This window comes from Myotis myotis, unplaced genomic scaffold (genome assembly GCF_014108235.1).
Source record: "Myotis myotis isolate mMyoMyo1 unplaced genomic scaffold, mMyoMyo1.p scaffold_m19_p_7, whole genome shotgun sequence".
NCBI classification, from domain to species: domain Eukaryota; kingdom Metazoa; phylum Chordata; class Mammalia; order Chiroptera; family Vespertilionidae; genus Myotis; species Myotis myotis.
The window spans coordinates 63,491,528-63,563,616 of record NW_023416379.1 but is presented as its reverse complement, the minus strand read 5'-3'; the positions used below and the strand labels follow the sequence as shown (position 1 = coordinate 63,563,616).

At 37.9% G+C, this 72,089-nt stretch overlaps 2 pseudogenes; one reads left to right on the top strand and one right to left on the bottom strand.

The window, feature by feature from the left end:
* Positions 1-51,588: 51,588 nt before the first annotated feature.
* LOC118660876 lies at positions 51,589-51,716 on the bottom strand (annotated as a pseudogene).
* Positions 51,717-59,113: 7,397 nt separating this feature from the next.
* On the top strand, positions 59,114-59,851 carry LOC118659976 (annotated as a pseudogene).
* Positions 59,852-72,089: the final 12,238 nt, after the last annotated feature.

Below are 72,089 nucleotides of genomic sequence, written 5' to 3'. Positions count from 1 at the left end.
AAACTTTATGTTTTAAAATATTTGTTGCTACATGACCAATTGTTTATCCTCCAAAGAAGCAATGTAACAATATCAATATAGTCAGCCCCAAACCGCAAACACTACCAACTAGAAGCTCAACCTTCTGGAATAAAGAGCAAGGTTTAGAGCCACGACACAGTTTACTTAGCCTTCATTCATTTATGAGCTCTGTATATTTCCTTTATAACTCTCAATATTCAGGTTTCCCTGGTGCCCATTAGTCACTGGATACTCAACTTGATAATACAGAGAATTGTACAGATAAACTGTGCAAAACCTCTTATTAAAAAAACACCTTGAAACACAAATAGTACTCAATATATTGGGAAAAACTTTAAAGAAAAATAATTCTGAAAATAACAATAAACCACTCACTGTGAGCTCTCTCTCTCTCTCATTCCAGCGGCTCAGTCATGGGCTTGTTCTTTCTTCCTATCCCTTTACACACCAAGTGACACTCTCCCTGGCACTCAGCATGTCCCGCCGGGAACCGACTTATTCCCCTCCACCAAAATCGATACTGCTCCCCCTCCTGTATTTATTGTCTCCATTTTCAATATCCAATTTTGCAAGCCAGGGAGGTAAGGATAATCCTAGGCCCTTCCTCTCTCAGCACCAATCCAGTTCCATTCCAACTCCTGCTGATCTACCTCTGTAATCATTTCTCAAATCTGCCCCCTTCCCATCGCTATTGGACACTGCCCTCCCTGTGATCTACATGCTTGTAGCATCTGTGTGATAGTCTGTCTCCCTGCTCTGCTCATGCTGTCTTAGATATATCTCCACTAGGACATCAGGAGGATTTCCATAAAATGCACATTGAATCCCATTAGTGCTCTGCTTATAAACCATTCAAAAGCTTTCCACCACCTGCAAGATAAAGTAGAATCGACTCATATGGCATACAGGAACCTCCCTAATTCTGTGTCTATCTTTTCAGTCTCTTTCTTAATGCAACATGGATCCTAAACATCCTGTGGTTCCCCCAAACACCATGAGTTTTCTGTCTGTGTGTGTTTGCTCATGAGGCTGCTTTTACTGATGAAGCCCTGTCTCTACACTACAGCTCAGGTAGCACCTGTTCCAGGAAGGCTTTCCGGGTGTCTTTGGCCACAGTGTTTCTGATATGGGTGCCCATAAAGCACAGTGACCCCCTTTACATAGCACTTGCTTCATTATACTAGTATTTTTTATTTTGATGTTAGTCTCCCCTGTTAGTAGTGATTTTAATTTTTGGAGCCATGGGAAATTCTGTCTTTGTACTACTAACTCATGGTACAAATGTTACATATTCAATATCCATTTGTTGACCTGAATAAACAGAATAGAAGCATGCACTGTAGTTTGAATAATCACAAGGTCCTGGTTACTAGAATCTGAGCATTCAATAAATTATTTTTTTCATCCAACTGAAGGGACATGTTTTATTCTTTTTTCTTCAGAATAATTGAATGAATATTATTTGTAACAACGCATTATTTACTGGTTGAGCTGGGATAGTTTTAGAAAGTGAAAATAACTTCACATTCCCTATAACCTCTACACATCTGTGTTACTCTGTTGTTATAACAAATTGCCATATACTTCTTGGCTTAAAAAAACAACAAAAGTTTATCATCATATAATTCTGGAGACCTGAAGTCTGAAGTGGGTCAGCAGTGTTAGGTTCCTTTTGGATCCTCTGGGGGAGAATTGTTTCCTTGCCTTTTCGAGCTTGTAGGGGCTGCCTCACTCCTTGGCTTGTGGCCAAGCAAATGCATCATCACATTTCCTTCTCTGACTCTCACTCTCCTACCTCCCTCTATTCCCCAGGGAAGACCCTTGCGATCACATTGGGCTAGCATGTATAATTGGACAATACCTAGTGCTGGCAATTTTACCAAGAAAGAAGAATAGTTAGATAAATTGTGATAGCTCCTTTAGAAACCAGCTTGGCAGTATCTTACATAGTTGAGCATGTGCATTGGCTGTGACCCAGCAACTCCATCCCGAGAGGATATTCCCTAGAGATGCTGTTGTCTGTTTGTGCCAGGAGTCACATAGTCACCTATGAGACCACCAATGGCTCAGAAGAGTGAAAACCGGAAACAATGCAATGTCCATTAACAGAAGAGATGAAAAACAAATTGTTGTGTAATTATATAATGGAATGCTGTGCAGCAGTGAGAATGAAATAACTAACTACACACATCAATATGTAAGAATCTCAAAACCATACAATGCTAAGCACTACACACAAAAGGCAAATGAACACATTGAAATGACTCCATTTACCTAAATGACAAAATGGGCAAAGTAAACAATAGCAAACATGGGTGCATCTGTGTCTATGTGTGGTTAGTTTATTTTTAAAAGCAAAGGAAAGCTCAAAAATTGGAATAGTAGCTACCTCTGATGGAGAGGGAGGGATCCTATCACATTAGAGAGAGGAGACTTGAAATCTATGCTGGTGATATTCTCTTTTTAAACAGTAGTGGTAGAGGTACATGGATGTTTATTTTCTTCTAATTTTATTGTTTAAGTGAATTTGAGTTATACTTATACATGACATATTTTATAATAAAAAGAAATTTAAAAAAAAAAGAAAGAACACTAGATAAAAAAGCTTTAGAAGTCCAGGTTCAAGTCTCAGCTACGGACCGTTTACTTGGGCAAATGTTTGGGTCTGCGTCTCCTCATCATAAAGGTAGGATATGAAATAGACAGTCTCGAGGGAGTCCTCCAATTCCAGTTCTTGGTTGTTGTGAGGTATTCAGTCTTTTTGAACTTGGCTGTTGTGATTTTTAAAAGACAATAAGATTCCTCTTGGGAAAGACACTTTCTCTTCTGATTCTCATAGATGAACATAATGAATATGAAGGCCATCAATTGGTTCCTACCATTTGGGCCTGTCTCATTTACTCGCATCTTAAAATTTTCCCACTGGGCCATAAGTCATTCACATTGATTTCCTATATCTGATTCTGACTTTTCTGTAGCCTACGAGGAATTTTAAATATATATGCTTATTCTGACCGTGGGTTTATACTGATGAGAGATGGAGGTGGTTTGAGAGTGATGTATTGGATTTATAAATGTGGCTAAAGAGTATATTGGGCAGTTTATACTAAAGGTATTGTGGGAGGGGCTACCTAGTGAAAGGACTTAAAAATTTACAATGCCCACAAGGAAAGTGTAGCTATCACATTGAAGGGTTTTTAGCTTTACTGGCAAATTAATTCCTGGCAACATCTACAAGTCATGGCTATTGTTTATGCATGATATCTGGTTTATCATGCTGTTAAGTTTTTGTGAAGTCATATTGGAGTTTAGCTGCAAAGTTATTTAGGGATGGGACACTATTACTTACAGTAAAAAACTGTGGAAACCAAAAAATTATGTTATATACCATTCTAAATACAAAGCTTATAAAACATTAACTGTATTTTTATGAAATAAAATACACATGGCAGAGCATTTCCTCCCTATATATGCCTAAATTCTTTTTAAAATATATGGAATATGCATAGAAAAGTAATGATGTTTGGAATATAATTTAGATTTCTAGGCAATAAATATATAATTTAATAATTCAAAAATACCTAGCCTGCATTGTATAGTTCCTCTCTTCAAGCTACTAAGCCAGAATCTCTGTTGTGGAATCCTTTCAATGATCAAAATCACATATCCAATTAAAAAAATAAAAATAAAATAAGCCCTAACTGGTTTGGCTCAGTGGATAGAGCATCAGCCTGCAGACTCAAGGGTCTCAGGTTCGATTCTGGTCAAGGGCATGTACCTTGGTTGTGGGCACATCCCCAGTAGGGAGTTTGCAGGAGGCAGCTGATCGATGTTTCTCTCATTGATGTTTCTAACTCTCTATCCCTCTCCCTTCCTCTCTGTAAAAAAATCATTAAAATATATTAAAAAAATAAAATAAAACATTGTGGCAGGCAGACTATATGTATCAGTTGGGTTGTGAGCATTCTGTTCTAATTTTCCCATAAACCAGAAGTATTAAGTGTCATGTTGACACCTGTAGCCTGAACATAAAGTTGACGAAAATCAACTTTAATGGCTTTTTAAAACCACTCTAAAATAATGTCTAGTTTCAATCTGCAATTAGAAATAACCTGGGGTGTCCAAGTAATATATACCGCATGCTTCTAACTATTATGTGTTTCCCATTGGACATATTTTCATTGGAATCTAATTTTTTCTTTTCTTGAAAAAAATTGGCTTATAATGAAGTTTTGTTTTCATGTGGTCTCCAATGTTCTTCATGTTAAATATTCAGAGCCATGAGGGCTTTAACAGTCACCTACTATAACATTTTAGATTTCCATTTGCAGAAAAAGAGCTCCCTTTGTTCCGTAGGGCCTAAGTCAGTGGAGAATGGAAACATGGCTCCATATGTGGGGTCACAGGTGGTGGTAGCTTGTGTTTGTATTTTCTGGGCAGGTTGTTGATAGTAGGGTCCAACTTGCATGGGTGATTGTATGTGTGTGTATGTGTATAACAGGACGCTTGCTACAGTTTTTGGTTAGACTTCTTTACATTTGAGGGAGATGGCTTCCACAAGCCCACAGTGGAAGCAATTTCTGCTTCCTGCTGAAGCTGCACTCCGAGACCTCTGGTTTCTGATCCCAGCATAGCCTGTTCTTTGCTTTGCTTTTGATCCCAAGAGGCAACGAATGCCTTTTGATTCAGCTCATCCCTGTTTGGTCCTGTTTCTTCTAATTGTCCTGTTTGTGGTCCCATCCCTTTGGTTTTCTATCCCACATTATTGAAGGGTTCAGCCATCATCTCTCAATCACGTACGTATGACAGAGCTCAGCTGAGTGGCTGCAAGCTCTGTTTCAGGACCGCTGCACACCAGCAGTCTGATTTTGTTCCTAGGGTACGTTTTTTTTTGTCTTGCTATTTGTTGTTGATGTGGTTTCTAGGTGACCCTAATGAAAATGTCCAGGAAGTTGTGTGTGATGTTGCTGACAGTTTCAAGTCTAACAGCTGCTTATTAGGATAAATGTTTGACTTCATCGGGTGCCTGATGATTTTGTTGTGGTTTAGTATTCCACTCACTGGATTGTGTTAGGTACTATTCATAACAGATACGCAATTTGGCCTCTGCCTTCTGGGAGCTGGTGCCATCTAATTCACAGAGTTGGAAGGGCACAAGGCCACCCTCAGAATGTCTGGAAAGCCAGTGAAGTTTTCCTTAGCATTCTCAGCTTTTTGAATCATTTCATTTTTTTCTCCTTGCTGGCCCATACCCTAATCTCACACCATTCTTACTAAAAAAAAATGATGTATCCAAAACAACAAAGAAATATTCCTACTGAAGTTATTTGAATGTTAACATGGAGTTAATCTCAATCAAATAAGAATAAGTTGTAATATTTGAATTTTGAATATCAATAACAAAGGAATAATTTTATACACTGGGGTCTTGTCTTCATTAACTGCTAGTGGCCCAAGTGGCTATGGACCATGATATGGTATTTTTTAATAGAAAGATTCACATTATGTTAATTTGTGTATGACCTTATACATAACTACTGTTAGAACTATTTAGTTCACCAAGAGTAGGGCAGGTTATCAGCTGATCCATCTGTGTATTAAGTAGTCAGGTCTAGGTGAATAATTAGGTTAATAGAAAAAGTTATCATAGCATCTGACTTGGGGTCAAGGTATTTTTCCAGCTTTATTTAGATGTAATAGATATATAACATTGAGTAGGAGCAGAGCATGATGAATTCATACACATATATACTGCAAAAATGATTAAAGTATGCTATTGATTATTGGTATCTTTTGGGTATACTAGTATATATGGCTTATATTTCAGGAAAGAAGATGTGGGGTTTTAAACTTACCTGAATGTTTTTAGATACCATATTGTATTAGTTACTATTGCTACATAAAAAATTATTCCAAAACTTAGTGACTTAAAACAACAACTTTTTAAAAAAAATCCAGAAGGCCAGGAATTCAAGAGCAGCTTAGCTGAGGTTCTGGTGCAGCGTTTCTCCTGCGTCTGCCGCCAACCTGTCAGTCGGGGTTATGGTTACCTGAAGGTTTGACTTGAGCTGCAGGATCCACTTCTGAGGTCACATGGCTTTTACCACATAGGCCTCTTTATAGAGATCCTTGAGAATCTTTAAAACGTGACAGCTGCCTCCCCTCAGAGCACGTGATCCAACAGAAAGCAACCAGGAGGACCCTCAATGACATCTATGACCTAGTCATGTTCATCAATTCTAGCACACACTCCATGGGGGGAATTACGTTCCATCTCTTGAAGAGAGGAGCATGAAAGAGTTTGTGGACATATTTTAAAACCACCACGTATTAAAAGGACAGGAGGAGGATGCCGAGGCAATCATTCAGCATAAATGAGCCGCTAAAGATAAAACTTTATTTTGAAAGTTTCCTCTTTCTATTTCTCCTATTACTTGGAAAATATCTTTTCTAGACTTCTGGAGCTACTCATCTTTATCAGACTGCTATAGATATATTCTTTAAAACATCTAAATCAATTATTAGGGTAATTGAACCCACAAAACTTTATGTTTCTTTCTTTCTTTCTTAAAATATATATTTATCGCTCTTTTACAGAGAGGAAGGGAGAGGGATAGAGAGTTAGAAACATCGATGAGAAACATTGATCAGCTGCCTCCTGCACACCCCCTACTGGGGATCAAACCCGCAACCGAGGTACATGCCCTTCACTGGAATCAAACCCCGGACCCTTCATTCCACATTTGATGCTCTACCCACTGAGCCAAACCAGTTGGGGCAGAAACTTTGTGTTTATTCTTTTCTGATTCTGGAGTGTCATGTGTTAATTATGATCCTCCTGTTGCCACATAATTTTAGCAGAGCCTTCAAAGCTGGGAAAAATGGATTTTAAGTGTTCTTTTGTTCTGACATTTCCATCAGATTTGCTCCAAGGAATATTGGAAATGATCTTCTGACCATCTTAGCCCATGTTACATGAGATGATAAATTTGGAGTAAAGGGGTCTGATGGAGGAGGGGGTTGCTTGGAAAAGGATTGTTGGAGGGAGCTCTTTCCTTTAACTTGAGACAAGTAGGTGCTTCTTCCAGAGGATCCCTTCTGGTAAAGGGAAACTGACATCTTGCCCCTGGTTGGTTGCTGGGTGTCCTGCAGAAATGAGTAGGCCACCAGAGTAGATAAGTAAATTCGTAGGTGATGTTGATTCATTTACTCTCGCTTCAGTAGGCATTAGGCACATGCCTGATTTTTACCTTGAAAAGTCTAAAATGGTGTAGCTGCTGGAAATCAAGCGAGGAGAGAAGACTGCAGTTGGGGCAACTAACTCCACTAATGGGAGAGCGGAGGTGTATTTCATTGAGCCGAGAAGGTACATGAAAGGATGCAAAAATGGAGCCCCTTGGAGACAACATGGGACAAAGTGAGCTACAAGTGGAGGGGGAATGGGGTGCCATTAGGAACAGAGACTGCAGGTAAGTACCAAGAAGCTCATGCAAAGTGATACTGAAGGGCAAGCTGGCTATGAGCAAGAGGAAAGAGGACAAGCATAATGTTGACTAACTGCCAACGAGTGGTTGCATGCACCCTGAAATGTACAAAATGCTGCCTCACTGGTCAGACGTGAGCAGATCTGAGCAGACACGACAATAAATGATGACAACTCCATAGGCAACATCATGAATGCTTTCTAGCCACCATAACTGCTAATAATTGACTATGGTTATTTTTTATTTGTTGAGCAATCATATAGAATCTTTTAATCACTTCAATATTGCCATTAATTTCTGGTATTTGGAAGTGTACCTGAAACTACTGTTGTAGATATCAAAGAGACTGAAGTCAAATGATGTCCAAGAGGAAAGTACGGTTAAAATTGATGATTGTAATAATAATAAACATATAATAGTTCAGTATTGTTCTAAGTCTCTTTACATTAAGTCATTTACTTGGATACACTTACTTTATCATAATTTTGAAAAAATTTTCTCAAAATTTTCATATCTGATTTTATTTAAACATTTTCATATTTTTTTCTGTTATAGACATCCCATTTGAATATAACTAGTTAGGATTGCTTTTTTTGAAAATTCAGACTTTGTTTTTCCGAAACGCTATTTGTGATAAAAATACTGTAATACAAACTAAGACTAAAATCTATTACTGTTCAAGTTTTTTTAAAAAGCATCATAAGCTCATTCCACAAGGAAAATATAGGAAAACTTTTCCTGCTTAGTCCAATTTTGCACTAAATGCTCAGTAAAGTTTTGCATGAATATCTTTGAAACATTTGAGATTTTTCACCTAGAGGAGGTATTGTTTAATTTGAAGTTTGTGTCTCATTTGTTTTAATTAAGCATACTCTACTATCAGTATTAAATAATGTGGTTTTCGTTACCATCTGTAGTTTACTGTACATACTAGTTATTTAAACCAGACATAGTAAAACAAAAGAGCCTGAATAGACACTTCCTTGGGGAGGACGTATGGATAGCCAATGGACATATGAAGACATGCTCAGTGTCACTGGTCATCCGGAAGGTGCAGGTTATGGCCACAATGAGATATCACATCACACGTGTCAGAATGGCTATCATCAATAAATCAACAAGCAAGTGTTGGTAAGGATGTGTTAAAAAGGGAATCCTAGGGCACTGTTGGTGGGAGTGCAGATTTGTGCAGCTACTATGGAAAACAGCAAGGACTTACCTCAAAAAATTAAAAAGGGAACTTTCTTATGATCCAGAGATTACACTTCTGTGAACATATCCAAAGAAATCTGAAACACTAATTTGAAAGATATATGCACCCCTACATTCATTGCAATGCTATTGACAATGGCCAAGATTTTGAAGCAGCCCAGGTAACCATCAGTAGATAAGAGAAGAAACAGATATGGTACACTTAAACTATGGAATAGTATTTGAATGTAAAAAAGGAAATCTTACCTTCTGTGACAGAATGGATGGAGCTGTAGAGAATTATGCTAGGTGAAATAAGCCAGTCAGGGAAAGACAAGTACCATATGATTTCGCTTATATGTGAAATCTAATGAACAAAATAAGCTAACGAACAAAATAGAAACAGAGTCATAGGTACAGAGAACAAACTGAGAGCTGTCAGAGGGGAGGGAGGTTAGGGGACTGGGTGAAAAAGGTAAAGGAATTAAACAAAAAAATTAAAAACTAATAGACACAGACAACAGTATGGTGATTACTAGAGGGAAAGGGGATGGGTGGGTGAAGCTAGAAGTGCATAAGTGGGGAATAGATGGTGATGGAAGGAGACTTGACTTGGGGTGGTCAACACACAATACAGTGTACAGATGTTGTATTATAGAATTGTACACCCGAAGCCTATATAATTTTATTAACCAATATCACCCCAATAAATTCAGTTAAAAAAAGATTTATTTGGGGGAGGACTAGGATTCCTTCAGAGTATAGACTACAGAGACCAAATGGAAACATCCCTGCTTCACTGCTCACAGTTTCTGTATTTGGCCCTGTTGGCTTACTACTTTATGGTTACCAGATTTATAGCCTTTGAAATTATGGACATTGGACCAAATGCTCATGTTGGAAAACACTCAAAGGTGACATTAAATGAGCATGTGATTTGAACGACTTACAATTTTTACACAGGTTTGGATCACCAAAGTAAGAGTATTTCCAATAAGATGCTGTAAATTTGCTAAAATTTAACATATACCTCCTGTGATGTAACAAGGATAAAGAAACCATGTTTACTATTAAAATTCTGATATATCTTTTCTGGATTTTATTTTCAACAGTTTTTATGGAGAAATGTCTCACAGATATGAAAGAAGTGTGTCATCAGTTCAATTCAAGAGGTTGTTTTTAAACAAGTTGCTAACATGATACATTAGTAATAATTGATTCAGCAAGTACAGTTATAAGTGTGTAAACATTTTATATTGCTGTGCAATAGGCTATGACATCTTTAGTAACTTTAGACAATTCCTATTTATTATTTCACTAGAGGCCTGGTGCACGAAATTTGTGCACTGGTGGGGGGGGGGGCATCCCTCAGCCCGGCCTGTGCCCTCTCACAGTCTGGGAGCCCTCGGGGGATGTCTGACTGATGGTTTAGGTGGGCCTAAGCTGGCAGTGGACATCCTTAGGGCTGCCGTGGAGGTGGGAGTGGCTCCTGCCACGACTGCTGTGCTCACCAGCTGTGAGCCCATCTCAGGGCTTCTGGTTGAGCAGCACTCCCTCTGTGGGAGCACACTGACCACCAGGGGGCAGCTCCTGTGTTCAGCATCTGCCCCTTGGTGGTCAGTGTGCATCATAGTGACTGGTTGTTCCACTGTTCAGTCAATTTGCATATTAGCCTTTTATTATATAGGGTGGTTGTGTAGGTCAGAAGTCTGAGAACAATGTAACTCAAGCATGTGAAACTCAAAGGCTAACACGGGCCAAATAAACAAGGTTTTAGTTTATGTGGGCCGCAAAAAAACAAAAGCTTCAATTTTCATAGAAATGTAGGTTTATTTTGATAGAGACATGCTGAATACGAAGAGCTGAAATAAATGAGTAATCATTAACATAAAATAATAGAACATTTTCATAAAAATTAATATTTTTTCTTGAACATTAACTTACTAGAGTAACTAGACACTGAATAACTGCACAAATTAATAAGCATAACACAAACCTATTTTTCTTGTTCTCCGAAAGCGAAATACTTCCTGTTGCACACACCAAACAAGTCAGCCCAAGACTAGTGACATACATGGCAATCGGCTGCTAAAATATTTGCTGCTAGTATTAGTGGAGAGAAATGGTGCGCCTGTGCATAAGGTGCATAAGGGAAATGAATGCAACACGATTATAGTAATCAGTCATTACTGAATGTTATAGTTCATTATTAATAATTATGTATAACAGAATGTTGTGAAAATTAAGTTATGAAATTTTTATTAAAACATTTCTTACACACCATTATATTGGCTGGGCCGCAAAAATATTCATTGTGAGCCACATGTGGCCCATGGGCAGCGAATTTGACATGCTTGGTGTAACTGGATTCTCTGCTTAGGGTCTCACTGGGCTGAAGTCAAGGTGTGGTCCAGGGCTGCAGTTCCTATCTGGGGCTAAGATTCTCTTCCGAATTCACTGGTTGCAGGTAGAATGCATTTCCTCATGGGTGTAGGACAGAGCTCCATTCCTCTAGCTGTCAGCCAGGAACTACTCAGCTCTTAAAGCCTGGCCTGAGGTCTTGCTCCCAGATAATCTTCTTTTGGCCATATCATGTTATAATAGTCACAGGGCTGATATCTCATCATATTCACAGATTCTGCTCACAGTCAAAAGGAGGAGATTTTACAAGGGCATGGGTCATTGTAGGGTAGTACGTTATCTGAGAATTTTGCCTATCACATATCTATGTATACACTAGTGACTACAACTTTGCATTCTGCAGGATTGTTACTATCAGGGAAAGCTGAATTCTGGTCAGTGGCCAGGAGCTCTGGCTTGTCTGGTTACTACTGTTGGTTGCCATTTGATTTTATTCACATATTCTTGGCCTTAATGTAGTTTTGGGGAAGTAGACAATGCTCCCTCTTTCTTACTTTTGGCTTATTGGTGCCAATATTCCAGGCTTAATATTCTTTCCCTCATTTCCATACCAGAGACTTCTTCAAGGTCCATGGCAAATGGACAGTTTCTGGTTTCATTGTATTTAAAATAAAGTGCCCATATTTTTTACTCATAAAAAGATTTTTGGTTCGGAAATTTATACAGAAATACACTCAATTGGTCCCCTTCTCTTTTTCTTGTAATGAAACAATATTTTTCCCTTCATCTTCTAAGGTTCTTATAAGAGCACGTATCTGACAGTTTCTGAAATAAGCTTGCTCAGCAACAATAATACTCATTTTTTAAATGTTAATGTCCTAATATTTTAGTGGAAGGATAAAATTTTGTTGACTTGTAGGATTTGCTTCATTGTTTTCACACATTTTCTAAGAATATGTATATTGAGGATGGTGGGGATTACTATACACAACAGATTTACAGTTACATTCTTTTTGGCCTATAATTAGTGGAAAGAAGAAGACAAACTTGCCAAATATCTTTGGTGAGTTTAGACAAATGCATTTGAATATTTGCCATCCAGCGGGAGGTAGAGGATCACGCTTGAATTTTTCTCTTTATAGTAGTTCTGGCAAGAGGCTTTTGGGATAAAATTTATGTATTCTTTCTCCAACTTGGTGACCACAACATCTGTTTGTCTTCATTGGCTTTTTGTCAACAGTCTACTGTCTTCTGTAGAAGACACCCACGATTTCTCTTAAGACCAAATGATGATGAGAAACAAGCAGTTCTCAAATGATTTTAGACATGAAACTAGTCATAGCTAAAGCATGTCCTGGTTACATCACCTGAATTCATTGAAAAGGGGCTTAAATTATTAATAGTACCTGTTTTCTTTTTCTTTTTTAGCAGAGTAAAGGTCAAGAGATGGAGACTGGAATCCAGCAAACACACTCCTTGCTTATTCAATACAGTACAGGATGTGTAGATTTACTTTTTGACCAAAAGAATTTAGTTGATTTTTACAAATTTAGAGAATGAAAGTTTAACTAAAATTAAATATATGTCATATATGTTTAAATTACACATTTCAAAAATCAATACATTGTTTTATCCAAGTTTTTAAAAAATGTTTTTTTTCTAATATGTAACTACAATAGCTCATAACTTTGATACATAATAATTGCTACTTCTAAAATGGTGATTTACAACTCTTAGGTAAAGCAAGGTAAAGTTCAGGAGAAGTCATTACATAGGAGGCTGGTGGGATCAGGATCTTCCAACAATAGTTTGGAGTGTGACAAGCTATGCTTTGACAAAGGACTCTTGGTGTTGGTGCCTCTCATTGGGTTACTACTCACTTTTGCTTTGTTCTGACCTGCCACACCATGACCATGTATGACAGATCATTTAACTTTTCTTCCTTCATTCCTCTTCTTCCTCCTTCTTCTTCTGTGTAACTGAAATTGTTTAAATGGCCCTATAGCAAAAGTAAGCCAGGCTACTTCAGAAGCAGGAGGGTGTGGACTGAGAATCCAGGCTTATGCTGTGAAAATTCCTTTAGACTTCTCTGAGGTGAGGTGCTCAGATCTTCATTTGCCTCTGCGTCCAGTCTTAGCCTCTTCTCTGCTACATTTGCTGCCCATTCTATGCTTCTGATTTCTGCTCTGGCCACTTACTCTTCCTCTGTCCTGGACTCAAAATAGTGCATTCTGTTATCCCTTGTGTCTACTGACACCTCCCACTTTCTGGCTCATAGTCTCTTCTATGGTTCTTTCATATCACCTTGGTTTGTCTTTGGCCAAGTTCAATCTGCCCCCTTGACCTGTCCCAGTTAGAGCTTTATCTTATTACTAGAGGCCCAATGCATGAAATTCATTGCAGCCCTGGCTGCCTCATGGCCCTGCCTCCTGCCCACTGGTTGTTCCATCTGGTCTAATTAGCATAATAGCTCTTTATTATCCTACTAGAGGCCTGGTGCACAAAAATTTGTGCACTTGGGGGGGGGGGCGTCCCTCAGCCTGGCCTGTGCCCTCTCTCAGTCTGGGACCCCTCGGGGGATGTCCACCTGCTCTCCGGGGGATTGGGCCTAAGCTGGCAGTCAGACATCCCTCTGGAAGCCTGGCAGCCCTCAAGGGATGTCTACTTGCCAGTCGGTAGTAGGTCTAAGCTGCAGTTGGACATCCTTAGCACTGCTGAGGAGGCGGGAGAGGCTCCCGCCACCACCGTTTTGCTGGCAGCCGTCAGCCTGGCTTGTGGCTGAACAGAGCTCCTCCTGTGGGATCGCACTGACCACCAGGGGGCAGCTCCTGCATTGAGCGTCTGCCCCTGGTGGTCAGTGTGTGTCATAGTGACCAGTCATTTTCAGTCATTCTGCTGTTAGGGCCAATTTGCATATTACCCTTTTATTATATAGGATGGAGGCCTGGTGCATGTGTGGGGGCCGGCTGGTTTGCCCTGAAGGGTGTCCCAGATCAGGGTGGGAGTCCCGCTGGGGTGCCTGGCCAGCCTGGGTGAGGAGCTGAGGGCCGTTTTCAGTCTGGCCACACCCCCTTCAGGGTGGGGGTCCCAGCCAGCCTGGTTGAGGGGCTGATGGCTGTTTGAAGGCTGGCCAAGCCCCCCTGTGGGGACCCTCACCCTATGGGGGTGTGGCCAGCTTGGGTGAGGGGCTGAGGACCGTTTTCAGGCTTCCCACAGCTCCTTCAGGGTAGGGTGTCCTGCTGGGATACCTGGCCAGCCAAGGTGAGGGGCTGATGGCTGTTTTCAGGCTGGCCACGCCCCCTGGCGACCCAAGCTCCCAGCCTCTCCTTTTTTTCTTTTTTCTTTTTTCTGGGATTTATTTATCTTCTATAATTGAAACTTTGTAGCCTTAAGCGGAGCCCAGGGCTGGAAGCCTGGGTTACCCCTGGCTTCCTTGAGCAGAGGCCACAAGGCCACAGTGGGCTGGAAGCAGGTATCTGGGATTTATTTGTCTTCTATAATTGAAACTTTGTAGCTTTGAGTGGAGCCCAGAGCAGGCCAGGGCAGGCGGGAAGCTTGGCTTCCTCCATCACTGGGGGCAACCCAAGCCTCCTGCTCGCTCCAGCTCCGTGGCCGCCGTCATCTTAGTTGGGTTAATTTGCTTACCCCTTCCTGATTGGCTGGTGGGCATGGCTGGTGGGATGGCTTGAGTGTAGCAGAGGGATGGTTAATTTTCATGTTTCTCTTTTATTATATAGGATATAATAAAACCCTGCTATGCAAATCAACTGAACGGCTGGTCACTATGATGTGCACTGACCACCAGGGGGTAGACTCTCAACACAGGAGCTGCCCCTGGTGGTCAGTGCGCTCCCACAGAAGCCAGGCTCAGGGCTGGCTAGCATAGCAGTGGTGGTGGGAGCCTCTCTCACCTCTGGCAGGCAGGCAGGCGGACATCCTCCAAGGGGTCCCAGACTGTGAAAGGGCACAGACCAGGCTGAGAGATGCCCCACCCCCCCGTTCATGAATGTCATGCACTGGGCCTGTAGTATAGGATACTGTTGTAGAATTGAGGAAATCAGGGGAAACAAGATAGATGTGATATCCAACCTAAAGGAACCCACAGACTGGTAGGAATTGCTGATTTTCATTAATTATTTAGAGCATTAGTCTTTCAATGCCCTCATTTTCAATTACCTAAAATTTTGAAACATTTTTTTTCTGTCTAGCTTTCATGTTGGTTATGCCTAAATATTCTAGCACTCATTTAAACTAAGGCTGATTTCTAACCTGGCTACATCTCTGCTCTGGAGTGCTCACTAAATCCCTAACTTTGAGGTCAACAGTAAGAAATAAGGCTTTGAGCAGGTAGATTTGCTCCTAGGCTGCCTTTTGTCAGGAAAGTGTCCTGACCCCTGAGCTTCAACTGTCAGTGGTTCTTTATCCCATAAAAATATCATCCCTATGAAAGTGACTCTGCATGATGACTGAAGAGAAAGTAGAAAAAAAGAAAGTTGTTGAAGAAAACGATGCTTTAGTATAGTGGGTTTTTTTCCTCCTTGTTTTGAACATTCATTCGTTTGCCTGTATTATTTTCTGGGAAACATTGCAGGAAGTATGCAGAGTCTTAGTTACATTTATGGTAAAATCAAATAAGGTGAGGTTCAAGGAATTGTCCAGGGACCCACACAAAGGGAGAGCAGACCCCAGAACTCCCTACTCTTGTGTTCTGGCCATCGGGCTTCTTTCTTGGTCTCTCTTTGTTCTGTCTGCCAAGGGATGACCAGATCAGAAAACATCCTCAACCAATTAGTTGAGCTCCCAGTTTGGTGATTGGCCTTGTTTTGAGAACATCTTGTGTATTATCACATTTGAGGCTCCAATTGGAGCTTCATCACTATTGAGGGTGCGCTCTTTCCAAGGAACTGACCTTCTGGCGGAGCCAGGAGGAGCTGGGTTAAGCTTTTATTCAGCTGGAAGTTACACGTTACATATTTAAAGTGTTTGGTCACTTTGTATGAGGCAGGGGAGGAGAAGGCTGTGCCTTACAAGGCTCCTAACTGTATTTCCAATCCTGTAAGTTCAACTTGGTTGCTATAAGATTTACCCTCTTATAAACCTTTACTTGGCATCTTTGCACTTTCAATCTATTGTAGAAAAGTACCATTACAATATTTTCACTTGTATTAATTGGAAATCCAGGCTGTTTCAATCTGGTTATGTTTAGCTATCAAACAAAAACCTATTTCTTACATTGTTTAAAAATTCCAGATTGTCCAAATCTGGCAAGTATGAAAAAAAAAATTAGCCCCAAACAAATTTTGTGTATTTAGATACTAATCTTCCTCTCATATATCTTTTTTTCTCTTCCTTGTTTTTTTTCTCTGTTAATTTATTGTCTATTGGTTCATGGTCTACACAGTCCTCAGTCTCTGAATCATTCACTGAGAGTAAATCAGTGACAATAAAACTGATTTACGACTCCACACATTTTTTCTACCTCTGTGATGGCAAATTCCTGGTACTTATGTCACTCCCACCCCTCTTATACGCATGACAATAAAAATGACAATACGCCTGCCTACTCGGCACAGTACTCTAAACACTGGCAATCTTATATCATAAGCTTTAATCTGTTTGCTGTGCTTGCTCCTTCAGTATTCTCAAACACTGTTGAACTAGAAGTGAAAGAAATGAGAAGTGAAAAATGGACTATGTTCAATAAAACCTTGTTAACTTAGATTATCACAACACTGATTAATGAAAATGTTTAAAATAATGCTTTAGAAGTAATTTTTGTATTGGGTGTTTGTACCAGACAATGTCCAACAGTCGGCCTTTCTGACTTTGTTTGAATATTTTCAGATATAATAAATTTATATTTTTAATGAAATAGCTTATTCCACATTTGAAAACTATGAAGTTTAGAATTTCCTTATAATGCACTGAAATTGCTTTCTTATACCTTCACCTATTTTCCTTTTATTTCTTCAGTGGAAAAAAACAGAAATATTTTTAAGATCGACAATTTACTGAAGATAAAATACATAGATATTAAGTGTTCAGTTTGATGAGTTTTGAAAATTGAGTACACCCATGCCCAGCCAGTGTGGCTCAGTTGGTTGAGCATCATCCCATGCACCAAGAGGTCACTGGTTAATTCCTGATCAGGGCACATGCCTGGGTTGCAGGCTGGGTCCCCAGTAGGGGGCATGCAGGAGGCAGCCAGTCAATGTTTCTCTCTCATCAATGTTTCTCCCTCATCAATGTTCCTATCTCTCCCTCTCCCTTCTTCTCTTTCTAAAACAAAAAGCAATAAAAACATTTCTTATTTAAAAAGGAGAAAATTGAGTATTCCCATGTAACTATCACCTAATAGAAGATATAGAGATATAGCATATTTCTATCACTCCAGAAAGCTCCCTCAGTGCCCATTTCTAGTCAACTCCATGGCCCTCACACTCCAAAGATAAGCACTCCGTCTTTTCTATCATCACAGATTACCATGCTAGTCAGGTTTCCAGTGCAAAAGCCATATTTTAGGTTGAAATGAAAATATTTAGAGTAAAATTTACAGATGTAATTTTAATAGAAAAATACAATTGAACTCTCTTGACTTTTGCTGAAATAAACTGTTTACAATATAAATTACAACTTCAAATTTTAATCTTGATTTTTCTCAAGAATTTACTTGAATTTTGAAAGAAAAAAATCTTAATTGATTATATCAATTTAATTAAAAAATTGACCATATATAAATAAATCATCTCCTTGAAGGTGAATTATCTTTTTTAGTGCAAGGTTTAAAATAAATTTTTAGAAAATAGTTCATCAGAATTTAAAAAGATTCTAATATATGAAATAATACATTACAGAGTTTATAATATAACTTCTGAGTAAAGGAAATCATAAAAACTATATCACTGATTTTAGAAAATTAGTAACCTTATGGACGTCTTTAAAAGTAAGTCATATCTTCCCTAGTCAGTTTGGCTCAGTGGGTAGAGCATTGGCCTGGGGACCAAAGGGTCCGAGGTTCAATTCTGGTCAAGGGCACAAGGGCATGTACCTCAGTTGCAGGCTCCTCCCCATCCCTGGCCCTGGTCAGGGCTCGTGCAGGAGGCAACAAATCTATGTGTTTCTCTCACATTGATATTTCTCTCTGTCTTTCCCTCTCTCTTCCCCTCTCTTTAAAAATCAATGGGAAAAAAAATATCCTCAAGTGAGGATTAAAAAAAAAAGTAAGTTATATCTAATTTTATTTTTAAGAAGTCCCTCATTTTTACTACAATAAATTTCCAGTACTGCTTCTCTAACAAAATTTTCCCCATAGAATTAGTATTAAAATTGGAATTATTATTTCTAGCTCTAGATGTTGCCAATAAATTAATTTTAAAAATGCATATTATGATAAATATACATTGAAACAGAAAAGTGATTATATACTTTTATATATTTAAAATTTGTAAAGTATGCACCATTTCTATTGGATAGTCATTAATATATGTACATGTGCAAAGGGATATCAGTTACAGAACGATAAGAATTCTGAGGTTATGTGGGGAGAAACTCTCTTCCAGCCACATTTTCTCTGAAATTAATTTCTAGTGATAATAGCATTTAAACTATTTAATAGCCCCAAATTTCATGTGCATTTTTGGAAGTTAAAATAAATAGGGTATGGTTGGATGAGGATTTGGATATTTGCACATTGCAAATCTTTATTAAAGATTTGTAGCAAAGGCCTTAAAAATGAAGCCATCCTTTTCTATGCCACCGCCCCCTCCCCCCCACCTCCCCATAGAAGCATTCTAAATAATTGCATTGTTTGTAAAGCTGCTTTAAGTTTTTGTATACATAATTAACACTTGCTATCAGCTATTAGAATAATGGATATTTCTCTATAAAGCCTTGAAAATGTTTATTCTGCCTTTGACATTTTATTTTTAAATAGAAATTTCAGTTTGTGTGAGATCTTTTGCTTTTCTGGATAGTTGGACATTGATTAGAATTGTGGCATTTTATGTATCAGCCAATGGAATTTCTATGAATGGTCATGAAATAAATTTGTCTGTGAACGGCCTCTGGAACAGGTTTGTCTTTCCTGGAGATAATTGGAATTTTCAGCAAGTATATAATCAGGGAAATGGCTTGTAGCATTTAAGATTTTAATGAATTAATAGTGTCCCAGTGGCAGATCAGCTAGCTGGGCTTCATCCTCACTCCCTTGTTCTTTGTCCTGCGAAACAGGGAAAGCCTGGGAGAGCATTTTTCCATTCACTTTTCAACTGGTGTTTGTATGTGTTCTTGGAAAAAAAATAAGCTAACATTTTTATCCCTCTTCATGTTTCTAATTTTCAGTTTTGAGTTTGTGAGAGACTTTTTTTAAGAGTAAATGATAAAATTTCACCTCAACTTTTGAAATGGCGATTCATAACTCAAACTTGAGATGAGAAGACAAATACTAAAACTGTGATGTGGACGAAGGTCTTTCTTACAGTTAAATCTTTCCGTGGCATTTCCTGTCTGTCTCCACATAGTTGTCAGACATTTGACTTATTTTTTTATAAATGAACGTTACTAATATCCTTTAGTCCCCATGGGATTAATACGTTTGCACCAAAGAGGAAAAACATGTCCAAAAGGCTAACGACAAAAATAGTGAAATACATAGTGGAATGGTTAAAATATTAAATGCTTCAAAATAGTACAATTTGAGATTCTGACTATGAGCTTGAGTATGGATGAATTGAAAAAATAAAGTAGTTTCTGAAAAGAAAAATGAAGCTTCCTGTTCAAATGTTTAACTTTTTAAAAAAATTGAATTAAATTTTTTGGGGTGACATTGGTTAATAAGATCAAATAGATTTCAAGGGTACATTTCTGTGATACATGACCTGTACATCTCATTGTGTGCCCACCACCCAAAGCTAAATCTTCTTCTGTCACCAAATATTTGGCCTCCTTTACCTTTTACTATCCCTCACCCCCCTTCACTTTGGTAATCACCATACTGTTGTCTGTGTCTATGAGTTTTAGATCCCACATATGAGTGAAATCATGTGGTTCTTAGCTTTTAATATTTTATCACTGAGTTATTTTTAATTTATTACATAATACTTGATATTTTCATTAACATTAAATATGTTTTTAAAGAAATAAAATTTCCCTACATCTTTAGAAGAGACTTCTATGAAATTATGTGGCAACCAGTTGACTTGAAGATCAAAGGGAGACCAGAACATTACTTTTTCCAGTTAAATAATTCTTAACAAGGTTATAGCTAAGAAAACACCTACTCCAAATATGTGATTAACAGAAAGATATAGTAAAATCAGCTTATGAATTACTCTTATTGGATAGTTCTATGATCAGATTTCTTATTTTCTAGGAGTACCAAAGCTATATTAAAGCGTGATATAGACAGACATTTACAAGTTGGTGGAAGTTAGACTTTATATTTTGTAGAGTTGCACAATGAAAAATGAATGACAAAGAAGACAAGTGGGTGATTTGGGGAAATGATTAGAATTGGAATAAAATGCTTACAGCATCATGTTAACAGCATTCGGTTAGTTACTGTTAAAATAACGGTAACTTTCTGGAGGTTAGCTCAGTGACTAGCAGTGAGGAATCTGCCTGAGCCAGATCCAAATTAAAGTCAGTTGGAAAACTTCCTTTTTCCTTTTTTGCCTAAAATGTTATGAAAGAGGTAGCTATATTATATGTTAAAATATGTTATTTTTCCTTTAAAATGTGAGATTAAAATAATCCATTGCCCTGTTCCACCCAGAAAGAAACATAATTAGCTCATACTATTATTCATGTTTGTATTCAAAGGCAGGTAAAAGAGAAGCAAGGAGAAAAGTGTTCACTTGAGCTGATAAATAATTCTAAGAAAATTTTAAAAGACATGTTCAAATTTATATGTAAATTTCATTAATTTTTATTTGGCCTTTAAATGTAAAAAATTCTGCTATCCAAAAATATTTCACCTCTAGAATAAATAACATTTAAAAAGTTAAAATATTTACACTGAACTATAGAATTATTAGTCTTTTGAAAGATCTCTTTATTTATAGAATATTTCTGTTACTAGTATCAGCCACACCAACTCTACAATTAGGAACTTTGGAAATTAGTTATTCATGTATGAATTCCCCCATAGATTCTGACTGTTCACAGAAGGCTTTCACCAAAAGTGCTATCAATTTCCACCTCTCCTTCATTCCCATGCTGTTTTAGAAAAACAAAAGGAGAAAGAAAAAATAATCTGAAGATTAAATGACTTCCACAAATTCAAACTCAAAATTAAAACAGGAACATTTGGGGCCACATAATATGCCCTCTCCCTCCTTCCCCCCTCAACCCAATCTCAAGAAAATTGCAAGCAATTATTATTACACATGAAAACACAGACCTAATTTCCTATACATTTGCTAGAACACAACTGATCTTTCAAGAAAGTGAAAATATATAGTACATTTAGTACTACAGCCTTTTGGGCAGCATCACCCATGGCTTTGCTGTGGTAACAATGGAGATGCAGGTTTTATTAATGTATGTGGCACTCCCTCACCTCCAGCTGGAGTGCTTCCATCATCCTCCACTTTGCTTGGTGGGTATTTATAATCACACTAGAGGCCCAGTGCACAGAATTGTGCACTTCGGTGGTGGGGGGGGGGAAGGGGTTCCCTCAACCCAGCCTGCGCCCTATCCCAGTCCAGGAGCACTTGGGGGATGTTCGACTTATGGCTTAGGCCCGCTCCCCATGAGGAGCGGGCCTAAGCCAGCAGTTGGACATCCTTAGCGCCAGCAGTTGAACATCCTGCCACCGCAGCTGCACTCACCAGCTTTGAGTCCAGCTCATGGCTTCTGGCTGTGGGAGTGCACTGACCACCAGGGGAAGCTCCTGTGTTGAGCATCTGCCCCCTGGTGGTCAATGAGCATCATAGCGACTGGTTGTTTTGCCATTCGGTCAATTTGCCATATTGGCCTTTTATTATATAGGATTGTGTGATTCTGCCGGTGAAGTCTTCTGGATCTTTGTGAAAGAAAACAGAACTTTGAAGGGGTTTTGACCATGTTCTTAGAGATGAACAGCTCAATACAAATACTAGAGTATTATTGAGGAAAACATTCTCGCCTGTAGAAACCAGTTGCAAAAGACCTAATTGCTCACTTCCTTTATCTGTTACTTTCAAAAATTTGTTTTATTTTACTACTAATATTATTGTTACAATGTTAATTTTAAAACTTAATATTCACCTTTTAGCAGGATCAAAATAGCATGCCAGAGTTTGGTAGAAGAAGAGGCATAAATTCATCAAGGCAATTATATCTTTAGACAAAGTTACCAGTGACATGTACAGTCATCAGTGTTGAATGGATGGTCTAAGGGGATGCTTTTAATTGCTCCAGTTTATTTGCCCTATATAATTTGCTTTATTTTAATAGACTTAAGAAAAAAGACTTCCAAGGAAAATCTGAGTAAATTTAGACCCTGTCTCTCAATAGTGATTGAAATGTTTCCTTTAAAACAGTAACTTATTTATTTGGATAACTAATGACCAATATTCTTTTTTTTAATATATTTTATTGATTTTTTTTACAGAGAGGAAGGGAGAGGGATAGAGAGTTAGAAACATCGATGAGAGAGGAACATCGATCAGCTGCCTCCTGCACACCTCTTACTGGGGATGTGCCCGCAACCAAGGTACATGCCCTTGACTAGAATCGAACCTGGGGCCTCTCAGTCCGTAGGCTGATGCTCTATCCACTGAGCCAAACCAGTCAGGGCAATGACCAATATCCTTATATTCTCTAGGTCACTGGTGAAAGTGCTTAAATATGTAAAGTTAGAAACAAGAAAAAATTAAGTATTAAAATGGTACTTTAATGGATATGTTGTAGCAAAATCAATTATAGTTTTCAGTGATGCCAGATACCATGACCTGAAAAAGTATATATTCCAAAAATGAGAAAATTCATATTTTAGTAAAAATATGTCAAGCTACATCAAAACTTTTCTCCTGCCACATTTTATTTAGTATGCCTACTGAACTATTCATGTTAAGATTGTGGTAAGAAATCTTTTAATCTTTAATGCTCTGTTTTAATCACAGAAAGAGAAAATGCATAAATTTAAAATAATCATTTTTTCAGTAACCTTAAAGTTTTTATTCCTAAATGGAAAAATAGCTAATTTCCTGAAAATATGTGTTATCTTTTTTTTTTTTTAATATATTTTATTGATTTTTTACAGAGAGGAAGGGAGAGAGATAGAGAGTTAGAAACATCGATGAGAGAGAAACATCGATCAGCTGCCTCCTGCACATCTCCTACTGGGGATGTGCCCGCAACCCAGGTACATGCCCTTGACCGGAATCGAACCTGGGACCTTTCAGTCCACAGACCGACGCTCTATCCACTGAGCCAAACCGTTTTCGGCAATATGTGTTATCTTATAACTATTATTTGATAATTCTGTAAAGTTAAGACCTATAACTTTAAATTTATCTTTACTGGTTTTCTATGCTGTTTGCATTATGGGTCTCAGATATCTTAATAACATACAATTGTGTAAGACAGAAGGTCATCTTTGTAGATAATGCTATTTCATGGTTTTAGGGGCGTTTTCTTTCATTGAAAAGTGGGTTTATCTAGAGTTAGCAAGATATGTAAAATCAAGTCCTGCCTTTTACTAACCCTTTGATATGTTGTTTAATCTCTTTGGACTCTAGATTTCTTACCTATAAACTGGAAATGGTAACAAACAGCATTATAAGGCTGTTTTAAAAATAAGTTTATAAAGAAACAGTTGTGCTAAAGCACATAAAATTAGACATTCTTTATAACAAAACTGCATATTACCATTTTAGGAATAGTGAAAACACATGGCTGGCAATAGAACATCAAAAAATTTGGGGTATTGTCTCATTCGGAAATAGATGTAATTTTTCATCGTTCTGAAAACATCAAGGAATGGATGGAGCTGGGAGTAATATAACATATTGATTTCTGTAACAGGTAGTTTTAGATCAGTAAAAGCAAATCTGTGCAATGAAGCAATTACATGGACATTTTCAAAAAATTAAAACTAATTTAATACTCAGGACTTCTCTTTCTTATCTATTTTAACTAAAATATATCTCAGCAATAAATTATCTAATGTAAGCACATTGTTGATACCATTTTCTTTGTTAATATAATATTTGCTTGTTGGTTATTATAATCGTTGAATTACTATGGAGATAATAGATAATGTACATACCTTGATCTATAATGTATTTTAAAGAAAAATAGAAAATATTTTAAAATTCTGCTTTCTTCATGCAGTTTCTTAATCATGTAGTTTGTCTATTCCACAAAGGAAATAATTTTAAAAATACATGTAAGATTTTCAGTTCCTATTTTTTATTTGTTTTCTTATTTAGTGCTGACCCTGAGCCACACTGTGGAATGGGTTTATTTTTCCTCCTACTTTCCTTTCCCGTATATGACGCTAATTATCCCTGGTGCCAAGGTCTGTCCTTGGAGTTGTTTTTCAAATAGTGGTGATGGATTTACATTGATCCAGCCACACTCTTTGGCTCAGTCTCCTGCACTCACTGGACTCCAGGCCAATTAGTGATTTGCCTCAGAGCTAGTAAAATGAACTGTCCCACCTGGGTCCCAGGTAAAATGAAAGTAGGGCTGTCCTCTCAATCATCCTTCCTAACCCTTCTAACAAACCATCAATAGGCCTGAGCCACACTGGCCATTGCTGTAAATATTTACTTTGATGCTCAAATTGTCTCCAGGTTAGTCAATGGATTCTGTGGACATTAGGATTGCTTCTGGATCTTTAAAAAAAAAAAAAAAATCCCCTTTGAGCCAAGAATGATCAGTGGGGAAAAGATAGGCTTTTCAGTAAATGGTGTTGGGAAAACTAGGTATCAAGAAAAATTACACTCCTATCTCATGCCACTCACAAAAATTAATTTGAAATGGACTAAAGATATATATAATACCTGAAGCTCTAAAACTTCTACAACAAAACTATAAAGAAAATGTGAGATCTATCTATTGAACAATCTATATATATAAAAGCCTAAGTGACCGTTACGACTGGTCAACAGAATGACCAGTCGACCGGCCGCTATGATGACGCACTGACCACCAGGGGGCAGATTCTCAATGCAGGAACTGCCCCTTGGTGGTCAGTGCACTCCCACAGCCAACCTCCCGCAGCCAGCCAACCTCCCGCGGTCCCTCCCCGAGCCAGCTGGCCCCAATCGCCAGCCAGGCTGAGGGACCCCACCTGTGCACAAATTCGTGCACCAGGCCTCTAATTTAGACATATTTTCCTCATTTCTCTTTTGAAACACTTTTCTCACTTGGTTTCTAAGGCAACAGCAAGCCCCAATAAGTTTTCTTTATTAATGACCACTTTTTCCTAATCCTCTCCATTTATTTCTTTTCTTGTGCTCATCCATTAAATAATGATGTTCTCCAGATCCTGTCTCCAGTCCTTTTATCCATGGGAGAGCTACTTACTTGGATTCACCAATGGCCCACATACTTTTCACTTGAAAATCTAATTGCTGGGCTAGACTTATATATCCCATAGCTTGGAGTCCAGATGGGGCTCCCACGTTCGCAGCATAGCCCACCATAGCATGCATGGCCCCTGAACACTCAGTGCCCTTGGCAAAGAAACTGCAGGTTTATTTGTGGTACAAGGAGGCAGCCCAAGTTCTCAGGAGCATGGGTGTGGCCCTCATGTCAGGCATAAGGTCCGAGCACCACCAAGCTTCGGCAATGACTTAGTTACATGGACTAAGCTGGTGATTTGTGGCCCATCAGATGAGATGGCTGTTATCATAGGTTTCCTAGTACTTTTCAGAATTGACAGGATGGGTAGTAAGCAAAGTCGTGTGAAAAGGATGTGAACCCAGATCAGGAGAGAAAAGACAAATCAGGGGTCTAGTATAAAGGGCAGGGAGGACGCCCCAGGAATGCTAAAGAGGACAGTGCTGGCGTCCTGGGAGATGAGGCGTCAGGACTGGGCAAGTATGAGCGCCCGGGGCGGGGGGGGGGGGGGGGGAAGTGATTATTTTATCCAGTCTGGCAGTTTGAGGTCAGAATTTACTTTGTCATCATGACCCTGTCTCTGTTTCTCTTTATTAATCAGTGAAATTCTCTTTGTTTTTCTGGAAAGGGAAAAAACAAATTTTTCCCAATTTTAGAAATATACAAATATATCCTTTGTGCAAGCAAAAGCTACAACTGAGATGAAAGTAAGGAATTTCAGCAATATAACAAATTGATGTATTAATCTCAACACAAATAAGAACAGAGAATTTCTGTATCTTACATGGTCCTTGTCACTGTTTTTGATTAATCAATTTTAGATTGTCCCATTTTTCCCTCAAAGGAATAGCATGTGGTCCATTTTTTTTAAATTTGTCTCATTATTTGAATAAAAGATGCTTTTAGAACTACTTAGCATATGCAGAAATGCAATTCTTCTTTTCAGGATCTGGCAATGTAATTCTAACTTCACAGCAGCACATTAATGGGAATAAATAACATATTTTAAGAGAAGTTGAATCGACCAAAGAAGGAATTTTCAAATAATTCTGGCCCTGTCCTCATTTATCTCATTTTGGACATAATCTCAATGATAGAGGAGTAAAGAGAGGGTGAGAAGCCAGATGTGGAGGAAATAAAAAACGAAAAACAAAAGAGGCTGAGCTCATCTCCAGCCTGGGAGGCATCTTAGTCCTGATCGGATTTATCAGAGTTCCCAAGTGTGGTGGTGACAAATCCTTTTTCCTGGCTTCTTGCCTTACACAGGATTAATAAATAATGAGCTCAATATTTTAGGAAAGAATTATTTCATTATTATGTCTTTCTAAAACATTTACTTTGGTTACTAGCCATTATTGATTTATATTTAAAACACTACATATTATGATAAATATCTATAGAAATCTCAGCCTGAAGACAGCATGACACAGCATACATATGCATAATGCATGTCTAATTGGACACAAATAGACTGCACATGAATGATAATCACTTTCTAATACCACCTGACAATTATATTCTTTATTTTGATTTCATAGATTTGAAAAAGATACCTTGAAAAATATATTTCAGAGTATTTTTTGGAAGTTAAATGTTCTGATTTCCCCGGTTTCATAGCAGGAAACATCATTCACAGGATGGACGGGAGGGGTGGGCATGGATAGATGGAAGCTAAAAGCAGCTCTAGGCAGGCACAGTGAGCTTGTCCTGGCAGGGGGTTCCCAGAGGAACCCTGGCTAGATAGTCATCTTTTCAAATCAGTCTTTCTCAGAGAACAACTGCCACCATTTAGAGATCAGTTATCTGTGATGATTTATTGTCTGGAATAAAAGAATCACAATTCTCTTCCCAGTGAGCAGAAATATTTTATATATTTCTTTGATGTTGAAGGGGGAGAGTAGCCAAAAACATAGATGAATGCAATTGTGTAATATCTAGCAACTACCACTGTGCATCATACACATTCAGTTCATGATAACTTTCATCCAAAAGTGGAATTAATGTGATCCAAACCAGATGAATGAGGAAAGTAGCTACTGTGTAAATAGTTCGCTTGTTACTTGTCCAGATAGAAAACAAACTAGCTATAAATCATGTTTGGACTATTTAAAAGCCTCTCATAGTTTTGTCAGGATAACATTAATTTTTGGAATTTTCAGAGTGTAATATTTTCCAGAGATAAACTCTGAAGGGTTAGATGAACAAATAGACACATAAAACATTTTAAGCGACAAGGCAGCGAATTTGTTCCCTGTGCTTTTTCAGTTTTAGGCTGGGGCTGCCTTTTTTTCTAGGTAATGCGGTTAAGGTGTGATTTTAAATAGGTACACAGAAGCTATTCTGTTTGTAGACCCAGTGTTCCATGACACATCCCCGTGGAAGAAGGAAAGTCTTTGTGGCATTTGCTTCAGACCACTATTTTCTTGGCTACGTGTCCATTATCTGCTTTAGCAAAAGGCAAGCAATAAAGTTTTCAATGGAGAATGCCATTAGGTAACTGTCTATCAGTATGTAAATGGTCAGAGTTCCATTGAGGTCCTTAGCCAGATGTCCAGCCCCCCCCGCCCTCCCATTCCTTTACACTTAAGGTGGTTAAGACCAGTGAAGAAGAAAGGGGAAAAGAAGGAGCAGCATATCTCTTTAGATAAAGTTTGAATCCCTTCCCCTCCAAAACCAAAATTCTCTTGGCAATACTTCTTCCAGCGTATCATTTTCCTTCTTTCCCCCATTTTCTTGGTACTAACCTCCTCTTTTAGGGTTGGTGCCTGTGCTGAATTTTTAACTCCCTCTCTTTTCTCTTCCCTTGGATTCTGAAGCCTGAGATTTTTTTTTCATTAAGTGATAGATTGAATCGGTTCTGTTTCTTATCCTGAGACTTCATATCCACATGCCTTGGGGTTAAAGGCAACCAAGATAATGCAGCACCGTTTTATTGAACATTAGAAAGAGATATTATCTTGAGACTAGGTTCTGTTTTATTCATTTTTATACTTCTCCCTCTGATGTATGGAGCAGTTAGCACACTGCTTGGCACACATTAAAAGGCACTCAATAAATAATTGCTGGAAAATGGAGTTCAGATATACTTGGGTTCTAGCTCTGGCCCTCAGTAGCTGAGCCACAGGAAAATTTCGTTTCCTCTGCTGTAGAACAAGAATAATGCAGACCTTATGTAGTTATTATGGTAACTAAATGAGATAACTTCTTTTAAAAGTGCCTTGCAGAGATCTGAGAGCATAGTAGGTTCTCAATAAATATTCATTCCCTTGTCTGTGGGCTGGTCATTTCATTTTTCTGAACTGTACTCCTTATTTGTCATAAGAGAATAAGAATAGTTCTTGGAACTTCCTGACAGGGTTGTACTGGGGATTAAGTAAGTTTTAAAGGTATTGAAATCCTTATCAAACAGAGACTAAATAACCCATGGATGGACTTTAAAAAATTTAAGAACAGCTCTATTGTTGAGAGATTATTTTCAAGAACAGAGTATTTATACTCTTAAAAGATGTGCATGCATTTGTGCCCTCTTGGTGTCTCTGTGTATATCATGGTGGCTAATAGCAGGGTTGTGAGGCAATTCTGTTTGGGTTTGAAATCTGGCTCTAACACTTTCCAGATATATAATCTTGACCAACTTTTTAATGCCTTAGTTTCCTCATTGGTGAGATGGCAGCAGTAAGAGAGCTGACCTCATGGGTTGTGATGACTAAATGAGACAGTGTATAGAACATGCTTTGAGCAGAACTTGAGGATTGCTAAGTTTTAAGTATATGTCAGCTATTGCTTTAATAGAATCATCTTTGTGTGTGTGTGTGTGTGTTTTCATTTAAATTAGGAATATGTCTTAACAACTTCAAATTGTTGGTCAACTCCTTCTTTTCATTCTCCTCTATGGAAGAAATATCATACCATGTTTTGATCCAAACAGAAAGGATGTAAGATTAAAAAAGAAATGGAGGCAATTGGAGATCCTTCACTTCACTGAATTCATATTTTATATAAAAGCTAAGGGTTTTTTTTTTTGCTTTTAAAATTTGTCTGTCATTTTTAACTATTGATGATCACAATGAAATTGAAGATCATTTTGCTGGGAAAAAGAAAAATGTTTTAGACAATGTCTTCTTAGCTGAAATGAACAGAAATCAGAAATACATATCAAATTGTATAAGCTAGAAAGGGACTTTTGCGGACAAATACTAGGCATTTTACAGAATCCAAGATCAGCTAGGCCATGGGAGCATGCTCAGTCCTTTGTTTAAAATTTTCTCTGTGTGCTAGCTTTACTTACCTCTCTGCAGACATGTTTCCACTGTCTTGCCTTGAATTTGGTTCTCCCTGTCTGCCTGTGATGTGGGATCATGAGGGAAAATATGGTTGCCAAGGAACCACCACTGAAAGGTGATGTGAGTTTTAGAAAAAGGAGCTGACTATGTGCTGAGCAACACTTGGAGGTTTTTACTGGAGATTTTAACATAAAATAAATATGTAACATCAAAACAGAACATCTTTCAGTGTTATAAGCTAAAATCTTGTTTTTAGATACCCATAAGAGTAATAGTAATACTATAGTGCAATCAGCTACATATATTATTCCAAAATGGGAAGTGCTCATTTGTTTACTGACTGAACATGTATGAGCTTCAATGTGTTTTTGATGTATTTTGAATGGAAAGCTCAATGCTGTTTAATATTTATTTTAATATTCAATTTTAAAGCCAAATAAAATATAAAAATTACTTGAATTTTAACAGTGAGCCAGAAAATGATGCATTGCAAAATTACTACAAATTTTTAAAACCTTTGTATTTCAAGTTGATCATTTGGTTTTTCAAGTAGAATTTATACTCATGGAGTAGCTACAATAGCCCACTCATATAAATTACTGGTTGGCTACATCTTTAGTCTGTCTCCAGATTGTTTTGGAGGCATCTTAATCCCTTCTAGGTTGATAGAAGTTGGCAGACAAGGCATCAGGGAGCTATTGTGGAGTTGTCTGTTGATTTAGGGCCAGAGCCCTTGCTCCTGTCCTGAATTAGGTTCATTGACAACATTCCCCTCACCGCATCCCTTTCCCCCAAACTTTGTTTTAAGACTTTTAATGTTCCATTGGGTTCAAAGAGCTTAGATTTGGGAAGTGAGTAGAGAAGTCAAGATCTGGGAGGATGCGTGAGAGGAAGAGGAAGAGCAGAAGACCAAGGAAAAGATCTTTCAAATTTGTGAATTTAGGTAAGTTTTCATTAGCCTGATAACATCTCAGCACTTTAGCTCATAACCCAGAAATATTTTTATATATATATATATACACACATACTTTGTAAAGATATGTGCATGCACTGTAAAAAGTAAAGCACATGGCATTTATCTTTAGTTTTTAGTAGCACTTGCAGTTTGTAACAAAATAATATATGGTTTCTTTGGCTAAAATTACTAATAGGAATTTAGCAATGATCATAGAACATGCAGTTATTTGGCATATCTGGCATTAAACAAATTAGCAGATAAGAACTTTAAAATTAAAATGACTCTCCATTGGGAAGCCCAGAGTGGAAATAGAATTCTGTGCTCCATCATTCTGAGCCATCAGCAGGGTCCATGCATAACCAACTATGATCATGAGAGCGGGAAGACATGAATGCACATGGCCGCAGCAGCAAGTGTCGGTGACATTATTACTGAACTGGCAAGAGTCCTTGAGTGTAACCAGCAGGCTCTGGGTGTGGATGACAGGTATCCATGGAAACTCAAAGTGTTGAGAACTGCCATGCACCTTCTCCAAATGTTAATTGCAACAGAAACCACATGTTTAAGGAGTTATCCTAAAAAAAAAAAAAAAAAAATTAGCAGACAGAGCCTCTACAGTGGTTTATTTTGTACTGATTTAATTGATGGTTGATGTCAGGTAGTACAAATAATTGATGATGATGGCAAAATCAGCCACCATGTCCTAAGTCATGAAAAATCTTTCACCAAGCATTAAGAGAGATGATCATTTAGAAGGTTTCAGGCGGCCTTGGAGGAATCATGCATTGGATAATTTGATCTGATACTTCTCTTTATGATAGAGCTTATTTTCAAAGAATAAGAGACTTCATAGTTTACTCCAACCTGCTGTTATCTCTGATACCACACACATGACCTTTCAGAATTTTATAGGTTTGATTTCTTTAATCAAGTATCTGATTCTTTGTGGACAAAAACTGAGTCCAGGAAGTTTTCCTTCTTTTCATTTATAAAATGAGCATGTAAAATGAGATAACCTATAGTTTTAAAAGGTATGTCTTCTAAAAAAAAAAGCATCAAAAGTGCTGTGAATAGTAACTAAACCTATCTGCAGAAATCCATGGGAGGAGGCAATATCTTGATTTTGAACATCAATCATTTTACATGCTTGGGATCCAACTGGGAAGAACTGAGAATACAGAAGAATTTGCTACAGGAAATCATGGAGTTGGAAGTAAAACAACAACAAGGAAAAAAATGGGGGCTCTCAAAGTTAAAAAAACAACAACAACAAACAGAACAAAAAACTATGTCTTGATCTTTTCCCACATGTATTTACTTTTAAAAAATTACTGGTAAGATTTGCTACTGTTAAGAGTAAGCCAAACTATGGGTCTTTCTTTTCATTCTCGTTTTAGGCTTTCTTGGACGTTGGATTTGTGCCTGAAATTCATTTATATTTACTAAAACCTGTATAGGGGTTTTCTTAGAAGCTTCTGTGATTAAAAGAAGTTATAATTTTAGCTATTTTAGCACTTACAACATTTTTCCACAACATTTAAGTTGCTCGAGGCATGTCTATGTCTCTGACATTGGTTGGAAAGGAAGATTTGCATTTCACTTTCTAGAGTTATTTTCAGTAAACAGGTAGGTGGAAACATAGAGAACAGAATAGATGGGGCCAGGGGACAAGAAGTGATAGCTTGCCAAGATAGAAAAAGTATGGGGTTTATCAAACAAATGACTTGTTTTCAGAGAGAATTCTCAGTATTTGAATAGAAAATAATTTCAAAAAAGACTGAAGCCAGAGAGTATGGCCTTGTTCTGCTGCCTGCTGCCCAAGTGAACAATAGGGCTGCTAGATCTACTTATAGTAAACAAGACAAATTTGGCCCAAATTAGCTGTGTTTTAAAGAACTACTATTTGTTTTAGTTCTGTTCCCTTGTCTGCTGTTTGTTTCCATTGTCGCTCTTCTTTATGATCTTCTTCTTTTGCCCCTGGGGCTTTGCTTTCTCTTCCTTCTTTCTCCTCTTTCTTCCTGTTTTTCCCTCCCCTTTACTTAATCTCATCCTTTTTTTAAAATAGTCATAAAATGAAGTATTTTTAATATTAAACCTTAATTTCTTCTAACATTTTACTAGTTTTACATTTTTGCAAATAAAATTCATTTATGATGCTCCCTAAATTATTTCCTCGTTGAATCATTTAAGCTTTTCACATCTTGGGGGTAGAACAGAAGTAGTTAATCAGTATATGTTTTATGTGGAATACTCTGTGATTTTACACATTTAAAATGACTATTTAGAAGGAGATCATAGAGAGGCTCTTCTACTCCAGGAATGAGTTTTAGGGAATCAGAAGCCTAAACCACAGAGTTTCCAAGCTACTTTATAAATAGAACAACAGCAGATACTTCCCTCGGCACCATTTCACTACTTTTCTAATCACTTCCACGTGAGTACATCCATTATTGATTGGAAAGGAAGATTCGCATTTCACTCTCCATAGTTCTTTTCTGTAAACAGGTGGGTGGAAACATGGAGAACAGAATAGATGGGGCCAGAAGGCAAGAAGTGATAGCTTGCCAAGGTAGAAAAAATATGGAGCATGTCCTTAAGGTTCATGTAAGACTTATGTTTAACTGGCTTCCTCTTCTCACAGCAGAGTTTGATAACCACAGAGTCCCATTTGATTTGAGCAGGATGGAGAGTCCCACTCCAGGGGAGAATGTCAGCAGGACAATGCTGATCCCACATATTATTCTCTGTAAACATGTTAGATCCCCTAAATGGAATTTTCCACATGGCAGATGAGAATCCAGCACCTGGGACTCCAATCATAGCAGAGTATATGGAGGGACATAGGATAGCTCTTTCCTCAACACCACCTACTGAGGTTAGATGAGAAAGATCATTTACTCTCATGGCAGAAATTTACTTCAATTAACAGGCCATCTTCAAACACGCTTCCCTTGGCTTCTATAACACCTCAGTCTCTTCATTTTTTTCTCTTACTATTCTTTATGCTTTATAAATAAATTCATTATTTAGCATATATTAATTTTCATGTCATACAGATCAGTGATCCTTCATTAAGACAATTCTCCCCCATGTGACATTTGATGAACTTTGTTTATACTAAATTCACTCAGGATACAGAGACAATGGGATAAAGTAAATGAAGCTAGTGCTAGGTTGGGGCGGTCCTGAAGTGGTTCAAGTTGGATGCTGTATTAGGTCAGGACTGATGGAAAGTATTTAAATATTTCCATGAAATAAAAATTGAAGTTTTATTTGAAATCTGCAAGATGTTGCTCAATATACTGCTTATTTCTTCTAGAAAAGGTAAGGAAGCTGACGGGAAAGCGTTTAGGCAGAAAACATTGTATTTTTATTTGCTGACACAATCCTAAAAAAGTAAAATGCAAATGACCACAAAGGATTATAATCTGAATACCAGGCACAGCATTTTTCTGTTTGGATTAGATAAACATGAGCCAAAGAGCAATATTTCTACGTGTTTTTGTCTGGGAGCAATTAAATTGGAGTACTGTGTGATTTCTGAAATATGATTATTTTCTAGGTCTTTAGCTATGCCTGCACAGGGCTAGGTTGCTGTTCCCTTTCTTGGTGATTTATTCAAATGCTCTAAAATCTTTCTGGATCTCTTTCTTGCTCCATAATAAAAATTATTGCTCTTACACAATATAACAGCTTTAAAGAATAGATATGAGATAAAGAAAACGGAGACAGCATGCAGAATAGACATGTTAGAAGGCTCAACCATTAACTATTTAAATAGCTGTAATTTGGAGGAAAGGTTTTTTTGATCCAGTTAGCATTTATTATTTGGTTATTCTATGGCAGGCATTAAGTTTAGTGCCTCCACACAAATTGCTCTAAGTTCAAATAAACATTATTATGCAGACACTGTTTATTTTACTATCACATTTCCCTTTGTTTTTCAGATAGACAAATCCAGGCACAAGGTGATTCAGTAATTTTTCTGAGGACACACAGACACTAAGTGGAGCCAGAATTGGAGCTTGGGTATTCTGACCACACGGTATTAACTTAAACACTCCAGCTCAGGATTGCCTTTGTGTTGTATGCCTCTGGCCAAGACAAGAAACACTGACCATGGAAGTCACAGCAAGGCAGCTACAGGCTGAATATAAAGAACTTCCTAATGATGAGGTATGTGCCAAGTAGAATGGAGTGCTAAAGAAATGATTGACATCCACTTGGCTGATGTTCAGTTTAAGATGGGATGAAGATGCATTGGAAACATTGCAGTGGATGTTTTTATGTTAGGCCAAAATTAAATTATTTTTAAAGCTCTTTTTCTTCCTGTCCTGGAGTCTATGATAATGTGAAAAAAATTATGTGGTTATGTCGATTTGTGACCTTGCCATCAGGAGTAGCTGTCTTTTAAGCATTTTGCACGAAGTGCCCCCTTGACTGGATCTAGCTGTCAGTTTCTTTTACAAAGATCCACATTAGGTTCGCAAATGGAATCTGAACATGGAAGAGGAAAGATAATAAACTTCAAAGCATGGAAAGAAGATGGAGAAAGAGAAGGCCAAAAGCAAAATAACAAATGAGAACGGATAAGCCTCTCTTCTTGTTAAATGAATAGTGTAGAATTTCTTCTAAATTTCTTAATTAAAATGGGTATCTGTGTACAGATGTTTCTTAGTTTATAAACATAATAGCTTTTAAGAAGTTGTTTGTTATTTCCACTTGTTTTAAAGTTCAAAGTGACTATGTCAGATTCAAGTCCAGAATATATTTTTATACAATAGGCTAATAAGTGAGTTCTTCAGGATTTGCAATTTTGCTTAGTCTAGCCCAATGGTGTCTATCTTGTTAGAGATCTCTTTACAAAGTCAGTCAGTATTCTATATGTTGTTGATAAGACTAATCTGCATATACTACTTGAACCCATATATCAGAAACCGGTTATACTTTTGTAATGAAAATTTCATCATTTTACATGATCAGCCTTTTAATTCTCAAACTCCTATATTTCTCCCGAATTAATAGTAGTTTTTATTTTTTTTATTTTGTGAATTATCATCACTTGCTAATTATCAGTTGCCTACATACAGAATTTTTCCTAAGTCAGATGATTGACTCTTTATCTTTTAGAAATATTCTTACACTAGAGGCCCGGTGCACAAAAATTTGTGCACTCGGGGGGGTCCCTCAGCCCAGCCTGTGCCCTCTCGCAGTCTGGGACCCCTCGGGGGATGACCACCTGCTGGCTTAGGCCTGCTCCCTGGGGTATTGGGCCTAAGCTGCAGTCGGACATCCTTAGCACTGATGAGGAGGCGGGCGAGGCTCCCACCACCATCGCTGTACTGGCAGCCGTCAGCCTGGCTTGTGGCTGAGCAGAGCTCCCCCTGTGGAGCACTCTGACCACCAAGGGGCAGCTCCTGCATTGAGCATCTTCCCCCTGGTGGTCAGTGTGTGTCATAGTGACCAGTCATTCCCAGTCATCCTGCTGTTAGGGTCAGTTTGCATATTACCCTTTTATTATATAGGAGTGCTTGGCCAGCCTGGGTGAGAGGCTGATGGCTGTTTGCAGGCTGGCCACAGCCCTTTCAGGGTGGGGATCCCTGCTGGGGTGCCTGGCCAGCCTGGGTGAGGGGCTGATGGCTGTTTGCAGGCTGGCCAAGCCCGCCAGTGGGGACCCTCACCCCATGAGGGTGGGCCATCCTGGGTGAGGGGCTGATGGCTGTTTTCTGGCTGGCCACAGCCCCTTCAGGGTGGGGCTCCCCACTGGGGTGCCTGGCCAGCCTGGGTGAGGGGCTGATGGCTGTTTTCAGGCTGGCCACAACCCCCAGCCACCTAAGCTCTCAGTGGAGGCTGGCTGAAAGCAGGTATCTGGGATTTATTTAGCTTCTATAATTGAAACTTTGTTGCCTTGAGCGGAGGCCTCAGCCGGCTCAGGGCTGGTGGGAAGCTTGGCTTCCTCCATTGCCCGGGCAACCAAGCCTCCTGCTTGTTCCAGCTCCGTGGATGCCAGCCGCCATCTTGGTTGGATTAATTTGCATATAGTCACTCTGATTGGCTGGTGGGCGTGGCTTAGGTCATAGCAAAGGTACGGTCAATTAGCATCTTTGTCTTTTATTAGTGTAGATTTGAAACACTCACTCTATATGAATTGTACAGTATTTTTATTTTATTACTTTCATTTAGAATATATTTTTTTAGCATAATCATATGTCCATTTTTACTGGAATTTTAGAGTCTTTCATTTCTTTTTTTATTTTATTGGAAAAGACAGTGTATCTGTCAGTATAGTTTAGTTTAAGTTACAGTAACAAAGATATCAAAGTCTCAATGGCTTAACAGGGCTACATTTTAGTTGCTCATGCTGCATGTTCACTGTGGGTGGGTGGTGCAGGTGGGAATTTAATAACACCAAGCCATTCCTCGCTACCTATCCTGTGCTGGCTCCATTTCAGTGTGAACCTTCAAAGTTCTCAGCTTCAGAGGAAAAAGGCAAGAGTTTAGCAGTGGCCATTAAATACTTCATTCCAGAATGGCATGCATGTGTTCCTTCCCCTCACATTTTTATTGGCGAAATCAAGACACTTTACCATTCTTGATTTTAAGGAGGTGGGAAGCACCAACCTTTGGTACTTAGAAGTAGAGAAAACATTGCTAATACATTGGATTTTAACTTTTTTAAAACACTCTCAAATCTAAGCACAAGCACCTAACACGTGCCTTACCTGCAGGCAAGGCTAAGGCTGAGACTAACTGGCTGCACTGGCAACCTGTTGATGGTGGCCAGAATTAATGTACTTTATTCCAGATTGAAACTGTGTATCTGTGAGGGCATTGGAGTTGAAAATACATTGATTTCAGTAACACAAGGCTGGTATGAACTCATTTGCATGGACCTTCAGTGGTTTGCTGTGATGCAGATGGGCTTTGGGAGAGCTGATCAGCAGGTCAGCAAAGCCTCAGAGACATATCTGAGCTACTGGCTGGATGCTGAGAACGATGGGCCAGGCCTGCTTTGTAAAGGTGACAGGGAAACAGTGAAGAAGATTCTGATTTTACTAAAATAATAAATAGAGTTCACTTTCCATACCACAGGTCTCCCATCCCCAGATTCAATAAAATGTGGATTAAGAATATTTGGAAAATAAAAATTCCCAGGAAGTTCCAAAACACAAAATTTGAATTTTGTTTAGCACCTATGCTAAATCTACATGAAGGAAGTGATGTGTAGACATGCTCTACTGAAGTCTATAGCAAAACCAGATTATATGTAAACTCTACGCCATTTTGCCATCCCATATAATAAAAGCATAATATGCAAATCAACCAAACTCCAGAACGACTGGTCAGCGGGGGGTGGGGCCGGCGAGCAGGCAGTGCCAGGCTAGCTAAGGTGGGTGCCAGTGGGAAGAAGGAAGGGACAGCGATCCAGGGGCAGCGGTGACTGGTGGCAGTGGAGGGGTGGTCAGGGGGCGGGGCCGGAGCTGACCCCTGGTGGTCAGTGTGCTCCCACAGTGGGAGCACCGCTCAGCCACAAGCCAGGCTGAAGGCTGGCGAGCGCAGTGGCGGTAGCGGGAACTTCTCCTACCTCCATGGCAGTGCTAAGGATGTCTGACTACAGGCCTGCTCCCTGTGGGGCCTAAGCTGTCAATGGGACATCCCCTGAGGGCTCCCGGACTGTAAGAGGGCGCAGGCCAGGCTGAGGTACCTCCTCCCCGCCTCCCCCCTCTCCCCCCTGAGTGAATGAATTTTCATGCAACGGGCCTCTAGTTTTAAATAAGGCACGTGAGCTTCCAGGAATTTTGGTTTCTTGTGTGTGTGTGTGTGGGGGGGGGGGGGGTCCTGGAGCTAGTCCCCCATGGATACCAAGGACATCTGTACTTTGAAAAGGCATTAGCCTAGTGGCATAAGGTAAATCTACAGATAACAAATTCAGAAATGGCTTCAATTACCTTTTGTTAGTTTAAAATGAACAATCTTTTAAACCAATGTTCAGGAGTAAATCAAAATGGTGTTTACAGAGCCTTCAAGGTCTCTAAAAACTTCCCCTAAATGTGGTTATTTTAGATGTACTTAAACTTAGACATTACTTATGCCCCTAAACCCTTTCCTAAGCCTTCAGGCACTCTCTTTATATAGTTTACCTATAATTTACTGAAGACTGTTAAAAGTTAACAAGCCTGAAAGTGACAATCTTTAGAAAGAAACTCACTTTTATTTCTGCAGAGATCTGAATGAATATTGCTTAGAGTTCTTTCTGAAATCTTTTGCTTAGCAGCCCAGCACTTACTCTAATATTCCCTTGGAGAATGATTTAATCATTAGAGAAATATATAAGGTATTCACACTAAGTTTTTCTTGTCTTTAATTGGATAATGATTAAGTGTGTTTGGTAATTTGAAAGAAAATGAAATGTAAGCAATAATTAATTAAAAGTTTCTTGTTTCTTTTCTCTCCCTCTTAACTTTCTACTTCTGGGGAAGGATATAGGATATAATTTTGTACTTCCTGGCCAGAGCTAGACTTAATATGATGGATGATCTCTTAGGTTAATCAAGAGAAACTGTAAACTCCTCTCATAGGTTAACGTGGCATCATTGCTGACTTAGGAGCCCGTTTCTATCATCAAACTACACTATCAATTCAGACATTTGAACTTCCTAAACTTTCTGGCATAAAACAGATCTCACTTACACACCTAATTTTTTAAAGGAATTTTTTTTATTTCTGAAGTGATAGAAATAATTCCTGTTCACTAACAGGAAATAAATAACATTATTATTATTATTATTCTTTTAATTTTTGATTTCAGAGCAGAAGGGAGAGGGAGAGAGCGATAGGAACATCAATGATGAGAGAGAATCACTGACTGGCTGCCTCCTGCACACCCCCTACTAGGGATTGAGCCCACAACCAGGAATGTGTGTGTTCTTGACTGGAATCAAACCTGGAACCCTTCAGTCTGCAGACCGACGCTCTATCCACTGAGAAAAACCAGCTAGAGCAATAAATAACATTTTTAAAGGGAAAGGTACAGCTACTAAATGGCTTGACTGTAATAAAAATTAATTCTAGCACATTTCCACCAGATGGCACCCCCCTTTGAACTTTGGGAAGAGATTCTGAAGGTGAAGGAAAGCCACTCTCATTTTAGAAACAGGATTGGTTCTGGAAAAGATTTCTAGCCAGTGAGATTGAATCAAAGAAAATAATATGCAATACTACTTTTAAAAACTCTTCTAAGATGCTCCCAAAGTAAAATGCATAACAATATGTTTAATTTGGGGCAAATCAAGTCTATGTCAATTAAGCCAATCCTAGTTTAATCTGAACTCCCCAGGACTTAAGTTCCACTAAATTGTAATTTTCATATGATCTTTCTAGCTAGCTCTCATTTGGGTGCTTCTTTTAACTTAAAGGAAAGCACAGCAACTGGAGTGTATTTAGCAACTGAGTGTCCTAAACGAAGACTTGATTTAATTTGTAAATAAATTATCAACTTGCCAGTCAAAAATTCATAGGTAAACACTTTAACATTTTGTCCAAAACCATGGGGTTGGCAGTGTAGATCTTCCAAGTTAAACAATACAGGGCCAAGTCTGCTGCCTGCACACTTCTTGTCCATGCACTTGGCTCTTTCTGATTCTCTGGCTACTAGTAAACTCTTCACAATACTCTTGTTGCTCTTTATTGGTGGCCTTTTCGTGTGGATCAGAGCATAGCATTCCTTACAGATGTCACCCCAATACAATCAGTCAGTGGAAAAGCATCTCGTTTCATAGACCTGTATTCACTAAAGACATTAATTTTTACTGAGCAGTTCAAATCCTATGATGTCTTTTGTTATCTTTGGATGATGAACAAGCATGCTGAGCACTCAGGAACAGATCTTTGTCATTTAGAGAGAGCAAGTGAGAGAGATGCATCTAAAAATGCATATTTGAGGCTGCAAGGCAAGGCTTCTTGTACTTCTTGCTGCTTATATGTGATAAGCAGAGTATGGCCTGAGCTTGGAGAATTTGAAAGTTATTGAGGACTGTCAGGGAGACTGACTTAGTTGGAATTAGGAAGGTTTTTCAGAAATGCCTTCTATGACCCTTGCTTAGAAATGAGATGTTATGGTTTCCCACAATCCCCTACACACGGATGATCAGTTTGATAGTAATTTTTTATCGCTATATTTTCTAACTGGTAAGATTATCAGTATCTCATCTTATGAGATAAAATGAAAACATAAGGGAAATTTAAGGTTTTTGTAATGATATTCTTTCTTCAAATATTGTTGCTTATTGATTTTTTATTTCAGCCTATACTTTAGACAAACGTCACATTATTTGATTTTTAGAAGGAAAGTATCAATTATAATATTTGATAGGCTTATGGGAGTTATATTTTTGATACGGCACCTAAAAATTTTACGGGAAATGTAATTTGATTAAGCCATGATAAAGGCATCTTAATCTGTCGACATGGTTGCCGGATAAACAAATAAACATATAATATGCCCAGTTAAGTTTGAATTTCAGATAAATAATACCTCTAAGTTTTTAGCATAATATACCTCATGCACTATTTGAAACTATTTATGTTAAAACTATTTGTGGTTCATCTGAAATTCAAATTTAGCTTGGTATCCTGCATTTTGTCTGCCACCTCCACCTGGTAGGTGACCTCTAGGTGTGATCTTCGTCACAGTTGCCGCAGCAAGGACTGTGGAAAACCTTCCACATAGACCCACTTCTTACGACTTCTCAACCTTTCTACCAACATCTTACTCTTCAAGTGTGAGCTCCTAGGCTTAAGAAATGAACTACTGTAGTTTGCTGTGCTTGGGGGGAAATTCCACACTAATTTCACTTGGAATTACAGAGCCAATATGTTAGAAAGCTGCCAGAGTGGTTCCTGGACTCTCTGAAGAAAGTCTCCTGAATAAGAGCTATGCCTGAAGTAGCTGTTCAAGCTTCAGCTGTTCACAAGGTTACATTAAAAATCCCCCGAGGACCCTGGGCTGTGAGTATTCAGACTGACCTTCATCTTGATCTGACCTAGCAGGAAACAGACCTGGGGACAAGTTACCTAGCATGATGAGCCCCCTATTTTACCTCTGTCCTCCATGCCCCCGTACTTTGCAAGGGGAAACAGCTGCAGAGACTATAAGTTTATTATGGTAGTCACACCGAGTTTGTCTGGGAAGAGTTATGAAACCAACTGCACATTGTTTGTTTTTCTTATTAGTAGAGGAAATAACATGGGCCTTAGGCGTGTATTCAAAGGTATATCCTGGTCACATATTTGTTTGTCTCATGCAGGGTAACCTATAAGTCTCCTTTCAGAAATATTGCAAAGTGATTTTTTTCTTGAAAAACAGGAAAATAAAATTTATAGGTATAAAATCCTCCCCTTGTATCCCACTTATAAATATTTAACTTTAATATATACTTAAAATATCTGATAGTTATGTGTATGGCTTCATTTTTAGCATTAGTAGGTAATGGGTATACATAGGAAAAATTTGAATTCTTACCTCATCTGAGGTTATAATCTAACAGGATAGGCTGATATATGCATATGAATTAGTTAAGCAATGATGCAAAGTAGTATATGAACAAGTACCAAAGTTGTTCATAGCAAGAACAAATGTACAGTAGTTCACTGACGTGGGAAATCCAAGTAGACTTGGGTAGAGCTTGAGGGATGGATTTCATGCCAATTAATGAACAGGGATAGGAAAGAGCATGAAGGAAGGCTGAGAAAGAGTAGGAGCACTTGAGTGTCAATGAGGAACAGGTCTCCATGGAGGAGAGAAACCCTGTACAGGTGGATGTGTAGATAAATATGTATAAGGAAAATGATGCAATATTATATCAGAGTAAGGAGTTTGTACTTGGTCCTCTAGGCCATGGAGAGCCTTTGGAGATTTTTGAATCACAGAAGGATGTGACTGATGAAAGTGCTCTGGCAATAATCTGTAAGCTGGAGAAGAGGGGAAAAAAGATGGATTTTTGCACAGTGTAGGTGTGAGGTGATGGTGCACATTCACTGTGTTCATCTAAAAGCCAACAACAGACTTAAATGCCTGTAAGTCACTGAATGTAAAACACTCTAAATGTATACAGAGACACATAGTGTTCATGTAAAGCATACTCACTGCTCTCCGCTTTCCAGAGAATTACTCTTCATTATCATATGCAATCCCCAGGAGAAGCACATTGAAAGCTGAGTGAATTTCTTACCCTGCCTTTGTTCTTTGATGTGCCTGCATGTAGGTTGTATGTTGTGTTAATTCTGTTTCTTGGTATTCCCTCATCTATATTGCAAAGAGGGAGGGTTCTTCTTGTACAGAAAGGTGTTTTTTTGTTTTTGTTTGTTTGTTTTTTAAGATCCTTCAAGTCCTCATGATTATAAGTAAATTTAAATCAGAAAGAGTGTTCTCTCTTTGTTACATAATTAAAAAGTCTTCAAGTGACATGGTTACATTTTTAAAGGCGATCTTAGCTGTAGTCAATTCCAGAACAATTCCTAAAGACCTTAGGAATGCAAAACCCATTTGTTGTATGCAAGTGGGAAATAAGTTGTCTTTAAAAGAAAAACAATAAACTGACCAGTGTGGCTCAGTGGTTGAACATCAACCTATGAACCAGGAGATCACAGTTTGATTCCAGGTCAGGGCTCATGCCTGGATTTCGGGCTTAATCCTTACTGTGGGGTGCATAAGAGGCAGCCAGTCAATGATTCTCATCATTGATGTTTCTATCTCTCTCTCCCGCTCCCTTCCTCTCTAAAATCAATAAAGATATATACGTAAATAAACAACAACCTATACATTTTAGGGGAAAGGCATATAAATCTAACATAGTTAGATCTCTGATGCTTTCAATATAAAAAGAAAGAATACTGTAAATAACACAGAGATTTGAAGCTTGGTTCTAACTAGTTTTCCCAGAACCCTGAGATAAAACTAGAAGAGGAATAATGTTATTATTCAAAATCTGTGAAGTTCCAAAACAGATTTCCTACTATTGTAGTACCTATAACTTCTTTTTTATATTGCTTGCAAGTTAACCTTGACTTATTGTTCCCTGTATTACAAAGTCCTCTGGGCTATCTCTCTACAATGAAGTAAAAATAGAGATGAAAATTAGATTAATTCACATATTTACCTCAAGTCTCTGGTGGGCTAATCAAGAATCTCTGTATTAATCAGGGTTCTTCAGAGAAACAGATAAAGATATATTGGCGACCAGGGAAACCAGTGGTATAAGGTCTCAGTCTGAGTCCAAAGGCCTGAGAATAGGAGCTCTCAAGTTTGAGGCAGAGATGGATGTCTCAACTCAAGCAGAGAGTGAAATTGCCCTTCCCATGCCTTTTTGTTCTATTCAGGCGCTCAAAGAATTGGGTGATGCCTATTTGCATTCTTGAGGACAATCCTTTACTCAGCCCACCTATTTGGAATGCTAATCCCTCTCAGACACCCCCAGAAATAATGCTTTACCAGCTATCAGAGCATCCTTTGCTCCTTCAAGTTGACACATAAAATAACCATCACAATCTCAACAGCTTTAGTGTGCAATTAGATAATTCAAATGCGACTCAAATGGTGATCTTTCAGAAGATATTTAACTCCCCCTTTGTCCCAAATAGCATTCAAGTTTATTCAAATTTATATTTAGAAGGGAGAAGGAAGGTAATGATTATTCAATTAGTCCATTATTATGTACTTACTATTCTGATAAGTACTGTGAAGGAAAATTGTAGATTGCTATTAGATATTAGAGGAAACGCATATGCATGGGGATTCCCTGAGGAGGTGATGTTTAAGCTAAAATTGAAAGATTGATCAGTTCTAGCTAGGTGAAGGAAGATGAGTAGCAGGGAAAAGAGCATGCCAGCAGAGGGAACAGCATATGGGAAGGACCTGCAGCAAGAAGAAGCTGGCACAGGAGGAATAAAAAGGACAATCCAGTGTTATTGAAGCTCAGAAAGTGTGGTAAATTATATATATATATACTAGTAATTATTAACTTCCTCTCTGTCCCTGGATGCCACCATGTCCACTGACTTTGAGACTTGGCCACATGACATTCTTTGGACAATGGGATGATATGTGTGGACATGACATTTTTCATGTATGAGCTATAACTTTAAATCTTAAGAATAGTGGGAAGTCACTGAAGCAAGATATTGGCATAATTAGAATCTCTATATATAAAAGCCTAAGTGACCGAACGACTGGTTGACTGGTCGCTATGATGCACACTGACCAACAGAGGGCAGACGCTCAATGCAGAAGCTGCCCCCTGGTGGTCAGTGCACTCCCATAGTGGGAACACCGCTCAGCTGACAGATGGGCGCCAGACGCTGGGCTCACAGCTGGCAAGCGCAGCTGCAGCAGCACAAGCCTCTCCTATGGACACTCCCCCTGCATGCCCCTCCCACATCTGGACCAGGACTAGGATCGGGACCAGCATTGGGACTAGCATTGGGACTGACTGGACACAAGCCCGTGGCCGCTTCTCAGTCATAGGGGTGCCAGTATTGCCCTAGGACGGGCTTATGGAGACCACAGCGGAGCAGCAATGAGCCTACTGAATGGCGGCAGCAGTAGGCACAAAGGGACTGGGATGAGTGGGAGCGATGCAGCACCTGGCCTGGGTTCGGGCTCCTCCCAGCCGCCTGATGCTTCACGCACTATTACATCCTTCGGGGATGTTGGGCTGCCAGTTTCAGTTTGGGCCCGATCCCCGCAGGCCACGCCTAGGGAACCCACCTGTGCACAAATCCGTGCACCAGACCTCTAGTATTATTATAAGAGAAAGAAAAAGAAATTGTTCTGGCCATACCTACCTCCCTACTTCCAAAAAAAGGACAAGAATACAAGTAACCTTGGTAAGTTATTGCAGTAAGGAAGACTATCCAAATTTTATCAAGTCCTTAAAGTTGCCAGGCCCTCTTTTAAGCACTTACTTGTAATTACTACTGAAATCTTCACAATGAGGTGGGCTACTTTTCCCCTATTTTAAAGGTGAGAAAATTGTGGCACAAGGAAGATAAACAATTTCCCTAAGGTTCCAGTTGTATGAAATGGCAGAGCCAGGAATCAAACTTCGACAATATGACTTGACTAAGTTCTCAGCCACAGAGAGCCAGAGGAGAGATGAACTAGGGTTGAGGGAAGAGACATGGAAAATTAGATGGAGTTCAGACATATTCACAACATAGAAATATCAAGACTTGTTTTTTTGACTGGCTATGGTAGATGGGAGAGGGAGATTTCAAAGATGATTTCCAGATTTGTGAAATGAGTAATAGACTGAGAGAGGGGGTACTGGAGAGGGTGAGCTGGGAAGTAAAAGTCTTAATTTAGATTGTAAACTGCTTAAGGGTAGAAACTGTGTTATCAAGCTTTTGCTTGTGTGCTGTAATGACTCAATAATGACATAAATTAATGAATCATGTATTTACAAAAATCTATTTTTAAGTATAATGGGACTTTGATATAACATTTTTCTTGCATGAAGATGCGTTTTTCTTAAGGGTTTTGTTGATAGAGTTCACAGATTTGAATCAGAGAACACTCATGTTTGGCATGAATATTTCCTCCGTACACACAAGGTCAGTGCCTGTGCTATAATTTTGTACTTCATCACTACCTCTTTTTATTAGTGGAAAATGCTAATTCCTGAGATGTAACCACATGTTATTTGGCAACTTAATTGCTACATTAGAGAAATTTAATGTGATTCACAGTTTCAACATAAGACAGCATTTATATTGTAAATTTAGTAGTGAAAGACCAAGCATTTATTCTGAGGCCACTTGGCACCAAGACTATGTTAACAGGTTATCACAGGGTATTTTATTTAGTCCTCACAACCATTCTTTCACAAGAATGGTTGCAAGGGCCTTTGCCTTGGCCACAGTTTCTTCCTATTGCATGACAGTTCTTGATCATCATAGAGATTAGATCATACTATTGTTTTGAGAAATTTTTAGTATTTTTTAGTATTCATTAAGCACAAATAATAAATAGAAACTTCCTTTAAACTCACAGAAATCCATATAACGAAATTATGCTGCTGTCGTTTAAAGAACTCACTTAGTGAAGCTGGAGTCTTTTAGAATTAATGCTGTCAAATTATTCCATGCATTGTAGGACCTAAGAGAGACTCGCTATTTTTACATTGTACTTTGTCTTATCTCTCCCTCCTTCTTGGCTGGGGTGAGGGCCACCTAATTGTCTTCTGCTGAGACACTTAAGTGCAATCTGGAGGCAATATAAGAAGAGAGCCATGGGCTGTCAGGCCAGAAGGAAACAGATAATGGATTAAGATTGTGTGGCTCAGCAATTGAGTGTGGGCCCAGGAACCAACAGATTGCTGGTTTGATTCCAGGTCAGGGCACATGCCCGGGGTGTGGGCTGGATCCTCAGTGGGGGCTATACAGGTGGCAGCCAACAGATGACTTCTTCTCTCATCAATGTTTCTATCCCTCTCCCTTCCTCTCTCTCTAAAAATTAATAGAAATAAGTATTTTTTAAAAATTAACAATGATATTACCCCAAGACCTTGTGTATATATTTTTAAGACAATAATTTATGAAGCACTTCCATGTCTGGAGTCTCACCTAATCTTTACAAGAAATAGACAGGGTAGAGAGGATAAGTAATTTGCCCAAGGCTACATGGTTAGTAAGCATAATAGTCTTGATGAGACATGGGTTCTTTCAGGAAGATGTGAAATTGTGAAAATTAACTATTGGATTTCTTATAAAAAATTGAATGGCTTCTGAACAACATAGGGAGGTTCAAAATGATAATAAAAAGTAAATAGTAACTGTTTTTTCTTCTGAAATAATAGTGGAGTAAGATGAATTCTGACATTGTTGTGTTTGTGCTTATGAAAATAAATAGGCAGCACATATTTGTTAGCCTCTCAAGGTAATTGTTCTTAATTCTATGAAAAATATATTTATTTCTACCCACTTTCCAGCTGTTGATTTCTAAATATCATTTCTCCAATAAAGTGAATGAGGAGTTTTGGGAGAAATGGCTGATTCTAGAGCTGGGGCAGGAATAATACAAGACCAGTCAGGACCATTTTAATGAGGCAGAAAGTAAAGAAGTGTGAAAAAACACACCAAACAAACAAACAAAAAGACAAACAGAAACAAAAGGATGGGAGGATGTACAAGGAACACCAGGAGCCAATCCCAATGGCCAAAGCTGGAACAATTAGAGCAACAAAACTATGAGATTATAACATAACATATAAAGTAAGTGTCCATGAGTTCATATTAAATAATCTATTATTGAATAAATAAATTGGTTCAAAGAGACAAATCTTTCTTATAGAAAAATTCCAAATAATCTATGAATGTAAGCCTCCCTCCAGGGATTGGAGTTTACTCCCCTTCCCATTTGAATGCGGGCTACATTTAGTGACTTGTTTCCAAAGAACAGGGTATGAAAAAGGGGAAAAAATAGCAACTTAACAGGAAAGAAACCTGGCAGACCCTGCCTTAACCAAATGATCCAGGTTAGCCTTGTCATGTTCACATCATATACCCCCAATATGGTCTGTGGCAAGGGCACTTAACCTTTGAAGTAATCTTTCCAAAAATCTAAAACCTTAATCTAATTATGAGGAAAATATTAGAGAGACTCAAAATATCTGAGAGAACTCAGAACTGTCAAGGTCATGAAAAACAGGAAAGACTGGGAAACTGTCATAATCAGAGGAGCCTAATTAGAGATATGACAAATAAATGTATTGTGGATTCCTGCATTGGATACTGAAACAGAAATTGGACATTACTGGAAAAACTGGTGAAATCTGCATAAAGTCTGAGGTTCAGCTAATAATAATGTAACAATGAAGATTTCTTAGTTTTGATAAATGTACCACGGTAAATTAAGATGATATAAGGGGAAACTGAAACCTGGGTATATGGGGATTCTCTGTACTATCTTTGCAACTCTTTTGCAAATCTAAAATTATTCCAAAATAAAAAAGTTTATTAAAAACAAACTATTCATTTTAAATAAAGCCCTTGTGTCCATGTGGCTCTATGTATGGTCTGTATATGTGTGTGTGTACATGAATGTCAGTCAGCAGAGTTTAGCATTTTACTGACAATTCCATAATATTGAGTAATAGTGATAACTATTTTTAGTTTAATGCTTCTGTTGTACTTTAGCCATTTTTTTTATGTATTCATAAACTCACAAGGCTTGTTATGTGCTTATTTTCACTCTCACATATCTACATATATGTTTATTATTCAGCTGTGAAGTGAAAGTGTTTTAAATGACAGATCATTAAAAATCATTCTATCCAGAAACAGGAGCCAATGGGCAGCCAGAACACACACACACGTGTGTGTGTGTGTGTGTGTGTGTGTGTGTGTGTGTGTGTGTGAAATATATTTTTATTGATATCAGAGAAGAAGGGAGAGACAGATAGAAACATCAATGATGAGAGAGAATCATTGATCGGCTGCCTCCTGCACGTCCCCTACTAGGGATGGAGGCCGCAACCCAAGCATATGCCCTGACTGGGAATTGAACCATGACCTTCTGGTTTATAGGTAGGTGCTCTACCATTGAGCCATGCCAGCTGGGCCACATATATATTTTTATTTCCTATGATTAACAAAAGGAATCACTGTTCTAAAAACTCAAGACCAGAGGCTCTGTGTCCAACACTAAATCTGATGGAATCAGGAGCCTCCTGGAAGTCCTAACAGATAGGACAGAATTCCTGTCTTTAGCAACAATGAAAGCATCAGATCAAAATTTTTACACCCCCCTGGAGGCCTAGATACTTACCCAGTTTTTTTCTGGTGACAATCAAATCATGAGTCATCATAATGCAAATAGTATCTCTGGCTCAGTGAATAATAACTTGGCATGTAATAATGGAATGAATAGGAAATTGTGAAATTTTATTAAAATGAGGAGATAAATGTGGAATGCCGATATTTTCTGCAAAGCTTTGTGGTTCAAATTCAATTTGGTATTTATTGGAGGGGAGAACAAGAAAGATGCATTATTGAATTTTCCCTTGCTATTGAACTTACTAGTATATCAATAATATCACCAGTGTATGGCTTTGTATCTCTACACTGATTGGCCTGATATACTAGTAAGCAAGCTACTAATCCATTTTTCATGTCTAAATAATTTCGAAAATAACTCAACATTTTTGTTTATATTCCCAGATTTTCCCAGTCAATTCCCCTGTCCTTTAGACTGTGTATATATAAGATGTAAAATCAAAGTAAATTCAGTGAAGAAAACACAACACATTTATCCAGTTTGGTGTTGTTTTGACAAAATGATTTGTTGACTGATGACTGCTCTTGTTCCAATCTATTGAGTAGTTGTGTGAACAAAGCCTAGAATTTCTTCTTGACCTGAATGATTCACCAAACTCTACAATGTAGCTATAGACAATTTTCTCATAATGCCATACTTCTAGATAATGATGAAAATATCACTCTAGTTACCCTAATATACCTGACAATGTGTTGCTTTTTTTGCTTTATATTCAATAATTTTACATTGATTAGCTGTCATTCTTATATAAACTTTTAGGTGAAATAAAGCTGTGAAATAAACTAGTTTAAAAAAATAGAATAGCAAAAAAATTTTTAAATTTTTTAAAAAATATATTTTATTGATTTTTTACAGAGAAGAAGGGAGAGGGATAGAGAGTTTAGAAACATCTATGAGAGAGATACATCAATCAGCTGCCTCCTGCACACCCCCTACTGGGGATGTGCCCGCAACCAAGGTACATGCCCTTGACCAGAATCGAACCTGGGACCCTTCAGTCCACAGGCTGACGCTCTATCCACTGAGCCAAACCGGTCAGGGCAAAAATTTTAAATTTTAAAGTATTAAAATTCATCATCACATTTACAGTACCTCTCAAATAGTAAAATCATTACTATTTGTAATGATTATGTGTTTAAAGTATTACATAAGTCTCCTTTTCCCCCATTGACTCCCCTCTGGCTGCCCCCATCCCCCCCAACACATTACTATATGTGAAAGGATGCATTTGTAATTGTTAATTATCTTACTAAATAGGTTATTAACAAAAATGTCAAGATTAGCAGCTTTTGATTTCTGATTTTACATATAAGATTTCTCCTAATTTTTTTAAAAGAAAAATAATTCTTTGGTGAAAATGTTTTCTCTGAAGAATATTAACTTATTTCCTCAAGATATATTAGACAGTCTTTACTTCATTTCTTCCATTTGGGTTATGGGTCCTCAAATCTCATTCTTAAGATTCATAATCTTGAATATGATGCTAGTGAGATGTAATTTTTTCTCATCCAAACTTTCTGAAGTTAGTACCCACTGAGCTTTGTGGGAAAATGTTTTAGTGAGGCAACTATACACAGGATGGGGTCTTCCACATTGAACTCTGGGAAAGTACCCACCCTCCCTACATTTATTAATACCGATGCAATAAACATTTGGGAGTAAGAATAAGGAAGAAGGGATAGAATAGAAATTTCCAAGGTTTTGCTAGCAATAAAATTTTTAACAAAGACATTTTCCAGATTTATCTGATTCTTGGGTATAATGATTCTCTAGTAAGATTCTGGAAAATTGTACAGTAAGAAGGGTTTGTGTTAATGGGTTCTGAAACAGAGGCAAAAAAATGTTCTCTCTCTTTTTCATTTGTCCCAAGTGTAATCTTTAGTCAGAATTCTTTTTTTTTTTTTCAGCTGTCTCTTTCAAATGAATTGACCATTACATTTCCTAAGTTCTGAAATGGCCAACAGACCATAGAAAGACATTTCTTTAGGCTCCTGCTTGTTTAGTCAGAATTCTTGCTCCTGATTTCACCCCTGAGTGCATTTTGAGAGTGGACTTAAGTGAAAACTTAACTTTTTTGCTTACCCTTTTGACTAATGGAGAGATCATATAGATGAATATTTTTGAGGCAGTAAATTTAAAAATATAAAATTAAAAATATAAGCTTCCATGTGAGCAAGGTAACTTTTTCTTTACTTTTCCCCCCTCAGACATTCTCTACCATTTCTTTATCCATTGTGCTTTCCCCCCCAGGAATTGTTTTTTGGAAATATAAAGAGATCATGCCAAGGGTCTTGTAAAGTCATATCTGAGGAACTCAAATACAAGTGTCTTGATTCTAGCTCTTTGGGAATATGAGTAAGTGGGAGAACAAACGATGAGTCATTTCTGTCATCCAGAAAACTGAAGTGTACTGAATATATTGAGAAACAGCAAATGTGATTAAAATTTCTGAGGATATGTAACAGAATTTTATGCTCTTGTTTTTGAAGTAATATACATTTATTACATATATTTTAAAAATACAGGAAAGAGAAAAGAAGAAACTATTCAATCAAAATCTTATAGAGATAAATAATGTTATCATTTTGGATTTTTCTTTAACTTTTTTTTTCTACAAAATTCTTTCATAGTTTGATACTGATATCTTTAAAATCCTGGAAGAAAAATAATTTTAGGGTGATTTTATTTTACTTTCCTAAAAAGTAAAATAAATGCCTTATAACATTATCTTTGACTTAGTTCTTCTTTGAGAGTGATGCATTTATTTATTTATTTATATAAATTCTTTATTTTTAAAGTATTACATAAGTCTCCTTTTCCCCCATTGACTCCCCTCTGGCTGCCCCCATCCCCCCCAACACATGCCTTCACACCCGCCCCCCCATCTGTGTCCATTGGCTATGTTCATATGCATGCATACAAGTCCTTTGGTTGATCTCTTATCCCCTTACTCCCTGCCTTCCTTCATAGGTTTGACAGCCTGCCTGATGTTTCTGACTCTGGTTCTATTTTTGTTCATCACTTTATGTTGTTCATTATATTCCACAAATGAGAGAGATCATGTGATATTTATCCTTCTCTGACTGGCTTATTTTACTTAGCATAATGCTCTCCAGTTACATTCATGCTGTTGCAAATGGTAAGAATTCCTTCTTTTTTACAGCAGCGTAGTATTCCATTGTGTAGATGTACCACAGTTTTCTAATCCACTCATCTGCTGATGGGCACTTAGGCTGTTTCCAGATCTTCGCTATGGTAAATTGTGCTGCTATGAGCATAGGGGTGCATATATCCTTTCTCATTGGTGTTTCTAGTTTCTTGGGATATAGTCCTAGAAGTGGGATCACAGGGTCAAATGGGAGTTCCATTTTTAACTTTTTGAGGAAACTCCATACTGTCTTCCACAGTGGCTGCACCAGTCTGTATTCCCACCAGCAGAGCACAAGGGTTCCTTTTTCTCTGCAACCTCTCCAGCACTTGTCATTTGTTGATTTATTGATGATAGCCAATCTGACAGGTGTGAGATGGTACCTCATTGTGGTTTTGATTTGCATCTCTGATGATTAGTGACTTTGAGCATGTTTTCATATGTCTCTTGGTCTTCTGAATGTCCTCTTTTGAAAAGTGTCTACTTAGGTCCTTTGCTCATTTTTTGATTGGATTGTTTATCTTCCTTTTGTTAAGTTGTATGGGTTCCCTGTAAATACTGGCGATTAAACTCTTATCAGAGATAACATTGGCAAATATGTTTTCCCATGTAGTGGGCTTTCTTATTGTTTTGCTGATGGTTTCTTTTGCTGTGCAGAAGCGTTTTATTTTGATGTAGTCCCATTTGTTTATTTTCTTCTTAGTTTCCATTGCTCTAGGAGCTTTATCGGTAAAGATATTGGTGCCACAAATGTCTGCTATTTAGCTGCCTATAGCTTCTTCTAGGATTTTTATGGTTTTCCATCTTATGTTTAAGTCCTTTATCCATTTTGAGTTTATTTTTGTGTATGGTGCAAGTTGGTGGTCTAGTTTCATTTTTTTTTCATGTGTCTGTCCAATTTTCCCAACACCATTTATTGAAGAGATTGTCTTGACTCCATTGTATGCTCTTGCCTCCTTTGTCAAATATTAATTGAGCATAATGGTTTGGGCCTATTTCTGGGTTCTCTGCTCTGTTCCATTGGTCTATATGTCTATTCTTGTGCCAGTACCAAGGAGTTTTGAGAACAGTGGCTTTGTAATATAGCTTCATATCTGGTATTGAGATCTCTCCAACTTTGTTCTTCTTCCTCAAGATTGCTTCAGGTATTTGGGGTCTTTTCTTTTTATTCCAGATGAATTTTTGGAGAGTTTGTTCTAGGTCTTTGAAGTATGCCGTTGGTATTTTAATGGGGATTGCATTGAATCTATATATTGCTTTGGGTATTAAGAAAATTTTAATGATGTTGATTCTACCAATTAATGAATTACAGTCTTCCATTTGTTTATGTCTTCCTCTATCTCTTTTTTCAGCATCTGGTAATTTTCTGAGTTCAGGTCCTTTACCTTCTTGGTTAAATTTATTCCTAGGTATCTTGATTTTTTTTTGTTGCTATGGTAGAGAGTGATGCTTGATTTACTTCTCTTAAAGGTTGACTTTTAAAGAAAAAACATACATATGTTTTCTTCATTTTATTTTTTATTAATTTTATTGAGGTGACATTGGCTTATAAGATTATATAGATTCCAGGGGTAAAATTGTATAATACATTATCTGTATATTGTATTGTGTGTTTAGCACTCTAAGTTAAGTGTCCTTCCATCACCATTTATCCCTGTTTTACGCTCTCCTACCAATCCTCATTCCCCTTTCCCGCTGGTAATCACCATACTATTGTCTGTCTATGCATTGTTGTTTTTTCTTAATCCCTTCACCTTTTTCACCCAGACCTATGTCTTACTAAAGCATGCCATTTATTTAGATACAGACTTTTGAATCTCAATCCAATCTATAATAAACTCAGAACAAAGAAGACAGAATTCACTGATATTTTTTAATTTAAATTTAATTTATTAGGGTGATGTTGGTTAATAAGATCGTATAAGTTTCAAGTGTAGACTTCTATGATACAGAAGCTGTATATTGCATTGTGTGCCCCCTACCCAAAGTCGAATCATCTTGTATTATATATCTTTTATTCTTAACTACCCTTCTTACCCCCCTTCCCTTTGGTAACTAACATTGTTGTCTGTGTCTATGAACTTCAGTTTTATATCCCACATATGAGTAAAATCATGAGGTTCTTAGCTTTTTCCGACTGACTTATTTCTCTTAGCATAATATTCTCAGGGTCCATCCATGTTGTTGCAAATGGAAATATTTAATCTTCTTATGGCTGAGTAGTATTCCATAATATACAGATATCACATCTTCTTTATTCAGTCATCTGTGGTAGAACACTTTGGTTGCTTCCATGTCTTGGCCACTGTGAATAGTGCCGCAATGAATATAGGGGTGCATATATATTTGCAAATAAATGTTTTCCAATTTCTCAGGTAGATACCCAGAAGAGAGGTTACTGAGTCATATGGTAACTCTGTTCTTAATTTTTTGGGGGAACCACCATACTGTTTTCCATAGTAACTGTACCAGTTTACATTCCCACCAGCAGTGAATGAGAGTTCCCTTTCCTTCCACAACCTCTTCAACATTTGTTATTATTTGTCTCATTGATATTAGCCATTCTAACAGGTGTGATGTGGTATCTCATTGCAGTTTTGATTTGCATTTCCCTAGGAGATAGTGAAGTTGAACTTCTTTTCATATGTCTACTGGCAATTTGTGTGTGTTCTTGGGAGAGGTATATGTTCAGGTTCTCTGCCCATTTTGTAATTGGATTGTTTGTTTGGTGTTAGGTTGTATAGTTCTTTATTCAGGATTATTCCATGAACCCCAATATGTAGTTTAAAATTATTACAAATCTTAGACTTAGATGGAGTATTTAATACTTTAGCTTTTTCTTTTGCCATCAAAATGAAGAATCATTGACCCGAGATGTTTTACTCACTTTTCTCTTGGGACAAGTTAGAGGAGAAGGTAAGAGGCAGGGCAAAGTGCTGTTGAGTCCAGCACTTTGGTCCACTTATCACCAGTTTTTTTCAGTGATCACAGATTGAACTTTTAGATGCAGCCAACTCTCTCAAAATACTTGATTTGGGCCACAAAGGAAAATAAAAGGAAGGCCCATGAGTCATTCTACATTCTTTAAAGTTACTAGCAAAACAATTTTCCTAAGGAGGGGCAGTAGTGCCATCTTTATCTTGAAAGACCCCACCTTAAAAATTGCATAATATGGTGAATTACAATAAAAGAAGAGGCAGACATTGCAATTAATTTAATCAGAGAGTCTAGCTCTATCCTCTCTCTCTCTTTTTTTTTTATCCTTACCCAAGGATATTTTTTCCATTGATTTTCAGAGAGAGAGAAAGGGAGAGGGAGAGACAGAGAGAAACACTGATGTGAGAGAAACACATTGATTGCTTGCCTCCTGCATATCTCCAACCAAGGTACATGCCCTTGACCAGAATCCACTCAGAACCCTTCATCCTGCAGGCCGACTGTAGGTTGACACACTATCCACTGATCCAAACCTGCTAAGGCTAGCTGTATCCTCTTTTAGAACTAGGATCCACCACAGCAAAGTTGCAGGAGTTCTGGAATTTACTGGACATCCCTGAGAAATCAGTCAGTGACAGCTTGAGGTTTCTTTACCTAAAGCATCATTGCTGGCTGTCATCTTGAAGCAGTGGTTTCTAAGGTGGAATTTGTTGAAAGAAGGTAGTGCTTTTGACTAAGGCCAGAAACTTTCTCCTTGTAAAATAAGTACAGTATTTGGGTTAAGGCATAATAGAATTTATTGGAAATGCTTCATTGAGGAGCCTGGTGAACCAAGCCAGAGCCTTCCCCTTCATGTCTCTGATGAAATAGCCTTCAAAGGAGAGGCGATCTCAAAGAGTTTAAGATCTCTTTCTACACAGGCTCAAAATATGCTGTACAGGACAGATAATGGGTAATTTCATGTTAATAGATTAATTATTGGCCTCAGCTGATATAATTATTTATGTGAATTAATTGGGTATAGCTACATACCAAGGAGTAATAAAGCATTCAGCAGAAAGTGTGGTTGAAAAGCATCTTGTTTGAGTTTATACATACAGAATATAAGTTTCCTAAATTAGATGAAAATATATAGATACATTTCCATTTTCTATTAGTCTAAAAAAACAGACATATCACAAGAAAGGAAGGAATACCGTAGGATAGGCTAAAATATGGGTCCTCAAACTTTTTAAACAGGGGGCCAGTTCACTGTCCTCAGACCGTTGGAGGGCCGGACTATAGTTTAAAAAAAAACTATGAACAAATTACTATGCACACTGCACATATCTTATTTTGAAGTAAAAAAACAAAATGGGAACAAATACAATATTTGTATTTGCATGTGGCCCACAGGCTGTAGTTTGAGGACCCCTGGGCTAAAAAACCTGTGGCATTACAAATTAAAGTTTTATTTTGATATGAGTAAATATTTTAAAAGGAAAAGAGAAAACAATAAAGCTGATTTTTTTCCTCCTATGTAATAGGTTTTCCATACTACGGTTCATATTTTTGCAAATTTAAAAACTGTTTTTCTAATATACAAATTTCTGCTCAAATTTAATAATGACAAATCATCTTATTTCCTACCAGACAGTTGTTTGCTGTTAAAATAATGGACTTTGAAGTTCAATCATTAAAACATGTGAAAATATTTATATATGTGCAACTTCGTAAAAATATTTTCTCAACACTGCTTAACAAAAAACTTTTAATCTCTGCTTTATTTTTATATGATTATAACATTTCAGTTGTCTCTTAAGAGATAGTTTAAGCTTCCAACTTATAATATTGGTTACGTCAAGCAAAAATCTGAGGTAGTTTAGTGGTTTCAGATTATTTAATCAAAGCAGACTACTAAGTATTTGTTTATGATTTTTTTGGTCATGTTTTTACTATAGCTTCAGTTATTTTTAAGTAATTATGAAGTGTTATAGTATGAATGGAAAAATTCACATTTTTATCTGAAGTAGAAGTTTTTAAATCCTCTAGTAATATTTTTGTTGTTGTTACTCCTCACTCGAGGATATTTTTTCTCATTGATTTTTTTTTTCTTTTTAGAGAGAGTGGAAGGCAATGGGGGAAGGAGAGGAGGGAGTGGAAGGAGGAGAGAGGGGGGGGGGAGAGAGAGAGAGAGAGAGAGAGAGAGAGAGAGAGAGGAGAGAGAGAGAAAAACATCCATTGGTTGCCTCCCACACGTGCCCTAACCGGGGCTGGGGATCAAACCTGTGACCCAGGTATGTGCCCTTGACCAGGAATCAAACCATGACTCTTTAGTAGGCAGGCCAACACTCTAACCACCAAGTAACACTGGTCAGGGCATCTAATAATCTTGATTTGACTGGAAAGTCAACAGAGATGGTTCATTAGAATCCCATTTTTTATATCATCTGTTGCTTAGGGTCTATCACTTTGCTTATTTATTAAACATTCTGGAATGTCCATGAGGGGACAGATACTATGTTAGATGGTAGGCTTGCTTGTTCCTAAGAAATTGAGACTAAATTATAGCAATGCCATATTGTAACTGTTATAGTAAGTAACTGCAAAGGATATTGTTGGAGTTCAGGGGGAGACAGAATAAGGGTATTAGTGCTATCTGGGTATAGAGATAAGGACACACTTCTAAGAAAAGGTGACATAATCTGATATTTGGAAGGTGAGTAATGATTTCTGTTATGGCCAAAGGCCAAACTCAGGTCAATTATTTCCATGCTAGAAGAAGCATTTACACATTTACACAAGTACTTTGTTTTGATTCCTCTAGAGTCCTCTTGATTAGTCTTCCTGCCTATGTTTGATCATATAAGTAACTAATTTCAAAATTGTATTTATCATCTATCCCGATGGTTCTCAAATTTTGTTGCATCAAGATTACTTGGATGGATTATTAAAACATAGATTTCTGGGCCCCACCCCCAAGTTCCTGATTCAGTGGGTATAGGGTAGATATAGACAGTTGTATCTCTAAGTTCCCAGGTAATGCTGAGGCTACTGCTCCACAGACCATATGTGGATGATAATTGGAATCAACTGGGCATGTTTTAAAAATATGGATGCTATTCCCAGAGATTCAAATTTGGTTGAACTTGGTTAGGAACAAGGAATCTGTGTTTTTAGTATATTTCCCTAGTTGATTCTAATTATCAATAAAGTTGGGATTCACAGACATAGTCCATGGTCTTTTATTTCACAAATGATAAAATTGAGATGTAGAAAAGTTATGAAGCTTGGGAGCCACTGAGCTGGCACCAAGGACCTGCTGAGCAGATTGTGGCACCATCAGGAGTTGGGTTGGACAGATAGATGGCTGAAAGCACTGGAAAAGAAAAAACGAAATGACCCTAGCCATTTGCTCAGTGGTTAGAGTGTCAGCCCTTGAACAGAAGAGTCTTGAGTTCAATTCTAGTCAAGGGCATGCACCTCAGTTGCAGGCACGTGAGGGAGGTAACCAATCAACATGTCTTTCTCACATCAATGTCTCTCTCTTTCCCTCTTCTTAAAAATCAATGGAAAAATATCCTTGGGTGAGGATTAACAACAATAAAAAAGGGACAACCACCATTATTATTAGTGCATCTCTTAAGAGTTGTGAAGTTGCAACTGCCCTAGAAAATTGAAGCCGCAGATTCAGTTATTCAGATTCCGTGGAAAATGGATCAATAATATTTCCTCATACTGGATTTGCATTTTTATTGATGGATGTCAATTAAAAAATATTTCTAGCCAAAATTGAAAAGTTTATCAGCATTCACCAAAATAGTTTTTTGTTCTGCCTCCTGCCCTCCATGGGCTCCAGGAGTGGAAACTGATGTTCAGGATTCAGCAGAGATTTGTGGGTAGTCAGTTATGGATACTTCCAGTATACAGCACAGTCAGTGCTATTAATGGCTAATGTGTACTTTAGCCAAGATCACCTTTAACCCATATGTAGATAACTTCTGCTACAGAATGATAACAACTAAAGCTTATATCATTGAGCAAAGCCCTGTTTGGAAAATACTTTAAAAGAGAAAACTCAGTGATTCATTTAACCCCAATTAGAGTGAAATTAAAAGTGAAAAAGGAAGAAAAGTTATGAGAAGTCATCAAAATTATACAACTAAATAGGAGTTGAGCAAAGCTATCTTTTCCAATGTACCTAATTTTTCCCTTTCAAAAAACCATACTACTCTTTTATTCTCTACTGAATCAAGTCAGCTGTGACATTCAATGTTTTCCAAAATGTCTTCCTTATAACACATTGTCCCAATAATTAGTCTTGGATACAATTAAGCCAGCCCAAACCAATGAAACATGAAAAATATCTACTACTGTCTATGGGAGGAGGTGGGTGGATTCAGATTAGAATAACACTCACTCCCCTCTTTCAAGGAACTTCCAGACAAGTAGCAAACATCACATTCCCAAACATGCACAAATATACATTCCCACATGGTATTAAAAGTAATTTATAGTAAGTGCTATTGAAGAAGTACAATGTATCAGATGAGCTGTAGCATGGTGAAACAGATATTTATATAGACCTATTTTCCAGACACTGTGCTAGTTTTGTAGAGATGCAAAACGTATTAAGACTAAGTTTTCTATCTAGGGAAATCATAATAAAACTATGCAAAAATACAACTGACTCTATACTGTAACATAACTAATATATAGAAATGGCATGAGTAAAATGCTATCAGAAGATAGAAGTGGAAATGCTTGAATCAGCTGGGATATGTGGAAATGTTCACAGAAAAAGTGGTAGGAGAGGAAGTTACACACTTATAAGTGGGTTTTGTTCAGATCTCGGTACTCCTCCGTTAGTGTCTCCTCTGGATTAGTCTTTACTTTGCCAGGTGAAGGAGAGGGCACAGCAAAAACACCAAGATGGACCTGCAATGCCGAAACCGGTTTGGCTCAGTGGATAGAGCGTCGGCCTGTGGACTGAAGGGTCCCAGGTTCGATTCCGGTCAGGGGCATGTGCCTGGGCTGCGGGCACATCTCCCAGTGGGGGATGTGCAGGAGGCGGCTGATCGATGTTTCTCGCTCATCGATGTTTCTAACACTCTATCTCTCTCCCTTCCTCTCTGTGAAAAATCAATAAAATATATTTAAAAAAAAAAAAAAAGATGGACCTGCAACATGGACTTTTAAAAAATAGGTAATGAACCAACAGGGTTAGAACACAAAGCATGTGGAATCAGAATGGTATTCATGAAGGTGAATTTGAGCTGAGCTTTAAGGGATGCATAGAATTTGGCAAATAATACTAACATTTGCACACATTACTATTATACACTTTTTAGAAATGTTCACCCTTTATATCCAATTTACCGAAAAATTTACCCATCCCCCAGATTCAAATTAAGATCCTTAAAAGTTACTACATTGGTGTTTGTTAACCCTGTCTGAGCATCACAGTTGTCTGCTGCTTAAAAAAAACACAGAAGCTCTGGCCCCACTTAAGAGATTGTGATTCTGGAGATTTCGGTTAAAGATGCCTGATGGCAGGATCCTGGGATTGCTAATTGGCAGTTTTTCATACCTCATTCTGGTCTGAACCACTGGCCTGCTGAGTGACAAAACCTAGGATGGGTTAAATATATAATTGTGGAATTGAATGCTTCTTTGCAACCTAAATACTTTCCTACATAAACATTTTGCAGATAAGGAAATTCAATCCTGTCATGTTCATACACATGCATCAATCAAGAAGTGCCATCCCACTGTCCTGTTTAGAGTCTAACAAAACAGGATTCTAAATGTACATGGTTTTAAAGTCAATATTATTCATTTCATAGCTTTGGGTGAATTTTAACCCATCAACCAAATTGAGTCAAATTGTTTAAATTGCATACACAATACAGAAAACCTCAGGACATAAAAATGTATAATTGACCCATATTGGATACTGAAGAATTAATTATTGAGTATTGCTGCATTTCTAAATTCTGTGCCTCAACACTCATTCACCTTAGTCATAGAATTTTGTATGAGTGGATAATGTGGTTAGAGCAGTTGCTAATGACTTGTTTTTCTTTGACCACTTAGTAAACATTTTTAATAAATAAAGTTTGAGTTATTTGTACTAGTATGTTGTCACGGGTCATAATGAGTGCATTGTTTCAAAATATAAATAAAACACTTTTATTTCTGAGACATAATGTTCTAAAAAGTCACATCCCATAACTGTCTATTTAATTAGCTCTTGCTGGATTGGGATTTTATTTTTAGGCATTCCATTAGCTCAGTACTCAAGGTCAAAATGGATATGACTAAGAAAAATTGTGTTTTCTCATGGACAAACAATATGACCTTGGGAAGCAAAGCAAAACATATTCATAATGCAATGTCATTTCAAAATATTTTATAATTAATTTTTTTCTGAGTACTACAGAAACTATACTCCCTTCCCCTCCAGTCCTTTAATGATAGGAAATTTAAGCATACATGATACACAGGGACTAATATTTTGGTACTTATGTAAAAATAGTAGAGTATAAATGCTATTCCAAAGTATAGTGTTTACAATCTGTGTCATCTGTGGGAATCACTTCCCCTCTGCTTATAATATGTACCTTTCCATCTTATTATATGAAACACACACACACACACACACATATATATATATTTATACATATATATGTATATATATATGATATCATATTTCAGTGTCATGGTTTAAGAAATGAGATTTAGTATGGCAGATCAACATAGTTGATAGGACCCAAGGTGTTTTATAAAGTGATAATAATCCTATATAATAAAGATGTAATATGCAAATGGTTGTTAGGTAACAACTGGATCACAGATCAGCAGAAGGGTGGGGCAGGGAGCTATAAGTGGGCAGCGGCAGCAGAGAGCTGCAGGAGGGGGTAGGGCAGCAAGCTACGATGTGGGGTGGGGGGAAGCAGGGAGCTACAAGAGGGCGGGGCAGCGGGCAGAGAGCTACAGTAGGGCAGCAGTGAGCTACTGGCGCATGGATTCATGTGCAGGGCTACTAGTAGGTAATATTGTTATATGTAAACCTGAAATACTATTTGATACATGTGTAGTGGTGAGAATTGAAAAATAATGAAAGTATTCTATTCTGACTCAATTCAGGTGATTTATTAATTTGATACTTGTCACTACTCTAAAGTATTCATTATTATCTCTAACTTACAAATGAGGAACTTGAGGTAGAAAGTTTAACCAATTAAACTCATAGTTGAATAAGTGACAGGACTGGTATTTGAAAGTAGATACTACAATTTCTGATCTTAATCACAATACTACACTGAGAGACAAATTTTCATATAACTCTTAACATTATGACTCAAGCTGGGAATAAGAAAGTCCCTTGTAAGATGAAGGGGTAAATTCTACAGCTATGTAATGTGGAAAAATTATTTTTATAGTTTGCCTGCTACATGAGAAAGTTTATTTGCTAAAGTAGAAAAAATGTATTTAAATTCAAAAGAAATAAAATATATTGCCTTTGAATTTTTAACATAGTGGAAATAATATTGAGCTTAGAATCAAGAATTCTCATTATCTCTATCTTAGTGTAGATCCAAGGTTCTCTAACTGTATATGCATGACCCTGGGACTTGGGCAGTGAACTCACAGAGCTACTGTGAGATAGTTTAACATTTTCTGAGAGAAATACAGTGACATGTGTTGCACGTTGCACAAACTAGGGCAAGGTAGTTCACAATTTTGGCATTATGTCATACTATATTCCCTGCAATGACATCATATTTTTGTGAAGCTGAGGTTTCAACAGTTACTATGATAAAATAACTAGCATGTGAAAATCAATGTGGAGCAGGAAATGAGGATGACAGTATGCAACCTGAGTCCACGGTTTGAGAAATTTTGCATTGCTTAGCAGGAGCTTATAACTCATTAATAAGTGATTATGGTTAAGAATGAAGTGAAGATGGTACCTTTTCTTTCAATTAACATGTATGATTTTTTTTAAAAATGGCCTCTGAGTTGTCAGAGCATAAATAATTTAAGTTGCTTTGCTGTAACTACTTAATATAAGGAACTGTTTGGTGTTTATTTTGTACTAGGAGCATCATGAAAAACTTACTGAGGACCTAAGGGCTCTGAAATGAGAACGTTTAGGCAGAAGTTTGCTTTTGGATATAGTGAAGTTTTTTTAAATTTGTTTTTTATTGATTTTTTAGAGCAGGGGTGGGAAAGTTTGGCCTGTAGGCTGTATAAGGCCCAAGAAATCATTTGGTCTGGCCCTGCCAAGGCATTAGGGGTGAGTTAATTAAATTTTTGACCAAATATAGCAGGCGAATTTTCAAGTTGATAATTTTGTATGGGCTGTAAATGACGTTATAAATATTCAAATGGCCCTTGGCATAAAAAAAATTTCCCCACTCCTATTTTAGAGAGAGAGAGAGAGAGAGAGAGAGAGAGAGAGAGAGAGAGAGAGAAGAAGAAGAAGAAGAAGAAGAAGAAGAAGAAGAAGAAGAAGAAGAAGAAGAAGAAGAAGGAGGGAGAGAGAAACATCATCGATGAGAAACACCTATTGGCTGCCTCTCCCTGGGGATACCTCCTACTGGGGATCAAGCCAACAACTCTGGGCATATGCCCTGACTGGAAATTGAACTGGCCACCTCTCAGTGCCTGGATAATGCTCAACCACTGAGCCACATGGGCTGGGCAGTTTGCTAATATATTTTAAATAAAATCTTTTAAAACAAATTAACTGTTGGATATAAATGAGTTAGTCATTTTGTAAATATATCTCACCATATCTTTCATCTATAAAGCTTATGGGGTTTTTTTGGTTCTTTGTTTGTTTTTTTGGCATTCAGGTGTTTTCTCTACTTGTTAACACATTGAAGAAAATTCCCAGAGTAAGTGAAAATCTGTACTTTGTAAATATTGGAAAATCTAGTGTCTGCACTACCTAAGAAAATATTGTCACACGAAAATTTCAAATCAAAACAAGTGGCCCACTGTTTTCAATAAAAGCTCTGGCTGATAACCATACCACAATTGCATTCTTTTATATTGCCAACTCACACGAGGAAATGCTCATTTAGAAAATCTTTGAATATATGTTTATAAAAAATAGTACTTGTTACATGGAACAGCATTAGATTCTTATTAGGCATCTATCAAATAATTGCTTCTTTCTTTGAGGTACAAAAGGTTTTTATTTATTTGATTTGTTTTTGGGGGTGTTTTTGGCTAAAATTATAGGCCAAAAATAGGTGTCATGTTACATCCAGATGATTAACTCATTTGATTTTATTGGCGAAGCCTAAAAGAAAGAAAATTTCAAAATATTTGTGAGATATTTGTACTCTTGGATTAATGAATTAGAAATACAGAAAGAAATCTTTTCTTTTGGACAATTGCATAGTGACAGAATGACTCTGTGAAAGGAGTGTGAGCTCTTGCATAGTACATGATTAATGGGTGTTTGCTGAATTAAAGCAACCCCCAAAAAAGTCTCCAAAATTGTCACTCATTGGTATAATTCTAGAGTAAAGTGCATCCATGGAGACAAATAAAAAATGGTTCATCATTGAGTAGTATGAATAAACTTTGTGGAATATTAAAAATATATCAGTTTACTTCCTTTCTTAATAGCAATAGAGATTTCTTCAATGAATGGATATACATTATTTAGCCTGAATAAAGAAGGAAATCCTGCCATTTGTGACAAATGGATGAAACTGGAGGACATTACGTTAAGCGAAATATGGCAGACATAGAAGGACAAATACTACCTGATACTGCTTATAGGAGAAATCTAAAATAACCAAACCCATAGAAGCAGAGAGTGGTTGCCAGGGGCTGGAGGAAGGGGAGGTAGTAAAGGGTACGAAGTTCTAGTTATACAAGATAAGCAAGTCCTAGAGATCTACTATAGAGCATAGTGCCTGTAATTAACAATGTTGTATTGTATATTTAAAATTTTGTTAAGAGAATAGATTTTATGTGCGTTCTTATTACAAAATAAGCAATAAAGATGGTAGGAGGAAACTTTAGAATTGATCAATATATTTATGGCATGATAGTAGCTTCACAGGGGTACACTTATCTCTAAACTCATTAAGTTGTATACATTAAATATATACAGCTTAGATACGTTATAGGGCCTTGGTTGGATCGCTACAAGGGTACCCATCTTAGAGATAAGTCAACAATTGTTGTTTTGTTTGTTTTTTTACAAATGAACTGAAGTAACAGTTCTGTCCAGGTGTTTGTATACATTTGTTTCAAATACTTACTATTGCCATAAATTAATTTAATTAAGTGTATTAGTTTTCTATTGATGCTCTAACAAATTATTACAAATTTAGTGGCCTAAACAATACAAATTTATCTTACAGTTAAGTAGATCAAAATTCTCAGTGGGTAAAAACCAAGGTGTTAGCAGAGCGTGTTTCTGAGGCTCTAGGGAGAATCCGTTTCCTTGCTTTTTCTAGCTTCCAGGGCTGTTCTCATTCCTTGGCTGTGGTCCTCTTCCATCTTAGAAGCCAGCAATCACCTCACTCTGACCTCCGCTTCCATAATCACATCTCCTCTGATTCTCCTGCCTCCTCCTTTCCCTTGTAAGTACTCCTGTGATTACACCTTCCCAACCAGACCTACAAAGTCGCTTTTTCCAGGTAAGGTGACATCTTTGGGGGTGGGGGTGGTATTATTCTGCTTGTTATATTAAGGCATACCTTGCTTTATTCTATGAATACGCTATGAAGGCTTTAAGTTTACTACATTAATCCCCTCTATTTGACACATTGAATGCAGGCTTACATTTGGTAGAATGATTATAAATTGTACACTAATTAGATGCTACCACATACTTCTTTAAGTGTAGTTATAAGTTACAGCAAGAAAGTGAAATGATGAGACATGTAGTATAAAAGATTTCTACACTTTGAAAATAGTTTTTAAGTCCAAAGTATGTATTAGGTTTGTGTTTACCTGAACACATGGTTCTTATCACATTACTTTGAGAAAACATTTAATACCAAATTTTTTTATGTGAGTACTAAAGAGAAACAAGAAATGGACACTTCAGGAAAGATTGGGCAGGCCATGTGATTATCACCTTATTTTTTTAGTGAGGAAGAAGTGAAATTATGTTTTAATTAGAATCCTCTATATATACTTTCTAGTTAGTTGTGAATGGAAACATATGGTAAAAATTATTGTTCACATTATAATGCATGAATTTACTTATTCTTAATAGAGCTTTTCTTTATTAGTTTAAAGAATAGCTTAAATTATTGTTATGTATGTAGTTAAGACATATATATATATATATATATATATATATATAAATTATTTTATTTTATTTTTATTTTTTTTGTTCGTTGGTTCTATTTCTGGAATCAAGTTCTAGTACCCAGAGTGGGAAAAAATAGGTAAACCCTAATCTTTAATAACTTTATTTTTATAGGTTAGTTATTACAGAGCTCTATATTTAAACTTTGTTTTTTGTTTTTTACTTGAAATAATAAGATAATAGATTGGCAAACAAGATTAATACTATTTTGGGCAGTTGAAAGAATGCAGGGAAAAAGAGTGGAGAATGAGGGAACTGTATTGAACAGAGATTAGATAAGTCAGACACAAGTCTGGTGTGAAAATTCTAGGCTGAAAGGAAGAGCAGATGTACAGACCTTGCTTACAGCCAGGCTCACCTGAGGAATGAGAAAGTCAGTGTGGCTGGCGCGAAGCAGACAGCGGAGGAGATGGCCTTGAAGAGTTTGGAGGGCCAGATGAGGCAGTGCTTTGTGGGCTGGAAAGTTAGCAAGTTTGGATTTTAGTCGTAGTGTGATGAGACTATACAGAACAGTAACAGAGGTAAAAGCAACAGATTAGTGACTACAAATCTACAGGTCTCTTTTTATTTGACTTCCTCTTTTCCTGTTCCCCATCAGGGCACCTATCACTCTGCCTTCTGATTATTTATTTCATGGCCTAATACGAAGTGTAACGTCCTTGAATTTTCATATTGCTCATCACTGTATCCCCGGTGGCCAGGACGTAGTTTGAACTGTGGTAGTTTTTTAGTAATTTGTTGTTTTCTGAAGGTCTGGGTAGGGAGGACTTGTTGGTTGATGAGTTCAAGGAGAAGATACAAAAGGAAAACTCCAAGATAACAGGTATTATTTTCCTTCTGAGAAAAGGGATAAAAGTAACACAGTAAACCACAACTGAAAAAATAAAGTCAGAGAGATAAATTCAATTTGGAAAGAAACAAAAAATGATTTTAGCTTGAAATACTAGTATATTAAGATAAGGACAAAACAAAACATTCAAGGGAGAAGTGTTCTGTGGTAATTTGGAGAGGAGAGACTCCTGTAGTGAATATTATTCCCACAGAACATCAGTTCCATGTGATTTAGTAGGTGTTCTGCCAAAGAGTCACTTTTTCTAGACCTTTCATGGCCTCAGTACCGCCCCGGGTCGTCATGTCAGTCTATATTAGCTGTTTTCACAGCCAATTTTGTTCATTATAATGATGATTTGTTATAATAACTATTTCAAATTTTACACATTTCATATTTATTTTATTGTTTTTTTTTTTTATTCTTATGCACAATTTATTTATTTATTTATTTTTATTTTTATTTTTTTTTTGCTTAAAGTATTACAAAGGGTATTACATATGTGTCCATTTTATCCCCCCGCCCTAGACAGTCCCCTAGCCTCCCCTATCCCCCAATGTCTTATGTCCACTGGTTATGCTTCTATGCATGCATACAAGTCCTTTAGTTGATCTCTTACCCCCCTACCTCCTGCCCCGCAACCCTCCCCATGCTCAAAGTCACTAATCATCCGAGAGATGCAAATCAAAACAACAATGAGGTACCATCTCACACCTGTCAGACTGGCTATCATCAACAAATCAACAAACGACAAGTGCTGGAGAGGATGTGGAGAAAAAGGAACACTTGTGCACTGCTGGTGGGAATGCAGACTGGTGCAGCCACTATGGAAGACAGTATGGAGTTTCCTTAAAAAACTGAAAATGGAACTCCCATTTGACCTTGTGATCCCACTTCTAGGAATATATCCCAAGAAACCAGAAACACCAATCAGAAAGGATATATGCACCCCTATGTTCATAGCAGCACAATTCACCATAGCTAAGATCTGGAAACAGCCTAAGTGCCCATCAGTAGATGAATGGATTAGAAAACTGTGGTACATCTACACGATGGAATACTATGCTGCTCTAAAAAGGAAGGAACTCTTACCATTTGCAACGTCATGGATGGAACTGGAGAGCATTATGCTAAGTGAAATAAGCCAGTCAATGAAGGAAAAATACCACATGATCTCACTCATTCATGGATAATAGAGACCATTATAAACTTTTGAACAATAATAGATACAGAGGCAGAGCTGCCTCAAACAGATTGTCATATTTATTTTAGTTAATTGTGTGTATTTAAATTTTTAGCATGTTCCTTTAATTAATGTTCTAATTTCATTTATTCATATATTATCTGTGCTCTTGTCCTAGAAAAAGTAAACATTGCATGTAGGTAGGTAGGTGTATGACAGGTATTTGAGAGGAATACATTAGAAATTACCATGCCCTAAAAAACAGGGCTTTGATATATGGAGTCACCCATTCCTGCTATTATCAGTTGCCTTTATGTAGCTCTCTTAACCCTCTAGTTCCAGTACTCATAAAAATAAATATGAATTGTCATAACAGTGCTGTCTTTTTATATCTCACATAAATAATAAATAATAATACTGGGCATTATGGTCTGAATTGTGTCCTTCCTCCCCAAAGTTATATGTTGAAAACTTAATCCCCAGTGTAACTGGATTGGGAGACTGGACTTTGTAGGAAATAATTAAAGTTAAATAAGGTCGCCCAGGCCAGTGTGGCTCAGTTAGTTGGAGCATCATCCTGCACCGAAAGGTTGCGGGTTCAATTCCCAGTCAGGGCACATGCCTAGGTTGTGGGTTTGATCCCCAGTAGGGAACGTGTGTGGAAGGCAACTGATCTATGTCTCTTTCTCACACTGATATTTTTCTCTCTTCCCCGGCTTCCCCCCTCCCTCTCTAAAATCAATTATAAATAAATAAATAACGTTAAATGAGGTCATAAGGTGGGACCTAACCCCATATGACTGATGTCTTTATAAGAAGAGAAAGAGACACCAGGGATACATGTGCACAGAACTGAGGTCATTTGAAAACAAAAAGAGAAGATGGCCATTAGCAAGCCACAGAGAATGGCCTTAAGAGAAAACAAATTTACTACACAGTTTTTGATATTTTATTATAACTTCCCTAGTAGACTAATGCACCAGGTTCTAACCTACCACTGCTCTATATCAAGCTTGCTGGGCACACAGAGCTTCCTCTCCTAAACCAATGGGCAGAGCTAGACACATGCTTGCCTGACATGAGGGGACCAGGACATGTAGTGTGTCCAGAGGAAAGCATAATGGGGTATTGGGCGGTACTAGTGATGTATACCACATGCCCAGATGTTGGTTATTTCTCTTAATGAATTACATTTCTTTCTCGTTCTCTTCATATTGCCTCTCTAAGACTTGGTGCTCCATTGACTTGCATCCACATTTAATTTCACTCTTTCCACTGATAAAATTGATCATGCTGGCTATTCAAAACTATTGTTAGGTGACTTGCTCTAGGAAGCCTTTTTCTCGTCACAAAATATTTCATATTCAGAATATTAAAATTAAAATTGCTGTAAGAACTTATGCTTAAGTAATAAATCTACAGAGAGCTTAATTAATGAAGTTATAGAGAGCTTTAAATATATATAATCTGACAACTGAGAAAACCTAAAAGCAAAGACATTCTAGTAGTAACAAGCATATCTAGTGCCCAGTCTTAGTTTCCAGTATCATTCTCTGATAAAAGGAACCAGGGCTCCAGGGAGAAATAGCTGATTCTAGGACTGGGCCAGAAAGTATACAACATGAGCCTGAAGCAACTAACATGAAAGAAAGAAAGACATCCACAATAATGTGGATGATGGGAGCATGTCAAAACATAGGAGCCAGGTGAAAGAGCTATCAATGGCCCAAACTAGAGCAGCTTGAGCAACAAAATAAATAAAGTAGTATTAGATTACAGTAAGTCCTCACTTAATATTGTCAACAGGTTCTTGGAATTGCAGCAAATAACTTTTAATGAAAACAATTTACCATTGGCTAATTGATATAAACAAGAGTTAAGTTTCTAGGGCATCTCATCAACATTGTAATGAAACTAGGGACCCAGTGCATGAATTCATGCACCTTGAAAGGAACTGTGGCAGCAAAGCTGCAGTAGGCACAGTGGTGGATCTTGGCCCATCCTTCACAACCCCGCCTGGCCCCTCCTGCCACGGCCCCCGGTCCCCTGTCTGCCGGCAGCCCTGCTCCTGCAGCCACTGCTCCCACGCCTTGACAGCATTGGCCCTGCTAGCACCTGCTGATGGTGCAGAGCGACTGGGGCTGGCGCCAGCAGCAGATGCGAGCGGAGCTAGTTCCGTCAGTGGGTGCAAGTGGTGGCTGCTGTCCCGATTGCCCCTCGGGAGAAGGAGGAGGTGGAGAAGCCCTCAGGGGTGGTCAGGGCTGGCAGCCACCACTCACACCCTCCGATGGTGCTGAGTGATCAGGGCTGGTAGCGGGTGCAAGCGGCAGCTCTAGTGCTGGCTGCAGGTGCGAGCGGGGCTGGTGCTGTTAGTGGGTGCAAGTAGGGCCATTGCCAGCAGCATGTATGAGAAGCGGCTGTCAGCCCTGATCGCCCCTCAGGAGCAGGGTGAGGTGGAGGAGACCTGAGGGACGATCAGGGCTGGCAGCCGCCGCTTGCACCCACTCACAGCACTGAACGATCGGGATTAGCAGTGGGTGTGAGCAGGGCCGTGCCAGCAGCAGGTGTAAGTGGTGGGCAGGACCACGGCATGGGGGAGCAAAGAATTTTCAGTAACCACCAGAGGCTCGCCCCAGTGACAGCAACTGGAGCCCCACCTTGGTCTGGCACCCCCGCTCACCTGCTCCACCATCCTGCCATGGCTGACACTGCCATGTTCCATGCTCTGCCTCATGCTGCCAATGCCATTTATGTTCTGTGCGCACCTTGTGGGCAGCACACATCATAGCAACCGGTTGTTTGGTTGTTCTGCCATTCAGTCTATTTGCATGTTAGGGTTTTATATATATAGATGACATTAAACAAAATGTTATTTGAGGACCTGTTATATAATCCAAAATATATAGTGAATATCCACAAGTCCATACAGATATAAATAAATAATTAAATAAATTACTACATGCAGAAGAAGAGAAAA